The sequence below is a fragment of the Tamandua tetradactyla genome, chromosome 25 (genome assembly GCF_023851605.1).
Source record: "Tamandua tetradactyla isolate mTamTet1 chromosome 25, mTamTet1.pri, whole genome shotgun sequence".
Taxonomy (NCBI): domain Eukaryota; kingdom Metazoa; phylum Chordata; class Mammalia; order Pilosa; family Myrmecophagidae; genus Tamandua; species Tamandua tetradactyla.
In genome coordinates, this window is record NC_135351.1 from 31,286,271 (window position 1) to 31,358,359 (window position 72,089).

The 72,089-nt window shown below is 39.3% G+C and overlaps 1 protein-coding gene, 1 long non-coding RNA gene and 1 pseudogene across 3 annotated transcripts; 2 read left to right on the plus strand and 1 right to left on the minus strand.

The window, feature by feature from the left end:
• Positions 1-28,279: 28,279 nt before the first annotated feature.
• On the minus strand, positions 28,280-43,021 carry LOC143669285 (uncharacterized). Of its 2 annotated transcripts, none has more exons than XR_013168817.1 (3): positions 41,626-43,021; positions 38,979-39,188; positions 28,280-28,380 (listed from the first exon to the last, which is right to left on the minus strand). It is a non-coding gene; the product is annotated as an uncharacterized LOC143669285 (long non-coding RNA). The 2 variants fall into 2 exon arrangements; XR_013168818.1 differs by lacking the exon at positions 41,626-43,021 and adding an exon at positions 40,166-40,407.
• LOC143669284 (putative olfactory receptor 1F12P) lies at positions 32,583-33,524 on the plus strand. Its single transcript, XM_077143926.1, has one exon. The coding sequence runs from the start codon at positions 32,583-32,585 to the stop codon at positions 33,522-33,524; it is 942 nt and encodes a 313-aa protein (XP_077000041.1).
• Positions 43,022-59,199: 16,178 nt separating the features above from the next.
• Positions 59,200-62,445, plus strand: LOC143669288 (zinc finger protein 165-like; annotated as a pseudogene).
• The last annotated feature ends 9,644 nt before the right edge of the window (positions 62,446-72,089 follow it).

The following is a 72,089-nucleotide window of genomic DNA, read 5'->3' on the forward strand; positions in this document are numbered from 1 at the left end:
TACGTATCAATTCTCTTCCATAGTATCACAAAGAAGAATGCCATTATACTTAATATAAGAAAAATCAAACAACAGACCTTGTTTTTGTATTAATCTAGATAGGAAAGTGTGTCCCAAATTAAGTTCTATAGGATTTAGAGCGCAATTAGAAGATATGTACATTATAGAGAACGAGAATAAAGGAAAATTTATTTTCCCTGGAAGAACTGGACCACTCATACATTGCTGGTCGGACAGAAAAATGTTACAGCAATTCTGGTAAACAGTGTGGTGGTTTCTTAAAAAACTGAACATACACTGGCAATACAACCAAGCAATTGAAGTCTTCTGCTTGTATTCCCAGTAGTATCAATGGGCCTTGCAAAGCAAGCACTGGCAAACAGCCCTTGAGAAGTAAGCTGTTGGTATCTGCAAACCATCCATCAGGTAGTCTCTATTAGCTTTTGATAAGGAACTCCAAACATCTGTGTTTCTGTTCTCCAAGTGTCGGTATGTGTGTTAGCTCAGCTCTGAAGTTTCTGTCAGCTCTGTCATTTCTGACTCTCTTGAAAATGTTTCCTCTTTAAGGATTCCAGTAAACTAATCAAGACCCACCTGGAATGGGTGGAATCACAATCACATCTAATCATAAGCTCACCCTCCATTGGGTGCATCACATCTCCTTGGAGATAATCTAATCAAAGTTTCCAACATACATTATTGAATCAGGAGTAGGTGGCTTTTCTGGGGTACATAATACTCTCAAGCCTGCATATAAACTCACTCTTCCTTAGTCTTTCTACAGGCACAGTAAAATTAAATGACATCCTGAAGCACATGACAAGGTAAATGAACCTTGAGGACAAAATGCTGAGTGTAATAAGCCAGACTCAAAAGGACAGATACTGTATGATTTTGCTTTATGACCATGGTAAAGGTAAACTCAGAGAATTATAATACAGAATTTAGGGGCCCTAGAGATACATGGAAGCTAAAGATGAGTGAATGGTTAGCTAATGAGGTTGAACTTAAATGTAAGGGAACGGCTTGAAGTGAAGGCAATTCATTAGTTGGTCTATAAGTAATATTGCCATATTTAAAGTGAGCATGATTGAAAGGGGTTGTATGAGCCATGTGTCCCACCTATTAACACTACAAATACAAATAAGTGCTTGCATGAACTACTTCAAAGGTATGAATCTTGTACAAAGAGAGTATAATATTGGGGTATGGGGGAAAACTACTATTGTATGCTATGGGCTATGTTTAACAGAAAGACAGCTACAGTACCACAGCAATATCAGGGGTAAATAATGGTGGGGGGTGGGGGGACTAGAGTTCATGCGAAACTTGAATTTTCTATTTAGTGAGAGTGTGTTTATCAATTATTTTTCTCTTAGCAATGACAGTTGTCTAAAATTGAGAGTGTTGATGGACTGTTGACTTTGGATGTTATACATTATGCCCAATGGATAGAGATGGCTGAAGAATACGTTAATGAGAAGTAGAATGGCGAACTGTAGTGTATCCATTGATTGAATATTGTGCTGCTATAGAAAGGAATGAAGTCATGAGGCATGCAACATTATGAATGAACCTGTGGGACATTATGTGATGCAAAATAAGCCAGAAACAAAAAAGCAAATATTGTATGGTCTCATTTAGAAAATATTTATAAGAAAATTGGGGCCTGGATTGTAAGCTCTTATAGCAGTCACATTTAGTCCAGAGCAGTAATTGTCATTTCTAGAATTTGGGAGGCTGTGCTATATATGTATAATCTAGTATTTCCCTGGAACTTTGGGTACCTGTGTGACACCTTAGACTCAGAGTAGGAGTTCTGCAGTTCTGAAGGTCACATACAACAACTGATAAATTGAAAAAGAGATCAAGCTTCAAGTACAGGTAAGAATGAAGCTGATAGGGTCGGGACTAAGGTATATCAGAATACAGGGGTAAGGAAGACGTATTTTAGAACTTCACCTACTGTATGAGACCAAAGGGAGAGGTTTATTTTGTCCAGAACCTAAATTTTCTGTAGCACATAATCTAACTCAACCTGTCTGGATAGATCATTTAAACAACCCAAACACAGGATGCCCAGAATGGGAATGAAGGCTGGTAATTCTGCATAGCTTAATGCAATGCCATGGATACATCCCAGAGTATGTTGCAGATAATTAAAAAGTATTGAAAAAAGGTGGGCCACAGTGGCTTTTCGCCTGCCATGTCCGAGACCCGGGTTCAATTCCCGGTGCCTGTCCATGAGGAAAAAAAAAACGTATTGGCAAAGTCCCTTGAGGACAGGAGAAAAAATATGGAACTATAAAACTATTGCTGGGGAGACTAGGATCAAACATTAGGAACTCCCAAGTCAATAGCCCAAGCCCTTGTTCTTTTTTTTTTTATTAATTAAAGAAAAAAAAGAAATTAACACAACATTTAGAAATCATTCCATCCTACATATGCAATCAGTAATTCTTAACATCATCACATAGGTGCATGATCATCATTTCTTAGTACATTTGCATCGATTTAGGAAAAGAACTAGCAAAACAACAGAAAAAGATATAGAATGTTAATATAGAGAAAAAAATAAAAAAATAATAATAAAAATAAAAAATAAAAAAAGAAAAGGAAAAAGAAAAAACAAAAGACACAAACAAACAAACAAATAAACAAAAAAAAACTATACCTCAGATGCAGCTTCATTCAGTGTTTTAACATGATTACTTTACAATTAGGTATTATTGTGCTGTCCATTTTTGAGTTTTTGTATCTAGTCCTGTTGCACAGTCTGTATCCCTTCAGCTCCAATTACCCATTATCTTACCCTGTTTCTAACTCCTGCTGGTCTCTGTTACCAATGACATATTCCAAGTTTATTCTCGAATGTCCGTTCACATCAGTGGGACCATACAGTATTTGTCCTTTAGTTTTTGGCTAGACTCACTCAGCATAATGTTCTCTAGGTCCATCCATGTTATTACATGCTTCATAAGTTTATTCTGTCTTAAAGCTGCATAATATTCCATCGTATGAATATACCACAGTTTATTTAGCCACTCATCTGTTGATGGACATTTTGGCTGTTTCCATCTCTTTGCAATTGTAAATAATGCTGCTATAAACATTGGTGTGCAAATGTCCATTTGTGTCTTTGCCCTTAAGTCCTTTGAGTAGATACCTAGCAAAGGTATTGCTGGGTCGTATGGCAATTCTGTATTCAGTTTTTTGAGGAACCGCCAAACTGCCTTCCACAGTGGTTGCACCATTTGACATTCCCACCAACAGTGGATAAGTGTGCCTCTTTCTCCACATCCTCTCCAGCACTTGCCATTTTCTGTTTTGTTGATAATGGCCATTCTGGTGGGTGTGAGATGATATCTCATTGTGGTTTTGATTTGCATTTCTCTAATGGCCAGGGACATTGAGCATCTCTTCATGCGCATTTTGGCCATTTGTATTTCCTCTTCTGAGAGGTGTCTGTTCAAGTCTTTTTCCCATTATGTAATTGGGTTTGCTGTCTTTTTGTTGTTGAGTTGAACAATCTCATTATAAATTCTGGATACTAGACCTTTATCTGATATGTCATTTCCAAATATTATCTCCCATTGTGTAGGCTGTCTTTCTACTTTCTTGATGAAGTTTTTTTGATGCATGAAAGTGTTTAATTTTGAGGAGCTCCCATTTATTTATTTCCTTCTTCAGTGCTCTTGCTTTAGGTTTAAGGTCCATAAAACCACCTCCAATTGTAAGTTTCATAAGATATCTCCCTACATTTTCCTCTAACTGTTTTATGGTCTTAGACCTAATGTTTAGATCTCTGATCCATTTTGAATTGACTTTTGTATAGGGTATGAGATACGGGTCCTCTTTCATTCTTTTGCATATGGATATCCAGTTCTCTAGGCACCATTTATTGAAGAGACTGTTCTGTCCCAGGTGAGTTGGCTTGACTGCCTTATCAAAAATCAAATGTCCATAGATGAGAGGGTCTATATCTGAGCACTCTATGCGATTCCATTGGTCGATATATCTATCTCTATGCCAATACCATGCTGTTTTGACCACTGTGGCTTCATAATATGCCTTAAAGTCCGGCATCGCGAGACCTCCAGCTTCGTTTTTTTTCCTCAAGATGTTTTTAGCAATTCGGGGCACCCTGCCCTTCCAGATAAATTTGCTTATTGGTTTTTCTATTTCTGAAAAATAAGTTGTAGGGATTTTGATTGGTATTGCATTGAATCTGTAAATCAATTTAGGTAGGATTGACATCTTAACTATATTTAGTCTTCCAATCCATGAACACAGTATGCCCTTTCATCTATTTAGGTCTTCTGTGATTTCTTTTTTTTTTTTTTTTATGGATTTTTTTGTTGTTGTTCTTTTTTTTTGTTTTTCTGTTTTTTTATTAATTAAAAAAAGAATTAACAAAACAATTAAAAATCATTCCAATCTACATGTACGATCAGTAATTCTTAATAACATCACATAGTTGCATATTCATCATTTCTTAGTACATTTGCATCGATTTAGAAAAAGAAATAAAAAGACAACAGAATAAGAATTAAAACAATAATAGAAAGAAAAAAAAAAACCTATACCTCACATGCAGCTTCATTCAGTGTTTTAGCATAATTGCATTACAATTGGGTAGTATTGTGCTGTCCATTTCTGAGTTTTTATATCCAGTCCCGTTGTACAGTCTGTATCCCTTCAGCTCCAATTATCCCTTTTCTTTTTTTTTTTTTTTTAATTAACGGAAAAAAGAAATTAACCCAACATTTAGAGAGCATACCATTCTACATATGCAATCATTAATTCTTAACATCATCACATAGATGCATGATCATCATTTCTTAGTACATATGCATTAGTTTAGAAGAACTAGCAACATAACCGAAAAAGATATAGAATGTTAATATAGAGGAAAAAATAAAAGTAATAATAGTAAAATCAAAACAAAACAAAAAAAAACAAAACAAAAACCTATAGCTCAGATGCAGCTTCATTCAGTGTTTTAACATGATTACTTTACAATTAGGTATTATTGTGCTGTCCATTTTTGAGTTTTTGTATCTAGTCCTGTTACACCATCTGTATCCCTTCAACTCCAATTGGCCATTATCTTACCCTGTTTCTACCTCCTGCTGGACTCTGTTATCAAGGACATATTCCAAATTTATTCTCGAATGTCTGTTCACATCAGTGGGACCATACAGTATTTGTCCTTTAGTTTTTGGCTAGACTCACTCAGCATAATGTTCTCTAGGTCCATCCATGTTATTACATGCTTCATAAGTTTATCCTGTCTTAAAGCTGCATAGTATTCCATCGTATGTATATACCACAGTTTGTTTAGCCACTCTTCTGTTGATGGAGATTTCGGCTGTTTCCATCTCTTTGCAATTGTAAATAACGCTGCTATAAACATTGGTGTGCAAATGTCCGTTTGTGTCTTTGCCCTTAAGTCCTTTGAGTATATTCCCAGCAATGGTATTGCTGGGTCGTATGGCAATTCTATATTCAGCTTTTTGAGGAACTGCCAAACTGCCTTCCACAGTGGTTGCACCATTTGACATTCCCACCAACAGTGGATAAGTGTGCCTCTTTCTCCGCATCCTCTCCAGCACTTGTCATTTTCTGTTTTGTTGATAATGGCCATTCTGGTGGGTGTGAGATGATATCTCATTGTGGTTTTGATTTGCATTTCTCTAATGGCCAGGGACATTGAGCATCTCTTCATGTGCCTTTTGGCCATTTGTATTTCCTCTTCTGATAGGTGTCTGTTCAAGTCTTTTTCCCATTTTGAAATTGGGTTGGCTGTCTTTTTGTTGTTGAGATGAACAATCTCTTTATAAATTCTGGATACTACACCTTTATCTGATATATCATTTCCAAATATTGTCTCCCATTGTGAAGGCTGTCTTTCTACTTTCTTGATGAAGTTCTTTGATGCACAAAAGTGTTTAATTTTGAGGAGTTCCCATTTATTTATTTCCTTCTTCAGTGCTCTTGCTTTAGGTGTAAGGTCCATAAAACCGCCTCCAGTTGTAAGATCCATAAGATATCTCCCAACATTTTCCTCTAACTGTTTTATGGTCTTAGACCTAATGTTTAGATCTTTGATCCATTTTGAGTTAACTTTTGTATAGGGTGTGAGAGATGGGTCTTCTTTCATTCTTTTGCATATGGATATCCAGTTCTCTAGGCACCATTTATTGAAGAGACTGCTCTGTCCCAGGTGAGTTGGCTTGACTGCCTTATCAAAGATCAAATGTCCATAGATGAGAGGGTCTATATCTGAGCACTCTATTCGATTCCATTGGTCGATATATCTATCTTTATGCCAATACCATGCTGTTTTGACCACTGTGGCTTCATAATATGCCTTAAAGTCAGGCAGCGCGAGACCTCCAGCTTCGTTTTTTTCCTCAAGATGCTTTTAGCAATTCGGGGCACCCTGCCCTTCCAGATAAATTTGCTTATTGGTTTTTCTATTTCTGAAAAATAAGTTGTAGGGATTTTGATTGGTATTGCATTGAATCTGTAAATCAATTTAGGTAGGATTGACATCTTAACTATATTTAGTCTTCCAATCCATGAACACGGTATGCCCTTCCATCTATTTAGGTCTTCTGTGATTTCTTTTAGCAGTTTTTTGTAGTTTTCTTTATATAGGTTTTTTGTATCTTTAGTTAAATTTATTCCTAGGTATTTTATTCTTTTACTTGCAATTGTAAATGGGATTCGTTTCTTGATTTCCCCCTCAGCTTGTTCATTGCTAGTGTATAGAAATGCTACAGATTTTTGAATGTTGATCTTGTAACCTGCTACTTTGCTGTACTCATTTATTAGCTCTAGTAGTTTTGTTGTGGATTTTTCCGGGTTTTCGACGTATAGTATCATATCATCTGCAAACAGTGATAGTTTTACTTTTTCCTTTCCAATTTTTTTTTTTTTTTTTTTTTTTTGAGAGGGAGGAAGGGAAGGAAAGACAGAGAAGGAAGGAAGGATGGAAGGAAGGAAGGAAGGAAGAAAGGGAAACATTTTTAAACATTTTCTTGTTTTTATTATATTTTGTTTGTTTGTTTGTTTTTTACATGGGCTGGGGCCGGGAATCGAACCGGGGTCCTCCGGCACGGCAGGCAAGCACTCTTGCCCGCTGAGCCACCGCGGCCCGCCACTTTTTCCTTTCCAATTTTGATGCCTTGTATTTCTTTTTCTTGTCTAATTGCTCTGGCTAGAACCTCCAACATGATGTTGAATAATAGTGGTGATAATGGATATCCTTGTCTTGTTCCTGATCTTAGGGGGAAAGTTTTCAATTTTTCCCCATTGAGGATGATATTAGTTGTGGGTTTTTCATATATTCCCTCTATCATTTTAAGGGAGTTCCCTTGTACTCCTATCTTTTGAAGTGTTTTCAACAGGAAAGGATGTTGAATCTTGTCAAATGCCTTCTCTGCATCAATTGAGATGATCATGTGATTTTTCTGCTTTGATTTGTTGATATGGTGTATTACATTAATTGATTTTCTTATGTTGAACCATCCTTGCATACCTGGGATGAATCCTACTTGGTCATGATGTATAATTCTTTTAATGTGTTGTTGGATTCGATTTGCTAGAATTTTGTTGAGGATTTTTGCATCTATATTCATTAGAGAGATTGGTCTGTAGTTTTCTTTTTTTGTAATATCTTTGCCTGGTTTTGGTATGAGGGTGATGTTGGCTTCATAGAATGAATTAGGTAGCTTTCCCTCCACTTCGATTTTTTTGAAGAGTTTGAGGAGAGTTGGTACTAATTCTTTCTGGAATGTTTGATAGAATTCACATGTGAAGCCGTCTGGTCCTGGACTTTTCTTTTTGGGAAGCTTTTGAATGACTGATTCAATTTCTTTACTTGTGATTGGTTTGTTGGGGTCATCTATTTCTTCTTGAATCAAAGTTGGTTGTTCGTGTCTTTCCAGGAACCCGTCCATTTCATCTAAATTGTTGTATTTATTAGCATAAAGTTGTTCATAGTATCCTGTTATTACCTTCTTTATTTCTGTGAGGTCAGTGGTTATGTCTCCTCTTCCATTTCTGCTCTTATTTATTTGCATCCTCTCTCTTCTTCTTTTTGTCAATCTTGCTAAGGGCCCATCAATCTTATTGATTTTCTCATACAACCAACTTCTGGTCTTATTGATTTTCTCTATTGTTTTCATGTTTTCAATTTCATTTATTTCTGCTCTAATCTTTGTTATTACTTTCCTTTTGCTTGCTTTGGGGTTAGTTTGCTGTTCTTTCTCCAGTTCTTCCAAGTGGACAGTTAATTCTTGAATTTTTGCCTTTTCTTCTTTTCTGATATAGGCATTTAGGGCAATAAATTTCCCTCTTAGCACTGCCTTTGCTGCGTCCCATAGGTTTTGATATGTTGTGTTTTCATTTTCATTCGCCTCAAGATATTTACTAATTTCTCTTGCAATTTCTTCCTTGACCGACTCGTTGTTTAAGAGTGTGTTGTTGAGCCTCCACGTATTTGTGAATTTTCTGGCACTCTGCCTATTATTGATTTCCAACTTCATTCCTTTATGATCCGAGAAAGTGTTGTGTATGATTTCAATCTTTTTAAATTTGTTAAGACTTGCTTTGTGACCCAGCATATGGTCTATCTTTGAGAATGATCCATGAGCACTTGAGAAAAAGGTGTATCCTGCTGTTGTGGGATGTAATGTCCTATAAATGTCTGTTAAGTCTAGCTCCTTTATAGTAATATTCAGATTCTCTATTTGTTTATTGATCCTCTGTCTAGATGTTCTGTCCATTGATGAGAGTGGTGAATTGAAGTCTCCAACTATTATGGTATATGTGTCTATTTCCCTTTTCAGTGTTTGCAGTGTATTCCTCATGTATTTTGGGGCATTCTGGTTCGGTGCTTAAATATTTATGATTGTTATGTCTTCTTGTTTAATTGTTCCTTTTATTAGTAGATAATGTCCTTCTTTGTCTCTTTTAACTGTTTTACATTTGAAGTCTAATTTGTTGGATACTAGTATAACTACTCCTGCTCTTTTCTGGTTGCTATTTGCATGAAATATCTTTTCCCAACCTTTCACTTTCAACCTATGTTTATCTTTGGGTCTAAGATATGTTTCCTGTAGACAGCATATAGAAGGATCCTGTTTTTTTTTTTTTTTTTTTTTTTAAAGAGAGAGGGAGGAAGGGAAGGAAAGACAGAGAAGGAAGGAAGGATGGAAGGAAGGAAGGGAAACATTTTTAAACATTTTCTTGTTTTTATTATATTTTGTTTATTTGTTTGTTTTTTACATGGGCTGGGGCCGGGAATCGAACCGGGGTCCTCCGGCACGGCAGGCAAGCACTCTTGCCCGCTGAGCCACCGCGGCCCGCCCAGGATCCTGTTTTTTTAATCCATTCTGCCAGTCTATGCCTTTTGATTGGGTAATTCAGTCCATTAACATTTAGTGTTATTACTGTTTGGATAATATTTTCCTCTACCATTTTGCCTTTTGTATTATATATATCATATCTGATTTTCCTTCTTTCTGCACTCTTCTCCATACCTCTCTCTTCTGTCTTTTCATATCTGACTCTAGTGCTCCCTTTAGTATTTCTTGCAGAGCTGGTCTCTTGGTCACAAATTCTCTCAGTGACTTTTTATCTGAAAATGTTTTAATTTCTCCCTCATTTTTGAAGGACAATTTTGCTGGATATAGAAGTTTTGGTTTGCAGTTTTTCTCTTTTAGTAATTTAAATATATCATCCCACTGTCTTCTAGCTTCCATGGTTTCTGCTGAGAAATCTACACATAGTCTTATTGGGTTTCCCTTGTATGTGATGGATTGTTTTTCTCTTGCTGCTCTCAAGATCCTCTCTTTATCTTTGACCTCTGACATTCTAACTAGTAAGTGTCTTGGAGAATGCCTATTTGGGTCTATTCTCTTTGGAGTGCACTGCACTTCTTGGATCTGTAATTTTAGGTCTTTCATAAGAGTTGGGAAATTTTCAGTGATAATTTCTTCCATTAGTTTTTCTTCTCCTTTTCCCTTCTCTTCTCCTTCTGGGACACCCACAACACGTATAGTTGTGCGCTTCATATTGTCATTCAGTTCCCTGATCCCCTGTTCAAATTTTTCCATTCTTTTCCCTATAGTTTCTGTTTCTTTTTGGAATTCAGATGTTCCATCCTCTAATTCACTAATTCTAGCTTCTGTCTCTTTAAATCTACCATTGTAGGTATCCATTGTTTTTTCCATCTTTTCTACTTTGTCCTTTACTCCCATAAGTTCTGTGATTTGTTTTTTTCAGTTTTTCTATTTCTTCTTTTTGTTCAGCCCATGTCTTCTTCATGTCCTCCCTCAATTTATCGATTTGGTTTTTGAAGAGGTTTTTCATTTCTGTTTGTATATTCAGCATTAGTTGTCTCAGCTCCTGTATCTCATTTGAACTATTGGTTTGCTCCTTTGACTGGGCCATATCTTCAATTTTCCAAGCGTGATCCGTTATCTTCTGCTGGCATCTGGGCATTTAATCAGATTTCCCTGGGTGTGGGACCCAGCAGGTTGAAAAATTTTTCTGTGAAATCTCTGGGCTCTGTTTTTCTTATCCTGCCCAGTAGGTGGCGCTCGTGGCGCTCGTCTGTCTGCGGGTTCCACCAGTAAAAGATGCTGTGGCTCCTTTAACTTTGGAAAACTCTCGCTGTGGGGGAGGGTCGCCAGTTGAAGCAGCTTGGGGGAGTGCCGATTCAAATCTCCTAGCCGGCCTGGGAAGCCAAGTGTGGCGGGGGGTGCCAGCCACCGCGGCTTGGGGGAGTGCCTATCCACCATTCCCACCCAGACCAGGAAGCCACGTGTTTGGAAGGGACCCTGGTCACCGGTCTCCGCGGCTTTGGGGATCTCCGATCCAATTCTCCCAGTTGGTCTGGGGAGTTGCGCATGGGGGGTGGGCGCCAGCCGCCGCGGCTTGAGGGGATCGCCTGTCCAATTCTCCCAGCTGGCCCAGGAAGGAGGGAGGGAGGGACTCCGGCCGCCTGCTGCCCCAGCCCGGGGAAGCGCGCACCCCTCGGCGATCTCACCACAGTGGGTTCTCCCAGCCAGTCAGCCGTTCCAGAATGGGGTACGCTGTCTTCTTGGTCTCTGTCGTGGCTCCGGGAGCTGTTCTGTACCATTTCTACTTCCCTAGCAGCTGTTCTGGAGGAGGAACTAAGACTTGCGCGTCTTACTAAGCCGCCATCTTCTCCGGAAGTCTCCAAGCCCTTGTTCTTTAGGTATGCTCTTGTAAAGCTTTTTTATGTAGCAAAGAAGCTTAGCCTACCTACAGTTATGCCTAAGAGTTACTTCCAGTGGACCTCTCTTGTTCCTCAGATGTGGCCTCCCTCTCTCTCTAAGCCCAACCCTGCAAGTAAAATCATTACTCTCCCCCCTATGTGGGACATGACATCCAGGGGTGAGAGTCTCCCTGGCAATGCAGGATATGACTCCCAGGGTTGAGCTTGGCCCTGGCACCATGGGATCGACAATGCCTTCCTGATCAAAAAGGGAGAAAGAATTGTTACAAATAAGTTATCATTGGCTGAGAGAGTTCAAATAGAGTCGAGAGGCTACTCTAGAGGCTATTCTTATGCAAGTTTCAGCTAGATATTACAATTTATCATGGTTTGCCAAACTCCAACCAAAACCGCTCCTGCCAACCCTAAAGAATACCTAGAGCTCTCTTTGAGATTCTACAAAGGTTCCATGCCCTATGAATACTTTTCAGAAACTTACAACCTACAGATGGGTTCCTAGGTCAGACAAACCCTGAAACCCAAAGGGGCCAGTCTCTCCAGAACATCAACCAGTTCCATTTCCCATTCCATATTATCCAAACACCTTTCCAGTATGAAAAAGTTAGAATGGGCATAGCCCAAATACCCCTAAAGATTGGGCAGAAGATCAAAAGAGAAGGTGGAGTTATAACAGAGAAGATAGGACTTAACAAATAAAGTATGACTTTCTTTTAGTCTTCAGTGTCTTGGAGCAGCTAGAAGGAAAAACCTAAAATTGTGGAATTGTAACTCATATCAAACGCTGAAATCTGTTCTATAACCAATTATTATGGTATGGTTTGAAATTAATTACTTTTTTGTATCTATGTTATTTTTCACAATTAATAAAATTAAAGGGGAATAACTGCAGGAAGCAAGTTTGCTCAGAGGACACAAGGAGAATGGGACTGATAATTTTTTAAAGATTTGATCATTCAGTCAAAGCAGGAGCAATGAGTGGCATAGCAAAATAAAACATGGCAATTAAAATGAATGGAGAGTGATATTTCCTTAGAAAAAAAGGTCTTAGAGGCCATGCTAGATGATTATGATAGGGAAAAAAGAAATGTATACAGACCTTACTCTCTTTAATATGGGACTATAAAATGGCATAGTTTATTAATAGATAAGAGTAGATGATTGGGGCTCAAGTAGATCTAAAAGAAGAAAAGAAGCAATTACTCAAAGTAAGCAAGCATGACCCTTCCAGAAAGGACCTGGATACAGGAAACTGTGGAGAGGCAAACCCTTAAATCTATCTATAGATAGATAATATAAAGAATTATTAAGTGAGCAACTCTCAAATATGGAGCAGCTCATAGACTATTATATACCTGGCCAAGATGGCCTTAACCTTCCATTACCTTGACTATAGACAGGCTCCAGCCTGATTCCAGGATCTGATCTGCCCCCTTGGCCTTTACAGAATCCAGATACTGTTCCACTTGGCCTTATCAATAAATACAGGATAAACTCATTTGATCAACACACCTCACGGCCTGAACTTCTCTTAGGATCCTCCAGTGCTTTTCCATTAGCTTACTCCAGTCTTTAAAAGACCTACCACCATCTGTTTCAGCTGAGTTGAGTTCAGATTTAGTTCTAGTCTCTCTCCTATTGCAATGGCCCTGAATAAAGCCATTCTTGCTATTTAACCTCGTCTGGTGCAATTTTCTTTGATATGCCACACTTGGCCTCAGTGTACTCAGGGGAATGTAAGGCAGGAAACTCAGTTGGCTAGAAGGCTTCATCAGGCATTCTTCTTCCATGACAACCCTCACAGCAATCTAGGCAGCAGGGTGGCTCAGGAGCATGGAGATGAGATCCACACGGGCCCAGTGTGGAAGATATTCTGTTTTAAAAGCATCATATCTCATTGAAGAAAGTGTATTTTGTAACAAATCCATAGGCCTAGTCTCCAGGGTCCCTCAAGGGCCAGGCCAGTTATAAGAATCTCCATATTCAGTGGGGAGGGACAAGAGTTAAGAGAAGGTTTAGATTTCCTATTCGGCGAGGGTGTGTTTATTGGTTTTCTTTTTCTTGGGAACAATGAAATTATCTAAAATTGAGAATGATGATGAACTGTGGACTCTGGGCCTCTCTACAAGATGCCTGATGAATGTGGGTGGCTGAAGGATGCACTGATGGAGAAGTAGATTGGCGAACGATGGTATATTCTTATGAAGGAAGGTTGTGCTGCTACAAAAAGGAGCAAAGTCGTGAGGCATGCAATGATATGAATGAACATGTGGGACATTTTGTGAGACAAAATAAGGCAGAAACAAAAGAACAAGAATGTTATGGTCACCTTTAGAAAATGCTTATAAGAAGATAGGGGCCTAGATTGTAACTTTTAGAGCAGAGTGCTGATTATTATTTCTGGATTTTGAGAGGCTGTTTTACATATATAACCTGATATTTAGAAATAAGAATGAAGCCGAACAGGTTGGGATTAAAGTAACTCAGAACATAGGGGTAAGGAAGACAGTGTATATATTTTAGAACTGCACATACTCTTTGAGACCAATGGAACAAAGATTTATTTGATCTGGAACTGAAATTTTCTGTAGTGCATAATCCAATTCAACCTATCTGTGTAGCTCATTTGAACAACTGAAACACAGAGAGCAGAGAGTAAGAAAGAGGTCCTTTAATCCTGTATAGATTATTGTAATGCTTGAATACATCCTAGAGTATAGTAAGCTGCGGTTTGGCCCAACCGCTAAACTATCGGGGTCCCTCTACTCCTCAGCTTCTCACTGCTTGCTAGACGACACTGCCGCACGCAGAAAAGGGGCTCGAGCCGGGGGTCTGGGTCCAAGGGGCGCGCGCAGGAGACCTCGCTGCGGGTCTAAAGGACTGGAGGCCGAGCCAATTAAGGCATAAAGCGAGGTAGCTTTATTGTTGATAGACGCTTATGCCAGGGCCGCCAGTAGCTAAAGACCACGAGGCTCGGCGAGCCCTGGATTATATACAGTTTGAGGAGAGGCGGAGTTAGGGCGTGGCCTCCAGGGGAGGGTAGCCAATCACACAGGGAGGACGGATGAGTGACTGTGACCATAGAGATGCTGTTCCTGAGTGTACCCGTAGCAGAGGATGTTGGGTAGGTGGAGGACTAAGGAGAAGGCCAATAGAGTTAAAGAGACAAGGCTGCGTCATCACTAGTCACCGGTGAGGCTTGTAATTCGGAGGTCTAGAAGAACCGGACGTGCCAAAATGGCGAGGGAGGGAGAGAAAAAGACTAAGCTACCAGGCCAAGAATAAAATTATGCCACAATTCCTCTCTTTTTCTTTTTTTTAAAGAACACACTTGTGTGACAAGTGGCGGGCTTGAACCTTTGCTGGGAGGGGCAGTGATAAGATTCTCCTTGTGTGCAAGGCTCAGGGTTTTAGGGGAAGGGTATGTGCTGAGCCGACCCTTATGCAAATCTCATGTGCCCCAGAAGAGCCAGAGGAGGTCTGTTAGAGTGACCCTCTTTTGCAATTCTTGCATCGCACCTAGCGGTGCCCATTTGGTGGACCCAGATGCACGTACTCTGGTAACATGCAGCCCCCGTGGGGGAGTGTGAGGAATGTGGGCAGGCGATGACTGTTATAGCCTAGGGGCAGCAGGAGAGACTAGTCCTCCACTGTCCCCGGCCCGAGGGTGATCAGTCCTTAGGAGAGGCTAGGCCTGCGAGTCAAACCTGGGCTTGTCTGCGTTTTTCCACAGAACAGTCCGGGCAAGTAGGCTGAACATAACAGCAGCCAAAACTTGGGCTTTAGCTCGAGACCGGCGACAGAGAATGAGCAGCCTAGAAACGAGAAATGTTGAGGAGCAATAATGAGAATTTTATAGGAAAGGTAGTGCTATAAGTTGCGTGGGCGAGCAACGCTAGCTAACTATACCTGCGCTTGCTGCCGGTTGCCTGCATAAGAGAAAGGGTTTAGAGTTGTTAGAGCAAGAAGTTTTTAGGTATGCGGTGAAGATTTAGTCTCGCAAGGTGAGACGGGGCATAGAATGGTTAGCCGGGATAGGAGTAACACAGATTTTAGTGAAGGGGTACCATCCATTGTAAACAGAGGAGGCAAGTTTACAAGGAGCTTTTACATTTAGAGCAATTAAGTCTCTTTGCTGTTGTACATTGAACACAGCGCTATGCAACAGATGGTTGACATTTTTTGTGTTTCCAAAGCTTGAGAGGCCGTTTGGGTCACGTCGAGGAGGGTTTCCGCAGTGACAGAGGCTTGAGTGAAGGTCACGGCGGCAACAGTACCAGCTGCCGGCAGCGATGGGCTACGTGTCGTGCTGGGCAAGTTGTTGCTGGATTCCTAGAAACAAGACTTAAAAGGAGAACTTATTTTATGCAATCAGGGGGGCTCAAACGCGCTCCCCTTTTCCTCAAAATTATCGGCTGACTGGTAGATAACTCTCAGTAAAACCTGTACTAGGATGCAAAACTGTGAGTTGTTGAAAATATTAGTACTGACACAGGGTGTTAGACCCATGCTACATGCCCATTTAAGTCCTGGCGAAGGAATTAGGTAAGTGTTTCCTGAGGAATTGAACTCATTGGATGTATTTCTATTACAAAGCCCGTGGAAGCCTGCCGGTGGCGTGCCAATGCAAGTGCCCCTACCCGATACTTCAGGGAGGGTAAGTCCTAGGCCACTATGCCAATCACAAGAATTTGAGGACTTGCTAACATTAAAGGTACCATTGACAGCGATTCCCTCATAATATGGAGGACTAGACTGCAAGCATCCCAAAATTAAGTTAAACATTCTGTTGCCTAAGGGGGTTCTGGTACCAGCGGGAGGAGAAGCACTAGAACTCAAGGATAAAGTAAAGATATGGGATGCCACGGTAGGCTGGGCTGGTATAGCAGTGGTTCGTTTGGTAGGTATGGAAGGAGACTGATATTTGGGTTTTACTGCCAAATTCGGTCCTACTGCAGACTCGAAGTCCCCAAGTTTCAATTGGTTGGAGACTTTCGGGCATGGGTGGTGAAAGAGATGTTTAATGGGTTACATTTTAAACTAACGCACTCCCCAGAACCCTCCCATTTGGATGTCTCCAGTGCCCCTGTAGGTTTTCTGCACTGATCAGCGTTCAGCGGCTTATCCTTGCTGGGTTTTCTTTTGACAGTAATTGAATTCCAAGATGAAGAAGGGGACCACCAAGCATCACCCGTGGTCTCGCATCCCCATTTAGCACAATAGAAATATTGGTGTTGGCCACAGCTATACGCCTTTTCCCTGTCCCGGTCGTCCCGGGGACAAACATAAAAAGGCCTTTTATAAAGAGCGGCCCTAGCTCGAGGGTTTACACTTTTCCCAGGTTTGTTTGGATCAACAGAGGGAATGTTAAAGTCATCCGCCCCTGCAATTAACTGACATAAATCAACTACGAGGGAGGGCCACCACTGTCCCATGGGATGCTTACTATCAGTTTTGGTAGCCACGATATCACCATTGGAATTCAGGATTTGCCAAGTTTGTTTTACAGGTTGGTGAGGGTTGGGAGGTTCGGCACCTGCTAAAATCCTTTTAAGATGAAGTCCCAACAGAATACAGCCCAGCAGCTGGGGTCCAGTTACCCTGACTGCCTGCATCACTTTGTCCCGCACAGCTATTTTAATTATTCTTTTAATTAAAGGAGAAAAACTAACAGGTTATGGCAAGCAAAATTCTTTCTAATAGATTCCAATCTTTTGGGGCAATTGTTGCTAATATCACTGCCCACATTAGGGCCAGAGGACAAATGAATAAGAACCAATAATAGTTCATGAGACGTTAGTGATGGGGTAAATCTGTAAGCAAGAGTTCTTTTGGCTCCCGGTCTTTGGCTTTATTTGTAGAGGCCGTTGCTGGTCGGACGGAGCGTGAAGGGATCCAGAGGGGTTGCGGCTCACTTTCTGGAAAGACACAAGCAAAACCGCGCCCCTGCGCTAGGAGCGGGGTGGGACCTGACCAAGTATTTGTGACTGGGTCACGCCAGTAGACTAAGGGGACCACTGAAGGTTGGTTGGCTGGGCCCCAATGCCTGTGCAGGGGTGACAGACCATCTTTGTCAAAGGTCAACAAATTTAAAACTATGAGGACTTGAGTAATAATGTCTTTGGGTGATGCCTGAGGCATGTTACTTCTTTGCTTTTCAATTTGAATTTTGATCCTTTTGTTTAGTGCCTCAACCATGGCCTGCCCCTGAGGGTTATAGGGGATGCCAAAATGGTGAGTGATGTTGTACATATCCAGAAAACTTTTGAAGGCAGCGCTGCGATACGCAGGACCATTGTCTGTTTTTAGGTCCCAAGGGACTCCCATAAAGAGAATTCCTTGCCTGAGGGCTTGAACACAATGCTTGGCAGTCTCTCCTGGGAGAGGGACGGCGTAACACATGCCAGAATAGGTATTTATGATTACATGCAAATGCTTGTGACGCCCGAAAGACGGAACATGAGTGACATCCATCTGCCATCTAGCGTTGGGCTTGAGACCTCGGGGATTTACCCCTTGTGGCTGTAGAGGTCCCAAGGGCACGAATGGAGCGCAAGTGGCGCAGCTTCTGACTAAATACTTAGCTGTTTCGATAGGCAACCCACATAGATGCCGGATTGCCCCTGCAGACAGGTGGAACCTGCTGTGTAACTGTTTGGCAGTGTTGACGGGGTCCTGCACGGTTGCGAGGACCTGGGCTGAGACAGCCCTGTCAACGAGCCGATTGCCTTCGGCAATGGGGCCTGGGAGGCCCGAGTGGCTGCGTACATGTGCAATAAACCACGGAGGTCCTCTTTCTTCAAGGGTGTTTTTTAGTAAAAATAAGAATTTGTCTATAGGCTTACTTAGATCGGGGTAAAACATGGCTAAGGCGAGGACTTTACAAACTTGGTAGGTGTACAAACTATCAGTGAAAATACTTACCGGCTCTTCAGGGAATTGTTGTAAGGCTAGGGTGACAGTTACCAACTCCCCTACCTGTACCGAGTGATGGTTTGATTGCACAACGCAGACAGGCTCTTTACGGTGAGGGACGAAGGCTATAAACGCGAGTTTGGTTTTAGAGGCGTCTGTAAAAATAGTAGTGGCTCATGGCACAGGGGCCGACGCTGGGAAAGGGTGAAAAGGACCTGAGCTTGGCCATAGTGGGATGTGTCTGACTGCCTGACAGAGCTTGTGAGGAGGGTATTTGCTGGAGACCTCCCCGTGGAAGCCGAGCATTAGCGCCTGCATGTCGGGATTAAATTGTAGCAGCCAGGTAAACTGCTTGTCCTCAATAGGTCAGATTAGTACATCTGGAGGCCTCCCTACCAGCTGAACTGCTGCTTTGATTAGGTCTTGGGCTAAGGTTATCCACAGCTTTACCTGTGGGCAGATTTTACGGAGTTTACTTTTGGCTGGATGAATCCACATTAGGGGATCATCTTGCCAAAGAACGCCCGATGGTGAATGGTAAGTGTCTAGGATCATGGCTATTAGTGACTGATTAGGTTGATATCTACCCAGGTTACTGGAGGCAAAACATTCATTGAAAAGGTGTAAGGCTAGTTTCGCCTGCCATGTGAGCTTAATATGTTGATTAATGGCCTCGACTGTCTTGTTGCTAGTTTTTAACAATGAGAACAGTGGTTCCAACTGTTGGGTTGTTACGGGGAGGGCCGACCTGACCCAATTTATTTGCCCGCAAAGCTGTTGTAACTTATGCAATCGTAGGCGTTCCGGAATTTCAAATGAAAATTTAGTAGGTGCAACCTTTTGACCAATGGTATAGCCCAAGAATGTGTAGGGAGGAGTGGTTTGGACTTTATCGGGCTGGACAGTTAGCCCCAAACTTTGGAGATTAGCGATTAGCAATGACAAGACATCTGCAATTGTTCCTGAGTATCCGCTCCTACAAGCACATCGTCCATATAATGGAGAATAGTGGCTTGCAAGCGGAGAGGCTGTACAGCAACATTCACATATGCCTGACAAATGGCTGGGCTATTTCGCATGCCTTGTGGTAGAACCTTCCATTGATAACGCTGTGCTGCCCCCATGTGGTTAGTAACTGGCACTGTGAAGGCAAATTTTTCTTTGTCCCTGTCATGTAACAGAATGGAGAAGAAATGGTCCTTTATATCTATGGTGGCTATTTGCAGATGTTTAGCAAGAGCTGCAGGGTGAGGCATGCCAGGCTGAGGGGACCCCATACGTTGGATATGCCTGTTAATAACGGTCCACATTATGGTTTGGGGGTGTTCCTGCTGACACCCCGGGTCTCTTGGGGACGGGGCTGAGACCTGCCCCTTTGGAAGTTTAAAGGTGGGTTAGGTGCGTGGCAATTGCGTGCCCAGTGATAGCCATTGTTACACTTTGGGCAAGGGGTTTTGGGCTTTCTCTCTTGCCAGCATTTTCCTTCTGGTGGCTTGGCCCCCGTGTCTCTCGGGTCAGGTTGCTTAGGACACTCCCGAGCAAAATGTCCAGACTCACCGCACCGGTAACATTTATTAGTAGCTCTAAGTGCGAGTGCTAGGGAGTCAGCAAGATCTCTTGCGGAAGGGTTAATGTTGGAACAAGCAAGTACCCAATCAGAGATGGACTTCTCTCTAACGCCTGCCAGCGCTTGTCTGAAGATGGGACGGGCTCCCTCAAATATAAGTTCCTTAGCCAGCGCATCCTGCCCCTGATGATCATATATTTTGTTTCTGCAAGCCTCTTGTACCCTAGAGACAAAGGAGGCGAAATCCTCGTCTGTTTTCTGAATTAACTTGGTAATTTGTTCTGGTCTGGAGGCTGAACAATTACGGAAGGCCCGCATGGCTACTTCTCGTAACTGAACCCAAAACCCATACGGGGCAGCAGCATAGACCGCTGGGTCGAAGTACCGACCACTCCCGAGGAAAGACTCAAGAGGGATGCCGAGGCCCGGGGGCCCTCCTGGGTAATCTATTTGTCGAGCAGCCCGCTTGGCCCCTGAGTTGAAGTGCGCCTTCCAATCAACATACTGGCCTGGGGTGAGAATAGCTCTGGCTAGAGTTGTCCAATCGTGAGGTGTGTTAAGGTGCGTGGACATTTCCTCTAGCAGGTGGGTCGCGTATGGACTCGCAAACCCGTCTTCCTTGACCGCTTTGCGCAGTTGCTTGATTGCCTCTGCACTGTGAGGATACCAAGCAAGTGGGCGCTGCTGCGTCGGCTGGAGATTCATAGGGAAGCATCCAACCACGGGCGGCAGGAGGGGCCGCTGGGGCTCAGTAGGCCATGCCGCTGCAGCGGACTGAACAGGTGGGCTACCAGGCCAGACTGGGCTGGCGGCCGTGGCCCCGGAGTCACAAAATGATGGACAGGTCTCACAAAATGGCAAAGGAGGGGCATAAGATGGCGGACCAGGCTCCTCCCCTGTGAGAGGAGGGGTCGAGGGAGTGTCGTTCCGCTTTTTTAACTCCGGAGGAGGCGGAAGTGGGTTGGGAGGGAGTGAGTTACAAGATGGCTCCTGGCCACTCCCTTTCGGGAGGGCGGGATAAAGGTCCTTCCTGTTGCTTTGTTCTTTACTCGAGGAAGAAGCCGGAAGGCCGCCATTTGTATCCCTCGGAGGATCTACCTCTAGCCGATTATTAAGCTGATCGAGCAGCGACTCGGCGACCGAGTCTGACTCAGAATCGGAGCCGTTAGTTTCCGCGGCCATCGCTCGGGCCGGGTGGCCATCTGTTGGCAGCGAGGAGCCCTGAAGGCAGGAGCGAATGGCAAGGAGAGTGGGGAGCAACCCCGGAGGGAAACGCTTACCCTCGTGCTCCATTTTGTCCATTACTCTCGCAATTAGCTGATCATAAGTGTCTATACTCCACAGGTGGCAAGTCACTAGCCACGGGTTAAAAGGAAGCAGGAGATCCCAATAAACCTGCAGCTGCTTAACAGAGACTTTACACTTATGAGTGTCTAAAAGCGCCGCTAGGGCACGGACCTGTGGTGCCTGCTGCCGAGTAATTCTGCTACCCAAGTTAACCAAAATTTAGTGAGACAACTAGCCACTCCGATCAGGGCCTAGGACTTCCTTGGGAGTTTATTTGGGTGGCTAGTGCCGAGGGCGCTTACCTTGGATGAGGTCCTAGGGTGCCGTGGGAGTTCGCCGGGTGAGGAGAGAGGGGTCCCTGTTCGGGCGCCACTTGCGGTTTGGCCCAACCGCTAAACTATCGGGGTCCCTCTACTCCTCAGCTTCTCACTGCTTGCTAGACGACACTGCCGCACGCAGAAAAGGGGCTCGAGCCGGGGGTCTGGGTCCAAGGGGCGCATGCAGGAGACCTCCTTGCGGTTTGGCCCAACCGCTAAACTATCGGGGTCCCTCTACTCCTCAGCTTCTCACTGCTTGCTAGACGACACTGCCGCACGCAGAAAAGGGGCTCGAGCCGGGGGTCTGGGTCCAAGGGGCGCACGCAGGAGACCTCGCTGCGGGTCTAAAGGACTGGAGGCCGAGCCAATTAAGGCATAAAGCGAGGTAGCTTTATTGTTGATAGACGCTTATGCCAGGGCCGCCAGTAGCTAAAGACCACGAGGCTCGGCGAGCCCTGGATTATATACAGTTTGAGGAGAGGCGGAGTTAGGGCGTGGCCTCCAGGGGAGGGTAGCCAATCACACAGGGAGGACGGATGAGTGACTGTGACCATAGAGATGCTGTTCCTGAGTGTACCCGTAGCAGAGGATGTTGGGTAGGTGGAGGACTAAGGAGAAGGCCAATAGAGTTAAAGAGACAAGGCTGCATCATCACTAGTCGCCGGTGAGGCTTGTAATTCAGAGGTCTAGAAGAACCGGACGTGCCAAAATGGCGAGGGAGGGAGAGAAAAAGACTAAGCTACCAGGCCAAGAATAAAATTATGCCACAGTAAGCAAATAATCAAAAAGTATTGGCAAAGTCCCCTGAGGGATGGGAGAAAGAATATTAAACTATTCAGCCTTACCATCATGGAATCCCCTGATACTGTGTCAAACTTTAGAGACACCGAAATCAATAGGCCATGCCCTCGATCATGAGGCTTACTCTTGTGAAGCTTATGTAGGTAGCAGAGTTCAGTTAGACCTTGCTACCTATCACAACAGGCCAATCCCCAACCAAGACCATTCCAACCAATCCTAAAGAACACCTAGGGCAATTTATAAGATTCCACAAGGGTTCCATGTGCTAGAGTAACTTTCCAGAAACCTACAACCTCCAGATGGGTCCCTGAACCAGGTAAGTCCTGAAACCTAGCCCACTCTCTCCAGAACATCAGATAGTTACATCTCCCCACCCCATATTAGTGACAGACCCTTCCAATATGAAAAATTTAGAATTACCAGAGCCCAAACACCCCTAAAGAGAGGGATGGAAAGGTCAAAGGTGATGGTGAGTTATACAGAGAAGATAGGATTTAACAAATGAATATGAATACTGAATCATTAAATTTATATCTCTTTTAGTCTCCAGTATTTTAGAGCAGCTAGAAGTAAAAATCTAAAATTGTGAAATTGTAACCCATGTCAAACTCTGATGTTCTACAACCAATCGTGGTGCTGTGTTTTGAAATTTATAGCTTTTTTGTATATATGTTATTTTTCACAAAAAAAGGAGAAAAGTCGATTGTGATGATAAAAAAATATTCAAGCCCTCTAGCCTCCTATATTCTGGAGCAGCTAGAAGGAATAATATGAGAGGATCAAACGGTATAGCCCATGACAAACTCTGGGATCTGTCCTGTAACTACTTGTTGAAGAGTGCTTTGAAAACTATTTTTTCTAAATTTCTTTGCTCTGTATATATGTTATACTATACAATTAAAAAAAGTTAAAATTAAATTTAAAAAATGAACCCCCATATTCAGGAAGGTTCGCTATATGCTCCTCTCTCCCACCACCACATGTCAATCTGGTATTTGTAATTATCCCACTGTAAATGCAGTTTACCAATTAGAGTCGTTTTTACCATAAGCAATGTTGCTTAGTAAGAGAGTTGAAATTCTTCCTTATCTAGCTCCCAAAGAAGCAGAAAAAGTTTAACAAAGGTTACATTCTTCTATAGAAGGAGGGAAAGTTCTCTCTTTCCTTGACCTATCCTACGTTTTGACACTCTCTCTTCCCTTGATTCTGGGACATTATGGCAGACTACTAGTTTTCCATCTAGAATTCATTCTGAACTTTTTCCTGGGTCAGTGGTTCACGCAACAAAGGACTACCAGGTTATTAAATAAATTCTCATCAGTAGAGTAGATGCATATGTATTATATATAAAACTGCTTCTCTTGCTTAAAAGAATCTGGCTTTCCTTGGGCTCTTCTCTTTCCCCTGTCCTATACAACAAAATATAGATAAACCTATAATCCAGTTTTGACCATGCAGGTGAGGATGATACTTTAGGAAATGTTAGGGCAGCAACATGAAATATACCTGAGCCCCTGACTTACCTCATTCAGCAGAAACATCCCACCAGTTCTTGACTAGCTACACCATTATCTAAGATGGCATAAAAGAGCATGGAGTGGGATATGGGAGAAAGGAATTATCTTTTTAAGCTACTGTATGTCCAGAGTTTCTTTGTTATAGCAGCTTAGCTTTTAATTTAACTAACACAGATTTTCTCTTACCTCTCTGGGTTTCCCTCCCAATCTCATTTAGGGTCTTGTAGCCATCAATTGCCTAATCATTAAATGTTGAAGGGTCTTACGCCTTGGTCTTAGGTCCTCTTGTTACTCTAAAATCTCTCCCCCATGCAATCTCCTCCATTCTTGTGGCTACAAATATCTTTTATATGGAATAACTGCAAAATTTATATTTATAATTAAGATTATCCTTAGAGACCCCAGATCATTTGTATTAGCCTAGGTTCTTCAAAAAAAACAGACCTTCAGACAAAGGCATAATCACAGGTACTCTATAGCTAATGGAGCATAGGAGCAGGAGTAAATGGGGGAGAGCAAAGCAGGGAAGAAAATTAAGGATGTCAAGAATGTATTTTCAAGTTTGTCATCAATATGAAGTAACTTGCTGCTCAATCCTACATATCTATCTGAAATGCATCTTACAGCCATCTGTCCCAGGGGTAAAAAGGAGAAAGAAATGATCCATCAGCTGTCATACCCCTGTGGTCAAATTTTCACTCTGTGAGGTGTTAACAATCTCACACTTGCAGGCTGTAAAAGTGTGAGCACCAGGCAGATTCCTGTGGCGTCATCTACCATGGTGCTGCAGTATTAGAGAAGTAAAGGGTACACAACACAGGCCCAAGTTGAGGCACTGTCAAGTTGCACTCAAATGGAAACAGAGCTCACAGAACAATTCCTGTAGTGCTAAATGAAATAAGAAAAAGATGAGGCCCCCAATAATCTCAAGTAATGCTCAAGAGGTTTCTGAAACAGCCCACCCCTTGCATCATTATGGTCCCCTTGTGCCTTCCATTATTAAGTCCAACTAACTCTTCTTCAAGGTTGATGCCAGCACAATCTCTATAAAATCTTAACGCAAAAGTTAATGAAAATGCTATAATCTCACTGCTCCAACTGTTTAGAGGTGTATACCCATAACCAATTTCGGCCAGGGGAAATAACCGCCACGTTATCCTTTCCTTACTCTCACAGGGTCACGGTTGCTGTAATTTCAGATTAAGTTCCCTGGGTTCCAGACATACTCCTTCCTAACCTCATGTGTAGCAGCAATCCTCGATACTCATGGGAATCAAGGTCAATTATCTTCAACGACTACAGTTACTCCTTTCTTTGCCTGCTGGTCCATGAGTAAGAGGAGCCCAGAATGGCCAGATAGCAGTCACGGTTTCAAGTTCAGTAAAACCCTTATTGTGTTCTCTCCTGGAAACATTCTTTGCCTCAGAATCAGAGTCTCAAATCTGTCAGAGCCTAAGGTTATAGAGATGAGAAGCAAAAGCTGATTGATTAGTGGGAGCAATGATAAAAGAAATCATTCCTACTTCCATCTTGGTTGATTGCAAAAATAGCCACAATTCTGTACCCCTCCCTGAATCCATGCCCTTTGCAAGGTGACTTTGAAGCTCTTTCCATCAAGAGGCAATCTTTCGCCATCCCTTGCAACTGGGTTCGTCTTGTGACTTGTTTTGGCCAATAAATGCAGCAGAAGTGACATTGTGCCAGTTTTAAGTCTAGTCTTTAGGAGGTCTTGCATGTTTCTGCTCTCTCTTGAAAACCTGAATCCAAAATATGAACAAGTCCAGACCATGCTACTGAATGATGAGAGACCACATTAAGCAGACAACAGCATTCCAGCTATGGCTATCCTAGACCTATCAAACTGTTCTCAAACTGATCCAGAAGCTAACAGTAGGCACATGAGTGAGTCTAGCCAAGACCAGAAGAACTACTCGGTGGAGCCTAGCGCAAATTGCTGACTTGCATAATTGTGAGCTAAATAAATGGTTTTAAGCCACTAAGCTTTAGAGTAGTTTGTTGCACGCAAACTTTAGCTCCACATTTGGAGCCAAACACATTTGGCTTTTGTCCCATGCATAAACTGCATCCTGAAGTACAGCATCCCCAATCCTTTGGGTGTTATCCTCAAGTAGGCACATTCGCTGACGCTTTAAGAGGCCATTTCACTGTAATATGGTAAGACCAATGAATCTTGTAATCATGTGCCCATTGTCTCCACTCCTTTACCACAAAATAAGTCTTGTGATCTAAAGCAATGTTAATATGTCAGTTTAAGTTGTATGACAGTGTTGCCAACAAAGTGCTGCAGGCAGGGAAGGCAGACTTATGTTCAAAGAATGGATCAATTCTACCAAGGACAAAATAATTCATGCCTAAAAAGGTACTTATTTATTTTTTTATTGAGGTGCGTGGGCCCAGGAATCGAACTCAGGTCTCCCGCATGAAAAGCAGGCCTTCTAACCACTGAACTACCTGTGCACCCTAATTTTTATTAGTGTAACATTTGGTTTTGCTTTTGTTTTTCCAGAACTTCTTAGGGGTGGAAGCAGATGTGTATAACAAAATCTATAAACAACATCCAGATCTTTTAATTCCTTTATTCTCCCTGGAAAACTGTCTGCTAAGTATATTATCCTTAGTGTTATAGTTGGGGAAACCACAAGGGGAGGTGAAGTCATTATTGCTGGAGTTGAGGGAGCTTTTTGAGGCTGTGTTCCCAGGGGATGCAAAGAACTATAAATTTTAGTGTGAGGAAGTTACCACAGTTTTCAATGCACCAGAAACACGCTGCCCCAGAATCATCCCATCCCTCATCCCTATACAACTGGTGGGAAGGCAACATTCCCCATTTTTACTTCTACCATTACCTCTGAGTAAGACTTAGAAGCTAAGTCACTGCCCAGAAGGCTCCTAATATGAGCACCAGGTAAGTGCAATATGAAAGAGCAATGTTAGAGAAACAAAGAGAGAGCATCTCTTTACTTAGACAAGTGCAGGCTCCACACAAGACCACCAGGCATTACCTAACAAATAGCAGGTGCCTAATAATCACTTGTGGAATTTATGAGTGGATGAGCAAAGGAATTGGAGCCTATCCTGTGAAAGTGTGCAATCCTAGATGTAGTTGTAGCTTAGTGAAAAGTGGGCTAAACTTCAAATCAAGAAGTCTTATTAATTCAGATCCTGGCTCTGCTAAAACTCAGTGCCTAGATAATGTGGATTCATGACTATATCATAAAACCATTGTGAGGATTAACAAACTAAGAGAACTTTTAGTGGGGCATAGATTATTTGACAGTGATAAGTCTTATCTGTATTTTTCTCTTGAAAAATTTATGATTTACATTTAGAATTCACTTAGCTGATTTCATGTACTTTTGATGGTTTTATCATGTTTCAAAAAGTTAAAAAAAAAAAGTTACTTTCTGGAAAATTGGAGGCATAATGTACCTAATCTCCATCATGACTACTACCACCTGATGCACTGATGAGCTCAATAAATGTTTATGGTCCTACATCCAAAGCATTTTTTAGTGCCTATATTTCGTCTTTATGTCTCCTATAGATTATTGGGAAGCCAGTTATCCCTCCAGGGTATTTGTTTTCTGGACTATTCCCTTAATACATTCTCTATAAATTAATTTCTCAATATTCAAATCAGTTGTTTAACAGAATCATACAAAGAGCTCAGGACAACATTTAACAATATGCTTGGATGAAAATAAAAGAAAAAAGGAATACTGAAAAAAATGTTTCTGTGAGACCTTCCTGGGGACTTCAAACAGAAACTATGGCAAATGATAGAAGTAGAGATTTCTGTTGTGCCCATGTGAGATGTGGAGGAAGGGGAGGACACAGCAAGAAGTCTTCCAGAAAGGACTTTTAATATTTTCATTCCTTCAAAACTCATAGCTTGCCCTCCCCTCCATTTATGTCCCCGTGATACACCATAATGAAAATCTTTCTCCTGCAGTCTCCATAGTTGCTAAAGAATATTTATTCAGCTAATATTTTTGAGTGCCCTCTATACCACATGATGTGATAAAACTCTGAGCTGTTTCCTGAGACCATATCAGCCTATAACTCCAAGAGTAGTTATTAGACGCAGTTGCCATTTCCTTATTATGAGTCCTGTAGCCTGTGGAAAGTAATTTTCATTATTTCTGGGAATCCTGAAAAAGTTCTCATACGAACTCTGCCCTCTCCCTGGTGGGTGGAATTATCTGTTTTCTTCTTCTTCTGATCAAGGTCGCTGAAAACTATTTTTCTGTTCCATACTGATGCCATCGCACTGATGCTTTCAGAGCTGCTAATGTCAGGCAGCCTTATCTTCTCTGAAGTCCAATGCCTCCCTCCACTTTGCATAAAAATGTGGAAAATGTCTCTCTCACCCAGTTTCACACTTTATTATTCAGTCATGGAAAAAGTTATCTAACAAAGTCCCTCCATTTCCTTTAGGTTCTGCTACCAGACTCCATACTTTGGTTTAGACACAGGCAAGGGGGCTGGGTAGAGAACCAAAAATAGAATCAGACATGGTGTCATCTTGCATTTTTTAGCATGCAGCTCATTTCCCCTCCCCACCCCCCCCCAAAAAAAAGAACCAGTCTGTCTTCTTAGGCAAATATAAATCACTGTCTATATAAAAGTGGGGTTTCCCTATACAAAGATGAATACGATCCTGTCCATGTGATCTCCAAAATCCTACAAGCAAGAAAGATGAGAGAGTCATAAAAACAAAGCAACAAAGACACACAAGCATACATGCACTGAAGGTGGGGGGTGTTGTCATAGATATACACCAAATTGTCATATGGCCTAGGGTAAAATTCATAATAAAATATGCATTGAGGGTACATATTTCTATCTGATGACATCAGAAGAAGTTTCCTGAATCTTTAGCAAATGTACTATTTCATTCTTTCCTTCCCTCCTCCCATCCTCCCATCTTTCCTTCCTTCCACAAAGAGATAACTGAGTACCTGTCGTATGTCAAGCAGTATTCTATGCATACAGTGATATATAAAAAAAAAAAAGGAAGAGACAAATTTCTTGCTTTTGTGAAGTTTGCATCTCACAGGTACAGGCAGAAAATAAATAAGCAAGAAAATTACATGCTGAGTAACATGAAGGAAAAAAAAAACAAAGCAATGTGATAGAGAGTATCTTCAGAGAAGCTTTAGAAAGGTTGGTTACAGAATTCCAATATGAGAAAACATGAGAATTTTATAGACATAAAATTCAGAGGGTGGCAAGAAATTCTAAGGATAAGAAATTGATCATAGTAAGAGATGAGTCTAGAGAGGTAAGAAATGGTTCATGCGGAACTCTGTAGGCCACAAGGAAATTAAAATTTGGGCTGCAGGCAATTAAAAACCATTTGAATGTTTTAAAAAGGGAAATGGGAAATTTCTTGTTTTAGAAGGGTAATTCTTTGGTAAGAGTAAAGGAAGGATTGAAAGGGTGTAATAGTTTACAAATGCCAGAAAGAAATATACCAGAAATGGAACAGCTTTTAAAATGGGAATTTAATAAGTTACAGGTTTACAGTTCTAGTGCTGAGAAAATGTCCAAACTAAGGCACCAATGAGAGGTTACCTTCACACAAGAAAGGCTGATGCCAGAACACCTCTGTCAGCTGGGAAGGCACGTGGCTGGAATTAACTGGTTCCTGGCTCCTGGACTCCTTTGCTTTCAACCTGTTTCCTGTGGGGGTTCCTCACTTGGTGTCTGGGGGCCTTCACTTAGCTCCTCCAGGACACAATTCTGGGTTCTGGCTTGCTATGCAGCTCATGGAAAGGTTCATGATGATGTCTGCTGGGCCCTGCATCTCCAGATATCTGGGTCTCATGTATGCTCTGTGAGCTCTAAAGCAAGTGTTCTCTGAGCCTCTGAATCTGCACTGAAGTCTCTCCAAAATGTTTCTCTTTTAAAGGAGTATAGTAAACTAATCAAGAACCACTAGAATGGGTGGAGTCACATCTCCATCTAATCAAATGTGAGTCACGTCTCCATCTAATCTAATCAAGGGTGTGACCTTTTGTGACCTCCACCAAAAGGTCACACCCACAATTGGGGCATCACATCTCATGGAGATAATATAATCAAAAGTTTGCACCCTGCAGTATTGAATCAGGGTTAAAAGAAATGTCTGACCCACAAGATTGGATCAGGATTAAAATATGGCTTTTCTGGGGTACATAATAGTTTCAAACCAGTACAAAGGGGGAACACTATAGGAAAGAAGACCAATTAGAAAGCTATTGCAATTATCCTGATGAGATATGGTCAGAATTCTGATATAAAGCAGTATAATTGAGAATGAAGAAAAGAAAATTGATGTGAGAAGAGTCGGAATCAACAGGGCATGGTCATGAACTGGATAAGTCAAGGATAATTCTAAGGTTTCTGGATTGAAATTTAAAGCTCCTTATGAAAAGAGCCCATGTCTCTCTTATTCTCTGTTATTTCCCAATGCCTAAAATAATGCCTTAATTACGGTAGATATTTTAAATTATTTATTAATAATATTCTGCTTCTCCAAAGTAATATCAAGAGGGCTGAGTGACTGATTGGATAATAGTGAGTGAGAAGTCCTGGCTAACTCCAAAGTTTCTTTCCTGGAACAATTAGGTAGATTGAGGTGCAGCTTATTGATAAAGAGTGCTTAAAGGTAAAAGCGGTCTTTGAGGAGAAGAGATAATGATGGGTTTAGTTTAAGAAGTATTAGGTATGTAATGTTCACATGACATCCAAGTAGACATATATAGAGAAAGCAATGAAAATATGAGTCTGAAGATGAGGAGAGAGAATTTCAGTAGAGAAATAAATTTGGGAGATGTGCATATACAGATGGTATTCAGAACATGGAAGTGAATAGAATCATCCAAGAAGAGTGTATAAAGTGAAAAGAAAGAAAACATAAGACAACCCCCAGAGAAATGCAACATTAAAGGGTGTTCAAAGGAAGTGAATTCTGCAAAGTAAACAAAAAAGGAGCAGCCAGAAAGACTGGAGGAAATCTGAAAATATGTCCAAGGAGGAAAACACATTTTCAAAGAGAGAATTCTAGGGCATCTAAAAGAAAAGGACCAACAGATGTCCATTGGATTTAGCAAGACTCAAAAAGAGTAATTCACTGTAGTGGTAGGGGCAGTAGAAGGATTGTCATGAGATAAGAAATAAATGGGATGTGGAGAAGTCAGCACTGTAGGGACTATGCAGGGAGGAGAGAATCAGGGTTGTAGGAGATAGACTTGGATCCAGAAAAGGTTGCAGAATACGGATAGACTTAAGCTGAAAGTATGGATCCAGAAAAGCCAGAGAGCATTCAAGTTACAGAAAAGAGAAGTTGAGGTCCTGAGAAAATTGGGAAAGAGTAGGATCACATGGAGAGGTGCTAACCTTTTACAGAAAGGAATTGCTTCTGTTTTAACAAGAAGGAAGGAAAAAAGGAAGGATGGAGATGTATATAAAGTTTTCTGCACTGGTGGCAGGAAGTTGAGCACTTCCATCCAACAGTAGCTTCTATGTTCTCTGTAAATACAAGAAGTATATGAAGGGATGTGTTGGAATGAGAGGTCTGAAAAGACAAGAGAAGATTTAAAATAGCCTCTGTGAAGATGGTTGAAAGAAAGCTAACTTACTTCTTTCTATCTTTGTCAAGAACAGCAATAGCTTACATTTATTGAATAATTATTATTTACTAAGAGCTTTGCATACATTACCTCATTTCAGTCTCACAACAACCTATGGGGTTGGTACTATAATTACAAATGAGAAAACTAAGATTTAGAGAGATTAAGTGATTTGATCACCAAGTCACCAAGTGATTTTGGGCCTGGTTTCAGTATGAACTGACTCCATGAGCCCACACTCCAATGATTTTTCTACCTCTTACAGAGTCCTCCATTCTTCTGAAACTATCTCATCTGTATATACATTATTAATTATTTTCTATGATCATTTTTTCCCTCCACAACTTGATTCCAAGTTTCTCAGGAAAAGAACTCTGTCTTCTATTATGTTGTGTTTTCTATCACTCCAAGAAATGCAGGATCTAAAGAAATAATGATATCTTGTATACATGAACCACTTTTTGTAGTTATGGTTAAAAAATTTTTGTAAAATATATTAAAAGGGAATCTTTCAAATCTGCCCTCTTGTTTTGACAAACTTTTTTTGTATGTTCTGCTTTAGTTTTATCTACATGAATATAATACATATTCTATATAAATACTTCCTTTTCTGTGTTCTGCTTCTTTAACTTATTTATAAATATTTTCCTACATTGCTCATTGTCTTCATGTAAATTATTTTTGGCAGCTTAACATTTTACAATTTTCAAGCATATTTTATTTCTAAGTCTTAATGAAATAGGATCATTTATCCCTGACTTACAGTTTCTACTTGGTAGATATCTGACAGGCTTTCAAGCAGGATGTTTCATATGATGTCGAACAAATATTTTGACAAATGTTTTCACTTAAATTTCAGTGATTGCCATGGGTGATTTAGAGTGTTGGATTCATGAATACTGTCCAACATGCACCTGACTGACAGGTAGCCACACACAATGAAAACTATGCAAGAGTCAATGTCAACATCACAAATAGGAAGGCAATGTGTGCCTACTAAAGAATGATGTGTACTGATCTCACTGAAATCTTGGATGAGGGAAGGTCCCAATAAGGAAGGATAAATGGAAGACAATTGATGGGGTGGAGGATATACCTCTGGTTCAGTGAGGCTTGGAAGAACATCAGAGAGGGCATAGGATGGCATTATAAGAGAATATTTGGTAAGAGGGACCGAACTAGATTAGTACATAAAAAAGTATCAAGAGAAAACTTTTTCCTGGTAGAAATATTTCATCACTTGTGTCTTCATGCAGATATATCCAAGCAATGGAAAAGGGAAATGAAACCAGTGTCTCTGAATTCCTTCTCCTGGGCTTTTCCAGTTGGCCAGGGCAACAGACCCTCCTCTTTGCACTTTTCCTATGTCTCTACTTAACAGGGCTGTTGGGGAACTTGTTCATCTTGCTGGCCATTGGCTCAGACTATCACCTCCACACACCCATGTACTTCTTCCTTGCCAACCTGTCCTTGGTAGACCTCTGCCTTCCTTCAGCTACAGTTCCCAAGATGCTGCTGAACATCCAAAGCCAGGCTCAGTCCATCTCCTATTCTGGTTGCTTGGCTCAGATGTATTTCTGTATGATGTTTGCCAACATGGACAATTTTCTTCTCACAGTGATGGCATATGACCGTTATGTGGCCATCTGTCACCCTTTGCATTACTCCACCATTATGACCCAGCACCTCTGTGCTTCTCTGGTGGCTTTACCCTGGATCATTGCCATGTTGAATCCCCTCTTGCATACCCTTATGATGACCCGTCTGCACTTCTGCTCCAACAATATCATCCATCATTTCTTCTGTGATATCAACTCTCTCCTTCCTCTATCCTGTTCTGATACCAGCTTTAATCAGTTGATGGTCCTTGCTGTGGTGGGGCTGATCTTTGTGGTACCTTCAGGGTGTATTTTAGCATCCTATATCCGCATAATCTCTGCTGTGATGAAAGTCCCTTCTGCCCAAGGAAAATTCAAGGCTTTCTCCACCTGTGGATCCCATCTTGCCTTGGTCATTCTTTTCTATGGCGCAATCACAGGGGTCTATATGAGCCCCTCATCCAACCATTCAACTGAAAAAGACTCGGTGGCATCAGTAATTTTCATGGTGGTAGCCCCTGTACTGAATCCCTTCATTTACAGCTTAAGGAACAATGAACTGAAGGGGGCTCTAAAGAAGGTCCTGGGCCACAGCAAAATCTTCTCCCAGTAAAATGACTGCAAGAAGTTCAACAGACAAATACTAATGAGATCATCATTCTCATCCCCATCATAAACACAAAGATATTATTAAATATTTAATTAAACTTGACACAGCTAAATTTGTTACAAATCATAGCCCTATGTATTTGCGTTCTCTGAGAGATTACCGATTTGGAAAAATTATATATATAAAGTCCCTGGAAATAACAATAAAATATGAAATCAACATTTGAATGTATTGTTAAGATATCACATGCAGTCCTGATTAATGGGGGCATGCCATGAAGAGTTCATAATAGAGAACTCTCTTAGGACTGTCCCCCTCTTAGAGAAGGAAGTAAGTGATCAACCACCTTGCATGAAAAACACCAATGAATAAAATTGCTATGTAATCCAGTTTCAAACCGTTAACTACAATATGAGGTCAAAGGGAGAAGAGATTGGTGAGAACTGAGATCAAGGAAAGCTTCAGGGAAAAGAAAGTACTTAATCTTGGTCTTGAAACAATGAGTGAGTTTCATATAGGAATGATGAGAACATTCAAAAAGGAATACTTGTGGTTTAAAAAGGAGCATGAAATGATCTGTATGAGTAAATGTACTGAATTCATTTGAACGGAGTATAGAGTCCATACTACGGACTGGTAAAAATGAAAAATGGATAGTTATTTCTTACCCTAATGTTTTATATTTATTCCTGTTTTAAGACTATATTGTTGTACATCATGTATGGACTGTATGTGTGTAAAAATTTGTCAATAAAATATTTTAAAAGACTATATTGTATACATTTTCTTATGTAAAAAGCAGGGTTTTTATCAATGTCTATGTATAAATGTATATCTAACTCTCTCTATATAGAAATCTTCAAGTTGATCTGCAAGGAATTACCTGGGAGATTATCAAATTTTTTAAATTCAAAATTCTACGCCATGCATCAAGTTGCTTATATGAAAACACAAACCATAACTGCAATCAAAAGTGTATGCCTTTGTGACTTTTGATTTGGAGTTTGTATCTGATTTCTGTGTTCACAATTTACCCTAGACCCCTGAAAAGTGCATTCTTCATATGCCATATATTCCATAATTTAAGTCACCATCCAAAATATTTCTTCAAATGTAGTAAATGTATGTTCAACCATTTTCATGGTGATATAATCACTGAAGGCAGAAACAGAGATAAAAAGATAGAGATAAAGGGAGGGAAAGAGATAAACAGGTACCTTGCTATAAATATTTGTTCATTTGTCTATGACAGAGAGCGTTTCTAGAAATTATATTTGTGGTTCTTACTCTTCTCTGCACTCTGAAAGAAAGCAGAAAAACTTGGACTATGTATGGTACCAGTGTAAATAACACTCAGTGGGAAAAAAAAGCAATGGCAGAAATGGACCAATCAGATACGAATTCCTTAGCTCCTGAAAGATCTTAGTACATGTCAGATATCTTAGCTGCAAGTAACAGAAATCAACTCTTCTTAATTAAGCACAAATAGAACACTGGATAATTCATAAAACTACCGAAAGGGCTGGAAGACCAGGTTCAGAGGCCTATGGCAAGATGACAGCTTGTTCTAGTTTGCTAGCTGTCAGAATGCAATATACCAGAAACAGAATGGCTTTTCTAAAGGGGAACTTAATAAGTTGCTAGTTTACAGTTTCAAGGCTGAGAAAATATTCCAATTAAAACAAGTCTATAGAAATGTCCAATCAAGGGTATTCATCCAGGGAAAGATACCTTGGTTCAAGAAGGCCAGTGAAGTTCAAGGTTTCTCTCTCAAGTGAGAAGGCACATGGTGAACACAGTCGGAGTTTCTCTCTCATCTGGAAAGGCACATGGTGAACATGGTCAGGGTTCCTCTCTAATCTGGAAGGGCACATGGCAAACACAGCATCATCTCCTAGCTTCTTCTCCAGGCTTCCTGTTTCATGAAGCTTCCTGGGAGGCATGTTCTTTCTTCATCTAAAAAGGTCGCTGGTTGGTGGACTCTGCTCCATGGTACTACAGCATTCTCTGCTCTCTCCAAATCTCCGTTCTCCAAAATGTTTCCTCTTTTATGGGACTCCAAAAACTTATCGAGACCCACCCAAATGGATGGAGACATGTCACCTAATTCAGTTTAACAACTACTCTTGACTAAATCACATCTCCAGGGAGATGATCTGATTACAGTTTCAAATATATAGTATTGACTGCTCTCTCTGAATCTCTTTCTTTCTCCAAAATGTTTCCTCTTTTATAGGACTCCATAAACTTATCAAGACCCACCCAAATGGGTGGAGACATGCCTCCAGCTAATCCAGTTTAACAACCACTCTAGATTAAATCACATCTCCAGGGAGATGATCTGATTAGTTTCAAACATTCAATACTGAATAGGGATTAGAAGAAATGGCTGCCTTTACAAAATGGAATTAGAATTAAAACACGGCTTTTCTAGGGTCCATATATCATTTCAAACCAGCACAACAGCCTAAACAACAAAAAGAACTATCTTATAAGTTGACCACAGTCACTGTCACTGAACAATGGATGCTGCAGTTTGCCCTTCTGACTGTTCTAAATGTGGTCTCTATAACTGTGAGATGATAAATATTACAAGCATAATTTTGACACAGAAGTTTCTCTTCTATGTATATTCTCTTTGAGACATCCTATATAAATGCATTTGGAGACATATCCAAAAATGTTCCTTTCAAGATTAAAACAATAGCAGAAAAAAATGATAGAGTTTAAATGTACACCATCAGGAGAATGGATGAACTAGGTGGCCACATTTTGGCTATTCATATAATAAAATATTCTACAGTAGTTAAAATGAATTAACCTTACATATTCAGAGAGATTATTTTTTTGAGTTGAGTGAAAAGCAAATAAAAAAACAAAAAGATAAAAAAAAGAAATAAAAGCAAATGTGAGAGAGGAAGTTACAGTATAATTTCATTTATATAAAGGTTTAAAATCTGTAAAACACTACAATTTATGGCAAAATAAATATATAGGTAAAGTAGAATGGTAAATACCATTCATCCAGAGACGTAAGGGAATGGATTCATGAAGAAATGCTGTGGAGGCCTCACTTGCATGTGTAATACACAATTTTTGAAATAAATATTTGAAGCAAATTGTGCATTATGTTAAAAAATTAATGAACCTGAACGTTGTGTCCATGGAGTTGTGATATTATTTTTATTCTTGTCAATATGGTTTGATCTGTTCATAGCTTTTAAGAAACTGAAAAGAAGAAAAAGAGAAAGAAAATAGAAAACTTGAAGATTATCTGAGAAATACATTGGAGAAATTCCCACAACTACATTCATTAATTACCAAACTGAAAAGTCCTATTGACTATCCAGCATTGTGAATGCAAAAAAAAAAAAAAGACTCTCATCAAGACACATTATTGTGAAATTTAAGAATCATAAGGACAAAGAGAAGATCCTAAAAGCTTCCCAAACAAAACAGATCATATCAAACATTCAAAGGATGAAGAATCAGAATGACACTAGATTTGTCAATAACAGCACTAGAAATTAGTAGGCAATGAAGAAATTCCTTTAAAATTCTGGTGTAAATCATTTCAAATTTAGATCTACCCAGGCAAATATTAATCAAGAGGTAGGGCTTAATAAAGACATTTTAAAATTTACAGGATCTCACAAAATTTACCTTCCATGCATTTTTTTACAGGAAACTTCTAAAAAATGTTCTCTAAAAAACAAAACAGGGAATAAACTAGGTAAAGGGAAGACAGGATTCTGAAGATAAGGAACTCAACATAGGAAAGAGACAAGGGAAGAGACAAATGATGGTGACGGTAATTCCATAGACAATAATTGTATGGCAGAATGGAAGACCAGATAGCCCGAATAGGAGAAGGCCAGAAGGTTCCAGGGTGAATGACCTCAAGGGGGAAAAAAATAAACCCTGAATATGGTAGAATATTTTATGTGTGTTTTACGATATTGAAAGGCAATTTAGAGTTTGTTCAGAGTTTGGGGGGTAGGGTGAAGATTGTAGATAGGCTCCTAGAATACGAAGAAAATGAGAAAAGAGGGAATTATTAGTTCCCAGAAAAACAAAATGTCGTACAAGAACAGTAGTATCAACATGTCATGATCAGGTTCATTTGTCAACTTGGCCACGTGGTGGTACCTGTTTGTCTGGTTGGGCAAGTGCTGGCCTATCTGTTGTGATGAGGACATTTCATAGAACTAAATTACGATCATGTCGGCTGCATCCACAGCTGATTCCATTTGTAATCAGCCAAAGGGGAGTGTCTTCTGCAATGAGTGATGCTTAATCTAATCTCCGGAAGCCTTTTAAGGAGAATTCAGAAGAGACAGGTTCTTTTCCTGCTTCGGCTGGTGAGCCTCTTCAGTGGAGTTCGTCCAGACCTTCCATCGGAATAGTCGGCTTCACAGCCTGCCCTGCAGATTTTGTATTCTGCATTCCCGCAGTCACATGAGACACTTTTATAAATTTTATATTTGTGGGTGTTCCCTGTTGATTCTGTTTCTCTAGAGAACCCTAACTAATACACACCACATAACCATACATTCTCACATGTTCATGATAATACAAAAACACTAACTGGGTGGACCATGATGGCTCAACAGGCAGAATTCTCGTCCCAGTGCCTGCCCATACAAAACAAAACAAAACAAAACCACTAACCTAAAACAAGGATAACTATATGGGAAAGACATGGTATGATAATTATGTGAGTATTCACTGTAAGAAAGCTAATTTTCAGGTCACCTTCCAATAAGTTCGAACCCATATAGAGATTTCCAGTAAATCCTATTTTAAAAAATTATTCATACATTTCATTGACTGCCTCTATTAGTTTCCTGCTGGCTACCACAAATAACACAAACTAGATTTGCTTAAACAACAGGACTATTGGCTTACAGTGTCAGCAGTTAGAAGGCTGCTGTAAGAAAGCTAATTTTTCATACTTTATGGAAATGGAATAATACATAACATATAAAATTGAAAAACTTAACAAGTTGCCAGTTAATGTGCTTTTTAGAAACATAAAGGTAAATACCCAAAGAAATAGATTAAAATGTTGAATATTATGTCTTAAGGTAGATATTTACATTTATTGCACATAAAAGAAGTCTCCAAGGTAGATATTCCACAATTGGCATGGTGGTTTCATGGTCATTGGGGACTCATGCCCCTTCTATATTTCTGTTCTACCATCTGTAGCACATAACTTTTAACATCAAGTTAACCACACAGTCCAAGTTGGCTACTTGTGCTCCAGCCATAAGAGAAGAGAGAAAAAGCAAAACAGGTCACCTTCCAATAAGTTCGAACCCATATAGAGATTTCCAGTAAATCCTATTTTAAAAAATTATTCATACATTTCATTGACTGCCTCTATTAGTTTCCTGCTGGCTACCACAAATAACACAAACTAGATTTGCTTAAACAACAGGACTATTGGCTTACAGTGTCAGCAGTTAGAAGGCTTGCTTCCTTCCACAGTTGGTAGCATTCTGGATGGCCAATAATCCTTGGGTTCCTTGGCTTTCCCATCACAGGGTGATGTCCTCTCTTTTCTCTTCTAGGTTTTGCTGACTTCCACCAGCTTCTCCCCATGCCTTCTCTTTATAAGGCCTCCAGTAATAATCCATCCTGATTCAGTAGGTCACACTTTAACTAAAAATAAAATATTTAGAAAGTCTTATTTACTATGAGTTCACACATCCAGGCCTGGAATTAAGATTATGTCATCTCCGCCACCTGACCCATGGTGCATAATTCAACTTACTACAGCACTCACAACAGCAACACAGTTCGGGAAATTGAGTCTTCTGGTGTTCAGTTGTTAAGAAGAGGAACATATTGGTGTTTAGTTGTTCAAGTGGGGAGTTTAGACATTAGATAGATGTGCTGGACTGTTTTGTACCCCAGAAAATCCATGCTTTTTTAATCCAATCATCTAGGGAAGACCTATTGTGGGATGGGACATTTTAATTATGTTGTTTCCATGGAGATGTGACCCTGACAATTCAGGGTGGCTCTTAATCAGCTTACGGGAGTCCTTTAAGAAGGAAATACTTCAGAGAAAGCTCAGACACAGATGTTTGGAGATGCAGAAGAAAAATGTCTCAGGAGATGTCAGAAGTACCCACGGGAGCTGAGAGGGCCGTTTGAAACCAGAAATCAGGAGAGAAGGATAGCAGACATCGCCATGTACCTTCTCATGTGACAAAGGAACCTGGGTGCCAGCTGCCTTTTCTCTGAGAAGGTATCTTCTTGTTGGTGCCTTAATTTGGGCAATATACCAGAAATGGACTGGCTTTTATAAAGGGGATTTATTAAGTTACAAGTTACAATTCTAAGGCCATGAAATGCCCAAATACCCTTCTATATACTACTATAAGATGTCGTGGTTTGCTGAAGGTGTGAAATGCAATATACCAGAATTGAATGGATTTTAAAAAGGGAATTTATGGTGGGCCACGGTGGCTCAGCAGACAAGAATGCTTGCCTGCCATGCCAGAGGACCCAGGTTCAATTCCTGGTGCCTGCCCATGTCAAAAAAAAAAGGGGGGGGGGTAGTTTATTAAGGTACAACTTTACAGTTCTAAAGCTATAAAAATGTCCAAACTAAAGTATAGAGGGAAAGATACCTTGATTCAGGAAAGGCCGATGGGAAGGCATATGGCAACATCTGCTAGCTTTCTCTCCCAACTTCTCCATAAGGCTTCCCCAGAGGCATTTCTTTCTGCATCTCCAAAGGGTTCTGGCCATGTGGGCTCTGAAGCTTTTCCCAAAATGGTTCCCTTTAAGGACTCCAGTAAGCAGCCCCACCTTGAATGGATAGAGACACATCTCCATGGAAACCACCTAATCAACAGGTCCCACCCACAATTCTGAACCAGGGTTAAAGAACATGGCTTTTCTGGGGTATACAACAGTTTTCAAACTGGCACAGATGTTAATAATAATAATAAAAGTAAAGCAAGGGATGCATTATTTTTGCTTTAAACTTTTCATTTCAGAAGTTTTAGATTTATAGAAAATAAGTGCAAATATAGTACAGAGTTCCCCTATATTCCATACCTAGGTCCCCTTATCATTAGTATTATTTTAATATTCTTTATTGAAATATTTTCACACACCATAGTTTATGCAAAGAACACAATCAATGACACAATTTCATCACATAGTTGTACATTCATCATCATAATTATTTTTAGAATATTTGCATCACTCCAGAAAAAGAAATAAGAAGAAAAAAAATACATAACTTACCACTCCATCTCATTACCACTAGTATTGTAATCTACCCAATATTTTTAACCCCTGTTCTTGTGTGCAAGCTGCTGGAATGTGATTTACTGGAAACAGAACACCTCTTAAAAGGGGGAATTTATTGAGGCGCAAGTTTACAGTTCTAAGACTGTGAAAATTTCCAAATTAAGGCAAAGCCATGGAAATGTCCAAATGAAAGCATTTTGAGAAGGCTGATGATGTTCAAGGTTTCTCTCTCAACTGGAAAGGCATATGGTGAAATCTGCTAGCTCTCTTTCCAGAACTCTTCAATGACTTCCCCAGGGCTCTGTCTATCTTGTTGGCTCTGTTGATTCTGGTGGCTCTCAAACTTTTTTCCAAAATGTTTCCCTTTTAAACAGCTCCAGTAAGCAACCCCACCTTAAATGGGTGAAGACTCATCTCCATGGAAACCATTAATCAAAAGTTATCACGCACAATTGGGTGGGTCATATCTCCTTGGAAACAATCAAAAAGCTCTCACCCAGCAATACTGAGTGAGGATTAAAAAACTTGGCTTTTCTGGGGTACAGAACAGATTTAAACCAGCACACCCTTAATCCCCGCTCCCCATTATTTATTTATTTTCTGTCTTTATTTCTTTTACTCATCTGTCCACACCCTGGATAAAGGAAGCATCAGACACAAGGTTTCAACAATCATACGGTCACACTGTAAAAGCTATATGTTATACAAGTATCTTCAAGAATCAAAGCTACTGGAATACAGTTCAACGGTTTTAGGTACTTCCCTCCCTTATTATTACTATCTTATATTAGTATGATGTATTTGTTGCAACTAATGAATATGTTCTTACATTATTAATTTCAGTCTACAGTTTACCAAGATTTCTTCAGTTTTTGTCTGGTTTTTTCTGTTTCCGGATCTCTTCCAGGATAGTAAGTACATTTAGTTATCACGTCTCCTTACGATCCTCTTGGTTGTAAAGGTTTCTCAGACTTTCCCTGTTTTTGATGAACTTCACAGTTTTGAAGAGTATTGGGGTTAGGTATTCTCATTAAATGGATTAAATCTCAATTGGGATTTATCTGCTGTTTTTCTCCTAGTAAACTGAAGTTATATGTTTGGGGAAGAACACCGCGGAAGTAAAGAACCATTCTCAACACAAAGACAGCAAGGATATATATAAATCAACATGACTATCAATGCTGAGTTAACCATGATCATCCAGCTGAAAAGCCTTTTTCTCAAGTTTCGTCACTGTAAAATCACTCCTTTTTAACCACCTTATATACGATACTTTTGGGAAAGAAATTGCAATGCAGACACTTTAGGAGCGGGGAATTATAATCCACCTATTTGAGGGCAGAGTATTGACATAAATTACTTAGAATTCTTCTGCACAGATTTGTTTATTCTCCTGCATTTGTTTATTTATTCAATCATTTTTCTGCATCAGTATGGAAACACAGCCCAAAGTATCAGTACTTTAGGATACAATCCAGTTCTACTTTACATGCTAAAATTGTTTCAGTTTTGGCTAGTGGGATCTATTTCAGTTGGTTCCCATATATCTTTCACACCATCACTGTCACCACTGCGGTTTTACCTGTAGTTTTTTAACACTTCTGCTGCATAGGCTTCAATATGACTGTCCCAAGTTGAAATCAAAGCTGGGGCTACAAGCGCATAGAAGAGCCAAATTTACTACTACAAGGAACACCTGCTCCTTTCAGCCCTGACACCTGCAAGCGGGGTTAAGGTTGCCTAGGAAACTGAACACGACAGCCAGCAGAACAGGAAAGCCTCCGGGGACTCTCAGTCTAAAGACAGCCGCTAGTTTTTCTGCGCAGACTCACAAGTCCCCGAGGACGGAAGCCTTGAGAAATGGCGCAGTAATGTCCTTTCGCCGGAAGTGTCCCCTCGGAACCCGCTACTGGGAGCCGTAGGTCGGGTTCCGGGACCCAGATGGCCCCCCCCGCGGCCCTCAGCGCACGCAGCGGCCCAGCAGCCGCCGGGTCCGAGACCTCAGAGGACCCCCAAGGCCAAGTTCGCTTTGGCGCTGGCGGATCTCGCGAGGGACTGGCAATCTTCGCGTTTCCGCAGCCGCCCATGACGTCATGGTGGGGCGCAGCGGGGGCGTGGTTCAGGGGTCCTGGGCGGTGGTGGTGACCTTGGCTCTGAGATCCTGGTAAGGGGAGTGGCACAGTCCCGCGGGCGGGGTCAGGAGGGCGGTATCTGTGTCAGATCGGGTGATTTCTGCCTAAAGAATCTGCCTCGCGGTCCGCCCCCGAACTCCTGCTTCTCTACAAGGAGTAGCCGCCTTTCCGCAGGAAAAGTGGGAACGGCTTCGCCTCCGTCAGAAATTTATACACACAATAAATATTTACTGACTCCTTCCTTTGTATGTGTGGGGGTGAGGGTGGGAGACGGGAGGTGCAGTGAAACCAATACTGAGCCCCTGCCCTCGTTCTAGGTCGAGAGATAAACAGCAAAACGTGCAGTTATAACACTGTGGATCCAAAGTACTTTAATGTGAAAAGCATAGGGTGCTGTGGGACCTTTCTCCAGCATACAGTTTGAAGCCCCTGCTCTGTGGTCTTGACAGAATTTCTCCTGAATCCCCTTCCTCTAACAACAAAATTCTTTCCCGATCCTTCACTCTCCCACCATGCATACCAGGGACCTCCTCATCCATCAGGAACCCTGACTTAACCCAACTTTTGCTTTTCCCAGCGCAATTATTTCTTCCTCTGTGTTCTCACAGCGTTTGTTTACACATCTGCTTAGCTATTTTTGTAACTCTCCCGCAACACAGATGCTTGATAAATGTTTAATAACTTGAAGTTAGAAAGGCATTTCAAAACTAGCCTAAGGAGGGGGTATATGAAGTACTTGAAGACTAGATAATTCTATCAGAAGTTGTGGAATTCGTTTTAAATGCATGAGAAGTGATGAGACACTGGGAGATAGGGTGCCAGCTATCTGAGGAGAGAGCATACAGTTGTGGAAGCAGCTATTTGGCATGATAATTAAAGTTATCATAGATTATATAGGCTTACTTTACTGTCTATCTTCCTGTCTAAATGAGATAATGCCCATAAAGCATTGGGACGCTACCTGGTAAGCACTTGCTTAACATATCTAGGAAACATAACAAGTGAAATTAACCTATTATTTCAAAGGAATGTGACTCACTAAAATATGAGGGATTGAGACTCTTCGCTTAATATGCCATAGCACTAACCCTCCTTTTTTCTCTTTTATTGCTACATTATGTTCCTAATTATACCAACTCAAACTATTTTCCGAGGTTTAGTTTTGAACCTGAGATCTCATTTCATAGTCTTGGAGATTTAATCAAGATAATGTATCTTCAACTGCCCTTTCTATGGATGGTCTCTAAATCTATATTCCCATTCCTGTCTGTTTCTGTTATTAAAAATCTCAGTATCTATTGCTTATTAGCATTTCCAAGTTAATGTTCTCATCATCGTAAGCATACAATAACCAAAACAGAAGTCATCTCAAACTCTCCTAATTTCCCCTTTCATTCAATCATTCAACAAATGTGAGGTCTCAAATATTAAGAGATGGTCTTAAACCTCACTGAGCTCCAGTCAATTGATGAAGAAAAACAATTAAATACAAGCTGACAGGAGAGGGCAAGATGACAGCATAGCCAGGTGTGGAATTTAGTTCGTCCTCCAGAGCAGCCAGTAAATAGCCAGGAAACATACAGAAGAACTACTGAGGGGGTATTGGTGACTGGACACACAGTGAACACCAATCTGGAAGGGATGGAACAGCTGAGATCCCACACAGAACTGTAAGTCTCGCAAGCTGTGCAGGCCAGCGCACCTACCCCACAGGCATGGCAGGCTGGTTCACTGAGGGGAAAGGAAACAGACTTTGCTAGTACCAAGGGCTTAGCTCAATCAAGTTCCAATTGCAGAGCTAATTTTAAAATTCTGACTACTGAAAACAGGCCCTGAGCAGAGATAAACCTGGAATAAGCACTGAAGGAACCAGGAGTTTTTGCTCTGGCAAAGACAGGATGGGATTGATAGAAAACAAACAAAAAGCCTATTTGAGCTGGACAGCACAAAATACTGGATAAAGGCTGGTCCCCCAAAAAAGGGGGTGTTCTAGTTTGCTAGCTGCTGGAATGCAACACACCAGAGACAGATTGGCTTTTAATAAAAGGAGATTTATTTTGTTAGTTCTTCAGAGGAAAGCAGCTAACTTTCAGCTGAGGTTCTTTCTTATGTTGGAAGGCACAGGATGGTCTCTACTGGCCTTCTCTCCAGGGCTCTGGGTTCCAACAGCTTTCCCTGGGGTGATTTCTTTCTTCATCTCCAAAGACCTGGGCTGAGCTGAGAGTGCTAGAGATGAGGTATGCTGAGCTGCTTGGGCTGTGCAACTTTGAGCTCTCTCATTTAAGCACCAGCCAATGAACTCAAACATCATTCATTACAGCAGGCATGCCTCTTAGCTGACTGCAGATGTAATAAGCAACAGATGAGGTTCACGTACCATTGGCTCATGTCCACAGCAACAGAACTAGGCATAGTCACCTGGCCAAGTTGACAACTGAATCTAACTACCACAAGGGGCACATAGACCCCGAAGATATATAGAGCCATGTACAAAATCAGTTCTCGATTGGTGGGCCTGGGGAGCAATGATCTGGCTCTGAAAAGGCTTTTTGCTTTTTTTTTTTTTTTTTTTTTTAACCTCTTAACAGTTTATTAGATAGAACTACAAGTACTCTCTCAGGTTCCAGCACTGCCCCAGGCAAGGGTGGAACTAAGGCCTATCAGAGAGTCAGGTGAAAGGTGTTACTTCCCTAAAGGACATATCTTTCTCAAGAAAAGGGGGGTTGGGCCCAGCTCAAGTGGAGGACTTCCTTCAGGGGATTTAGGTCCCAGGGGCTGGAAAACAAGCAATCAAGCCCTGTCTGTTATTGCAGACTTTGTTTCAGCCACACCTTTGGAAGGGAGATTCTGCTGAAATTAAGGGCACCACATTATTTTATACTGCTGGGAAGTTGTGAGCAGAGAAGTGCCACATGCTGGGCAGAATAAAAAGCACAGAGCCTAGAGGCTTCATAGGAAAGTCTGACAAGCTGCATGGTCTCACCCTCAGGGAAAACTGATGCTAGCTACTCTCTCTTCTTGAGACATGGGGCTGTCTTGTCTGGGAAAATGTGACTGGGGTCAATAATATCTGAAGAAACCCTCCTCAAAAAAAAAGTTTCCATCTATGCAGGGCAAGAAACAGAAAAATAAAAATGGAACTGAATGTCAAGGAACAGAGAACAAAGACATCCAGCAAGAAAACCCTAGATAAAAAGAGTGAAAACAACCTCCAGAATAAACTAATTAAGGAAATCGAATGCCTTCATGTCAGCAGAAAATAACAAGTCATACTAGGAAAATCTAAGATATGGTCCTGTCAAAGGAACAAGCCAACACTTCAAATGAGATACAGGAGTTGACACAACTAATTCAGGATATCTGAACAGACATGCAAAATCTCAATCAAAAATCAAATCAACGAATTGAGGGAGAATATTTTAAAAAGACATTAAGCAAACATAAAGAAAAACTTGAAGGTTTGAAAAAACAAATCACATAACTTATGGGAATGAAAGGAACAATAGAAGAGACAAAAAAAAGCAATGGAAACCTACAATGATAGATTCGAAGAGGCAGAAGAAAAGATTAGTGAACTGGAGGACTGAACATCTGAAATCCAAGACATAAAAGAAAATATAGGGAAAAACAATGGAAAAATATGAGTAGGGTCTCAAGAAATTGAATGACAACATGAAGCACATGAATATACATGTTGGGAGTGTTCTAGAAGGAGAAGAGAAAGGAAAAGGAACAGAAAGACTAATGGAGGAAATAGTCATTGAATATTTCTAATCCCTTTTTTTTTTTTTTTTTTTTTTTTAAAGACAGAGAGAAGGAAGGAAGGATAGAAGGAAGGAAGGAAGGAAGAAAGGGAAACATCTTTAAACATTTTCTTGTTTTATTGTATTTTGTTTTTTTTTTTTTTGTTTTTTTTTTTTGTTTTGTTTTTTTTTTTGTTTTTGTTACATGGGCTGGGGCCGGGAATCGAACCGAGGTCCTCCGGCATAGCAGGCAAGCACTTTGCCCGCTGAGCCACCGCGGCCCGCCCTCTAATCCCTTTTGAATGACATAAAATTATAGATCCAAGAAGTGCAGCATACCCCAAATAGAATAGATCCACATAGACATACTTCAAGACACATACTAATCAGATTGTCAAATGTCAAAGGCAAAGAGAGAATTTTTACAGCAAGAGAAAGCAGTCCATCACATACAAGGGAAGTTCAATAGGACTATTGTGGATTTCTCAGCAGAAACCATGATGATGAGAAGGCAGTGGTATGATATACTTAATATTCTGGAAGAGAAAAATTGCCAACCAAGAATTCTATACCCAGCAACTATCCTTCAAAATCGAGGGGAAGAGGCTGCACAGGTGGTTCAGTGGTATAATGCTCACCTTCCACACAGGAGTCCTGGGTTTGATTCCTGGACTGTGCATCTAAAAAAAAAAAATGAGGGGGAGATTACAATATTTTCAGACAAACAGACCCTGAGGGAATTTGTTAATTTCTTTACAAGAAAAACAAAAGGGTGCATTAAAGGTATATAGGAAAACACGGGAGAGAGAGGTCTGGAGAAAAGTGTAAAAATAAAAACTATCAGTAAAGGTACAAAGACAAAAAAAATTAGATATGACACATGAAATCCAAGACAAAATGTTAGAAGAAAGTACTGCCTTTGTAGTAATAGCATTAAATGTAAGTGGATTAAACTCCCCAATCAAAGGACATAGATTGGCATAATGCATTAAAACACAGGACATATCTATATGCAGTCTACAGGAAACTCACTTTAGACCCAAGGACAAAATATGTTGAAAGTAAAAGGTTAGCAAAAGATATTTCCTTCAAAGACCAAATAGAAAAGAACAGGGGTAGCTATACTAATATCTGAAAAATAAGACTTCAAACGTAAAACAATTGAAAGAGATGAATGACACTAGGCATTATTAAAAGGAACAATTCAGCAAGAAGACATATCAATCATAAATATTTATGCACCAAGCTAGAGTGCTTCAAAATACATGAGATAAACACTGACAACACTAAAGGGAGAAGTAGACACCTCTCCCATAATAGTTGGAGACTTCAACTTCCTTGTTGAAGCAAATTCCTTGCTCTCAGCAATGGATAGAACATGTAGAACATCTAGACAGAGGATCAATAAGGAAACAGAGATTTTGAATAATATGATAAATGAACTAGATTTAACAGAAATTTACATAATATTACACCCCACAACAGCAGAATATACAGTATTCTCAAGTACTTATGGATCATTCTCAGGGATAGACCATATTCTGGGTCACAAAGCAAGTCAGTAAATTTTAAAAAGATTGAAATCATACAAAACATTTTCTTGGATCATATTGAAATGAAGTTGAAAATCAATAACAGGCAAATGGCCAGAAAATTTAAAAATCTATGGAGGCTAGCCACACACTCTTAAACAACCAGCAGGTCAAGGAAGAGATTACAAGAGAAATCAGTAAATATCTTGAGGCAATTGAAAGTGAAAACACAGCATATCAAAATTTGTGGGATGCAGCAAAGGCAGTGCTGAGAGGGAAATTTATTGCCTTGAATGCCTATATTTTAAAAGAAGAAAGCAAAAATTAACTGTTCACTTGAAGAAATGGAAAAGGAACAGCAAAATAGCCCCAAAGCAAACAAAAGAAAAGAAATAATGAAGATTAGAACAGCGATCAGTGAAAATGAGAATATGAAAACAGTAGAGAAAATCAGTAAAACCAGAAGTTGGTTCTTTGAAAACAATTAGTAAAATTGAAGGATGCTTAGAAAGAGAGAAAGAAATCTCAACATCCTTTCTGGATGAAAGCACTTCAAAGAATAGGAGTAGAAGGGAACTTCCTTAACATGAAAAGGAAATGTATGAAAAACCCACAACTAACATTATCCTCAATGGGGAAAGATGGAAAGCTTCCCCTCTAAGATCAGCAACAAGACAAGAATTCCCACTGTCACCACTGTTACTCAACATTGTGCTGGAAGTTCTCACCAGAGCAATTAGACAAGAAAAATAAATAAAAGGCATCCAAATTGGAAAGGAAGAACTAAAACTCTCATTGTTTGCAGACGATGGGATACTATATGTCGGAAATCCTGAAAAGTCTATACCAAAGCTACTAGAGCTAATAAATGAGTACAGCAAAGTGGCAGGGTACAAGATCAATGCCCTAAAATCAGTAGTCTTTCTATACACTCATGGTCTGCAATCTGAGGAGGAAATCAAGAAAAAAAATCCATTACAATAGCAACCAGGAGAATCAAATATTTAAAAATAAATTTAACTAAAACTACAAAATATCCATACACAGAAAACTACAAGAAATTACAAAAATAAATCATGGAAGACCTAAATAAATGGAAGGGCATACCATGTTCATGGATTGGAAAACTAAATATATTTAAGATGCCATTTCTACCCAAATTGATTTATAGATTCAATGCAATACCAATTAAATCCCAACAATTTACTATGCAAAAACAGAAAGACCAATAACCAAATTCATTTGGAAGGGCAGGGTGCCCCAAATAGCTAAAAATATCTTGAGAAAGAAAAATGAAGTGGGAGATCCCACACTACCTGACTTTAAAGCATATTACAAAGTTGCAGTGGTCAAAACAGCATGGTACTTGCATAAAGATAGATACATTTACCAGTGGAATCAAACTGAGTGTTAAGAAATAAATCCCCTCATCTATGGACAATTAATCTTTGATAAGGTGGTCAAGCCAGCCCACCTGGGGTAAAGCAGCCTCTTCAATAAATGGTGTTTGGTGAACTGGATATCTCAGTGCAAAAGAATGAAAGAGGACCCATATCTCACACCCTATACAGAAATTAATTCAAAATGGGTCAAACACCTAAACATTAGAGCTAAAACTATAAAACTTTTAGAAGAAAATTTAGGGAAATATCTTATAAATCCTGTAATAGGAGCCAGTTTCCTCAATCTTACACCTAAAGCACAAGCATTAAAAAAAGAAATAGGTAAATGGGATCTCCTCAAAATTAAAAACTTTGGGGCATCAAAGAACTTCATCAGGAAAGTAAGAAAGACAGTGTACAAAATAGGAGACAATATTTGAAAAACATATATCAGATAAGGGTTTAGTATCCAGAATATATAAAGAGATCTTCAACTCAACAACAAAATTACAAACAATGCAATAAAAAATAGGCAAAAGACATGAACAGACACTTCTCATAAGAGGAAATACAAGTGGCTAAAAAGGACATGAAAAGATGCTCAACTCCACTGGCTATTAGGAAAATGCAAATCAAAACAACAATGAGATATCATCTCACACCCACTACAACGGCCATTAACAAAAACAAAAACAGAAAACAAGTACTGGGGAGGATGTGGAGAAGTAGTATACTTATCTGCTGTTGGTAGGAATGTAAAATGGTACAACTGCTCTTGAAGGTAATTTGGCAGTTCCTCAGGAAGCTAGGTATAGAATTGCAAAATGATCCAGAAATCCCATTGCTAGACATATATTCAGAGGAACTGAATGCAAGGACACAAATGAACATTTGCACAATGGTGTTTATAGCAGTATTATTTTATGACTCCCAAGAGATAAACACAGCCCAAATGTCCATTAACAGATAAGTGGCTAAACAGCTGTGGGATATACATACAATGGAATATTATATAGCTATAAGACAAAAATAAACTCAAGAAACATGTAACAACGTGGATAAACCTTGAGGACATTATGATGAATGAAATTAGCCCAAAACCAAAGGACAGCTACTGTGTGGTTCACTGATATGAACTAAAATTAGTGAGTGAACTTTGATACCTAAAGTTAAGAACACAGGTGTGCCACTCTGAATCTATTATGTACCCCAGAAAAGTCATATTTTAATTTGGATCCAGTCTTCTAGGAACAGCCAGTTCTTTTGATTCTGATTCAATACTGTAGGTTGGAAACTTTCAATTAGAATTTCTCCATGGAGATGTGACACACTCAGTTTTGTGTATAATCACTTGATTAGATGGAGATGTGATGCCACCTATTTTAGGTGAGTCTTGATTAGATTACTGGAGACTTTATAAGGGGAAACATTTTAGATAAATGATAGAAACCACAGAAGCCTCAGAGCTGACAGAAAATGCACATCAGAACTGACACAGATGTGGATACATGAAGAACAGAAACACAGATGTTTGGAGATGCTTGGAACCCAGCAGACATTACAGTGAAATGTTAAGCAAGCCAAAACCTGGACAGAGCCATGGAAAGCCAAGAGATGGAAGCCAGCCCTAGAGAAGCAAACTGAGGAACTCCCACAGGAACAGAGGCTGAAAGCAATGGAGTCCAGGACCAGCAGAATGCAGCCACCTGACTACTCAGCTGACAGAGGTGTTCCTGATTAATTGGCTTTTATTGAGTGAAGGTAATCTCTTGTTGGTGCCTTAATTTGGACACTTTCACTTCCATAGAACTGTAGACTCATAACTTATTAAATTCCCTTTATAAAAGACATTCCATTTCTGGTTTATCACATTCTGGCAGCTTACAAACTAACAAAATATTTTATCAAGAGATAGAAATAGGGTAGAGATTGGGCCTTTGGTGCTGAAGGAATACAGATTGTGCAACAGGACTGATTGTAAAAATTCAGAAATGAATAACACAGGACTACCTGTTTGTAGTACAATAATATAAGCTCAGGGAATGAAACTGAATGTATGATTGAGGGAGAAGGGCTGCGGGCATATAGGAAACCAGAAGGAAAGATAGAGGATAAAGACAGATAGTATAACTTAAGAATGCCTATAGTGGATAATGATGGTGATTAAATGCACAATTATAAAAATTATTTTGCATGAGGAAGAACAAATGAATGTCAACATTGCAAAGTGTCAAAAATGGATGGTGTTCTAGTTTGCTAGTTGCCAGAATGTGATATGCCAGAAATAGAATGGCTTTTAAAAGGGGGAATTTATTAAGTTGCAAGTTTACAGTTGTTTTTAGATTAAAACAAAAGTCTATAAAAATATCCAAATTAAGACATCAACAAGAAGTTGCCTTCACTCAAGAAAGGCCAGTGAAGTTCAAGGTTTCTCTCTCAACTGGAAATTCACGTGGTGAACATGGTGATGTCTGCTAGCTTTCGCTCCAGGCTTCTTATTTCATGATGCTCCCCTGGGGCCATATTCCTTCTTCATTTCCAAACGTCTCTGGCTGCATGGGCTCTGCAGCTTTTGTGGCTCTAAAGCTTTTTCCAAAATGTTTCCTCTGTAAAGGATTCCAGTAAAGTAATCAAAACTCACCTGGAATGGGTGGAGTCACATCTCTCTCTAATCAAAGCTTAGTATCCACAATTGGGTGTGCCACATCTCTGTGGAGATAACCTAATCAAGATTCCAACCTATGGTTCTGAATACGGATTAAAAGAAACAGCTATCTCCACAAGATGGATCAGGATTAAAACATGGCTTTTCTAAGGCACATAATCCTTTCAAACTGACAGATGGTATGCAGGAAAAAGTACAGTTAATGCAAGCTAGGGCCTCTAGTCAACTATAACTTTGTAATATGCTTCCGCTGAATGAAACAAAGGCATTATTCCAAAACTAAATGTCAACACGCGGGTACATGGTGAAGGGGGATGGATTCTTTGTGGAAGAAAAGGAAGTGTTTTTATATAGATTATGGTGGTGAAGGCATGTCTATATACTTAAGTTGGATTGTATGATATGTGGATAAAACTGTTGAAAAAATGAACAGAGAGGAACAAGTGCTAGAGGAAATGAGGGGAGAGAGATGTACCTATTCACTGCCCATAGGGAAACTGAGAGGTACAGCCCCTTGGAGGTCAGTGTGGTGTTCCACAGGAGGCTAGGAGTGGGGTTTCCATGTGATCCTGAAACCCTGTTACTCAGTATAGACCTGGAGGAACAGTATGGGGCAATGAATAGACATTTGTGCACTGGTGTTTATGGCAGTAGAGTTCATGATTAACAATGGATGGAGGGCTGAAGGGTACAACAAATGAGGAATGGAAGGGGGAACTATGGTATATACATGCAACAGACTACTGAGTGGTTGCAAAAAGGAATGAAGTTGTGTGGTATGCATCTAGGTGAATGAATCTTAAGGGCTCTATGTTGAATGAAATGTCAGAAACAAAAAGACAAATATTATCATACCTCACTCACATGGACTAACCATAATATAAAAAGTTGGTGAACTGAAATTGTGAGCATGGGTTATCAGGTTGCAGCCTATTATAAAGGGTCCTAGATTGTAATATCTTACAGCAGTCACATATTCAAGAGTTGTAACTTATTTCTAAATTCTGAGATACTGAGCTGTTTGTATATAACCTGGTTGTTCCCAGAAACTTCAGATATTTATCTGACACCTGAGACTCAGAGTTAGAGCTCTGAAGCTTTGAAAGTTAGCAGTACCCCATATAGGAACTGTTTAAAAAGCTGCAAAAAGGATCAGACTTCAACTACAGATATGAAGGAGGCTGATCTGGATAGGACTGCAGTAGATCACAATACAGGGTTAAGGATGATATTGTCCATACTTTAAAACTGCAACTTCTGTGTAAGACCAAAGGGAGAGATGTTCATTTGGTGCAAAATTTATATTTTCTGTAGTGCATTACCTAATTTAACTTATATGGTCAGCTTAGTTGAACACTATAAGTACAGAGAATCTTGAATAGAGCGTGAGATCTTGTTGGTTTGTCCAGGTTATTGTTATACCTCAATATATCCCAGAGTAATTAGTGAATAAATCACCAGTGAATAAAGAAGTATTTGCAAAGTCCCCTTGGGGGGACTGGGGAGAAAAGAGGAAGTACTCAACTTCCCCATTTGGAAAATTTCTGATATTCTCTCAAGCAGTGGAGACAGCCAAATCAATAGGCTGTGCCCTCGATCTTGAAATTCAGCCCTATGAAACTTATTTCTGCAAAGGAGAAGCTAAGCCTACATGTACTCATGCCCAAGAGTCACCCCCAGAGAACCTCGTTTTTTGCTCCACTGTGGCCTCTGTCTAAGCCAACTCAGCAGGTGAACTCACTGCCCTCTATTGTGGGACATGCCTCCCAGGGGTGTAAATCTCCATGGCAAGATGGGTCATAACTCCCAGATGAGCCAGGAACAGGCATAATGGGATTGAGAAAGCCTTCTTGACCAAAAGGGAGAAAAGAGAAATGAGACAAAATAAAGTTTCAGTGGCTGAGAGATTTCAGAGTCAAGAGGTTATCCTGGAGGTTATTATAATGCTTTATGTAGATACCTCCTTTTAGTTTATGGTGTATTGGCGTGGCTGGAGGGAAATTCCTGAAACTGTTGACATGTGTTCCAGTACCCTTGATTCTTGAAGACGATTGTATAACAATACAACTTTTAAAATGTGATTGTGTGATTGTGTCTGATGCCCCTTTTATCTAGGGTAAGGACATATGACTAAAAACATATGGATAAAAAATAAATAAATAAATAAATAAATAAGGGTGATTTATTTATTTAAAGCAGTTTCTACTTTGTAAACTGCTGGAATGTGATATACTAAGAACTGAACGGCTTTTAAAAAGGAAAATTTATTAAGTTGTAGGTTTACAGTTGTAAGGCCATGAAAATGTCCAAAATAAGGCATCCAGGAAAAGATACCTTGGTTCAAGAAGACTGATGACATTCATGGTTTCTCTCTCAACTGGAAAGGCACACAGCGACATCTACTAGCTTTCTCTCCAGGCTTCTCCAATGGCTTCCCTGGGGGCAATTTCTTTCTTCATCTCCAGTGGTCTTTGGCTTTGTGGGCTCTGTTGACTCTAGAGGCTCTAAAACTCTTTCCAAAATGGTTCTCTCTTAAAAGGCTCTAATAAGCACCCCAAAACCTTGAATGGGTGGAGACATATCTCCGTGGAAAGCATCTAAAGTTGGGTGGGTCATATCTCCCTGGAAACAGTAGAAAAGATTCCACCCAGCAATAGTGCATAAGGATTAAAGGACATGGCTTTTCTGGAGTACATCATGGCCTCAAACTGGCAAATTCCATCCTTTGGACCACCCCAAAAGACATGTTCTTTCCAAATGCAAATATATTCAGTCTATAACAATATCAGAATGCCTTAAATAATTTCAGTAACAATACAAACACAAAGTCAGAAACATTACAAAATCTTATCAAAGTCAGCTACAGCTCTGGCTCTGTTCCTGTAAAACTCAGAAAAAGTTTCTGCTGCCAATCTACAAAGGAGGAACAGTCATAAGGTATGTATTCCCATTTCCATAGGGAAGAATTGAAAGGAACATGGGTCACTGGACCCATACAGTTCTGGAAACTTACAGGGCGAATACAATTAGATTTCAAAGTCTGAGAGTCGGTCATCATTGGAACTTTAGAAAGCCACAGTCCCACCCTTTCCAGGGCGTACAGAGTGACCACCTCTGGATGCAACCTTGGGGGAGATTGAGGAGACCCCCTTTTTCTCAGTTCCACCCTCTCTAAGCATCGGGGCCACAACCAGGCTCTCTGCCATCTCCAGGACACTTGCTCAACCTCTCCAGAACGATGTGGTGGCAGCCAGGCTCTCCCCAAGGAATGTGCTCCACCCTCTCCAAGGCCTGCAGCACAACGTTTCCCAATCAGCAAGATGGAAAGCCCACCCTTTGCCTTCAGATCAAACTCACCTCCAAATGCTTGGCCCAAGTTTTCCTGGCTTCAGATCCTAGGTTCTGTGGTTCTGCCTTTGAAGTTATTTTTCCTCCAATTTGTCCCTTTTCTGTTCCTCTTAGTCCAGACTGGTATTGGTTCCATTTATACAGATCCCACCACACTCTTGTTGGCTTTCTATGCAATACACTGGTATCATGCCCATCAGACAAAAGCACTCTCCACAAATCCTTTTGGATAACTCAGTCTCCAATCCTGGCTTTTTCTGAAATGGTTGACTGGTTCCATGATTGGTCAAATCCTCACATCGGGCACTATTCTCTGAGGTCACCCTTTTTTGAAGCCCAGGACTTTCCAGACGATCAATTTCTTGTTTCTTTATTTCCAAGAATTCAGTTCTCAGCCATCTCTTTCCTGTCACATTTCACTATAAACTGTGAGGAGAAACTAGGCTGCACTTCCCACATTTAATTTGGAAATATCTTCTGCTAAATATCCAAGTTTGTGCCTTTAAAATCTGCCTTCTGAAAAAAAAATCTGCCTTCTATCTAAAACCGGCAGTCAGTTTTGCTAGATTCTTTACCACTTTAAAACAAGGATTACCTTTCTTCCAATTTGCATTAACACATACACCATTTCTGTCTAAGTCCTTTATCAGAAGTAAATCCACATTTCTACCCACTCTCTCTTCAAAGTATTCTAGGCCTTCTCTATCGAGCGCCTGACAACTCTTCCAGAACCATCCCCTTATTCATTTAAAAAGCCATTCCAATGTGTTTGGTATTTGCAAACTGCAGAACCCCCCTTCTCTGGTACCAAATCTGTTGTAGTTTGTAAGCTGGCAGAATGTGATATACTAGGAATGGAGCGGCTTTTAAAAAGGAGAATTTATTAACTTGCAAATTTACAGTTCTGAGGCCATGAAAATGTCCAAATTAAGGCAAGCCTATAAAAAAGTCCAAATTAAGGCATCCAGAGAAAGATACCTTGGTTCAAGAAGTCCAGTGACATTCAGAGTTTCTCTCTCAACTGGAAAGGCACATGGTGATGTCTGCTAGCTTTCCCTCCAGGTTTCTCCAACAGCTTCCCCACGGTGTTTCCTTTCTTCATCTCCAGCAGTCTCTGGCTGTGTAGGCTCTGTTGGCTCTGGTAGCTCTAAAGCTTTTTCCAAAATGGTTCCCTCTAAAAGGGTTCTAGTAAGCAGCCCCACCTTCAATGGGTGAAGACATATCTCCATGGAAAGCATCTAATCAAAAGTTACCACCCACAATTGGGTGGGTCATATCTCCATGGAAACAATTAAAAAGATTCCACCCAGCAATAATGAATGAGGATTAAAGGACATGGCTTTTCTGGGGTACATAATAGCTTCAAGCCAGCACAAGGGGTGAAATAAATCGTGTAGACAGAAATACTAGTGGTCACTGAGAAGGAGGAGTAATGGGCATGGGATGTATGAGTTTTTTCTTTTTATTTCTTTTTCTGGAGTGATGCATATGTTCTAAAAATGATCATGGTGATGAATACACAATTATTTGATGATATTTTGAGGCATTGATTGTACACCATGTATGGACTGTATGAGTGTGAAGATTTCTCAATAAAAATATTTAAAAATAAAAATTATTATTATGCAAGGTGTTGTGTGTTGTATTCACAGATGTATGTTTGAAACTGTAGGAACCTAGAGTAAAGGTGATGAACTCCTTAACAGAGATAATAGAATTCTTAATCATTCCAATTATCATAACTTTGCAGTCTGCTGCTTATTTTAACTTCCTCAACTCTGTTCTTTTCCCCTCTTCTCTGCCTTTCTACATCTTTCTCATCCTTAATTATCCAGTTTAAGCCACACCATATATAAGAAATATTTGCTACTATCCACACCCCTACACATGCAGTGTCTTCCCTTCTCAGAATCTTTAGGGTATTCATGTCTCCACCGTACAACTTGTTTAGTACTTCATCTTTCAACATTCATCAAGCATTTACAATGTGCCTGGCATGTGAAATGTATTTTATTTAATTTTTTTCTATTTCTATGTGTGTTTTCTTAATTTCTTTTGAACTAGATTGCAAAGTCCTTGGGGGACATCGTACCTTTTTTTTTTTTTAATCCCTTATACCTGTGCAGCAAAATATAGATTTTCCAGGTATACTCCATACTGAGCAATTCAGCATCCCTAGGGGAAGGGCCCAGGAATCTAAGAAGGTTCCCACATGATGATTAGCTAGTGATCCCACACCTGAACTCAGTCCTTCTTGGAAACACTGCTGCACAATATCTGCCCAGTGCTTTACTTGTGTTAAGATTTTTCATAAAGTACATGCCCTTGGGTCCATCAGTAGTCAACTTGGTAAAATGCTTTGTAGAAGAACCTAAGATTGATATTTGCATTTTATAATTGTATAGTAGGGCTTTACCTCTAAATCCTGTTATCCCATTTTTCAATTAAGAAACCAGGTTCACTGTTCCCAAGGACTAATAAGACTCACAAACATTGACAAGCAAATCATGGTGCTAGTTTATTATATATTTAGTGGCAAGATGAGGGGCCCCAATGGTCAAGATATGGACTGAACCCAGAAACTAGGAAGGTAAAGAAGAGATTGTTGGGGCAAGAGGAAACCTATATGAAACTTTTGGGGAAGAAATCAGGTACACTAGCTGAAATTATTAACTGCTGGCTTTACATTGCCCTATTATGTTATAGAAGAGATTTATAAGGAATTCTCTCAAATTCTGAATAGGTAATTATAACAATCCAAGCTTATATTTTTCCTCACTGGAATGAGTACATGGTGTCTATGTTTCTGTCCTTTCATCTTGCAGTCCATCCTAGAAATAAACAACTTATTAATCTCCATAGTGTTTATCAAGTCATTCTGTTCAAGAACTTTCATTTGCTCCCCAGTGCCTAAAAGATAAACTCTACATTAATGAATATGACATTTATAGCTTTCTATAGTAAAGTGCAAATCTTTACCTCTAATTTCCTTACTCAAACTTTCAAATGAACTTTTTGCTTTTCCCACATCTGTATTCCTACAATTACCCATTTGTTCAACATGTTTCATGTTTGTAACTTTCTATTTCTCTCTTTCCTATCACCTAGTCAAAATCTGTCCATTCTTCAGAGTTTAGTTTTTAAATTACTCTTTCCCTGAACTTTGCAAGCCACTATGATCTTTCCCATTTCTGACTTTATGGAGCACATAATCATTTTTCTCTTTTGGTCTTATTTTTTGTATGACTTAGTTATAATTTAATCATATATAGCTTGTTAACATTTAATGTTGTCTTATATTTAAATGTAATGTTTTTAATTTAAGTTAACTTATTTTTACATTTAAATTTTAAACTGCTTTGAGGTAGATATCATGGAACAGTTGTATTCCACAAAGCAGGTATCTCATTGCCTTTACGTACAGTATATATACCCAGACATTTTTTGTGGAATAGAGAATGACTATTTCTATGATACAGTTTTTCATCTTCCTGCATAGTGATAGATTATTGTTTTTTCATCCATCAGGAGAGCTACTGAAACTAAAGAAGACCCTTTCCAAAGCAGAAGTATGTTTTCTCACAATATATTTTATCCTGCAATGGTAACAGAATCAAAGAAAGCTGCAGCTCAGAATCTTCAGACCTTAGAAGAGGATGAAGGACTTCTGATAGTGAAGTTGGAAGAGGAAGATTTTATCTAGAAGCAGGACACTGACAATTGCCTACAGAGAAGTGATCCCCTGAGGCAGGAGCTCTGCAGGCAACTTTTCAGGCAGTTCTGTTACCAGAATTCACCTGGACCCCAGGAGGTACTGAACTGCCCCCAGGAGCTCTGTTTTCAATGGCTAAAACCAGAGATTCACACCAAGGACCACATCTTGATCATCCTGCCAGTGGAATTTCAGGCCTGATTGTATGGAGAGTGGTGGGAAGGTAGCGACCATACTGGAAGTTTTTGGAGAGAGACACTAATGAAGCACCACTCCAGGTGCATAGAGGATGGGAGATGTAAGACTTCCTGAAGGGATGGATTATAACAATGGGAGGAGAGGACCTGAGACTGAATATCTGGTGAAACTTGCAGGGACTCTTAGTTCAGTGTGCATTTATGTCTCCTTTCTGTATCTGGTACCACAGACCATTTTACAATTGAATCGGACTAGATTTTTCCTTCCTCAGTTTTGTTTTCCTATTGCAGGTTCCTTTTGTGATTTTTTCTAAGATGTTTAATTCCTACAGGGATTCCCTCAAGAGCCCAGATATAATTTATTTTTCTCAGGTGCAGACCCATAGACATGGACAAGAAATATATAGGAGAAAAGTAGCACCTCTCTGACAAGTACTTAGTATCCACTTCTAGCCAGTGAAGACCAAGGCTCTTTGTGGTTCTTCAGAATCCAAGCTCCAACTGGATTGTGGTAAGGGTTAGGATTGCATGTAGTACATGTCGGTTGAAAAGCAGTAATGTGAATCTCCCTTTTCAGGTTAATCTTAGTAGGTATAAGTGATCCTTTCCTTTATTGTCAATGAAGAATATAGAACTTTTTTCTTATGGGTCATTGGCCAATTGGGGAAAAAAGAGATAATTTTGTCTTTATCTAGAATATTTCTCTTTTTACATTTTTTCTTTATCCTGAATATTTCAAAAGTATAGAATGTTTTTATATTATGATCAAATTAAAGGAAAGAAAAATGAAGGAGTTGATAAAATGTCAGAAAGAAAAGAGGCAAAAGAGGAAGTACATGTACAGTTAATAGAGAAGTACAAATAATGATTATAAAAAGAAAAAAGAGAGAGATAGATTCATGATGATACATTCAGAAATAGAATATTACAACAAAATCCATATTATTATCTTTGATATTATACTTTTGGTCTTATTAAGCTCTCATAATTTTACAGAAAGCTAGCCATAATTCTGGAGACTACATCTGTAGAACATTCAACTCTTCTAAAACACATCTGTTCAAAAGTTCATAGATTCATTGTCATTTGAGGTGTGAATGGTCCCGATGATAAGCCCAAGAATAAATTACAAAGTTACTTTTTAAAAAAAAATTATCACAAATTCTGCTCTCAGATTAGATACAGTATAGGTTCCTGAGAGATTAGACAGGATTTGTGAGGACTAGGTCATAAATAGGTCATAGAAACCAAGCTAGGGAGTTCATACTTGTAGAAGAAAAGAGATTAATGATTTCTGACTAGGGTGAGAGAGGATGATAGTGCTTAGTGACAATTAGTATGGTAAAGATATTGAGGTTGACTAGGAGAAGAAAATCTCAGAGACAATACAGCAGGGAGGCCATTTCAGTCATCTAGACAGGAGATAGTGAGTTTCTAGGTGATGATAGTCCCTGGGGACATTTAGCAAAACATGTTGACAGAACTGTTAGATAGATAAGCAGATGAAAAAGAAATAGACAGATAGATGGACTGATTGGATTAGATGGATTGATGATTGTTTTCTCCTCCGTCTACATATGATTTAGAGTTATTTATAGGTTTACTTTTCTCCCTGCCTCTATGTTGTTATTTGCTTTCTTTGAAGAGCCTCCTCTTCTCCATCTAAGCCTAATACTAGAAATGTATCATAGGCCCTGTGTTCAAAATTCATTCCCATTGGTCATATTATATAATTCTTTCTCCATGTTCTGTCTTCTCCTTCATTCTTATTGGTGTTAATCTTCTTCCCAATCTCTTCTCTTTTATCTACTCATTCCTGGATGTCCTTCCATTACTCTGTTAACCCTTGCGTGCATTATTTACTTTTACCAAATTTTTTTTCTTTTGCGTCCTTGTTCATCACTCTTCTCTTTTTAAAGGCCATCTTTTCAGACTTGCTAAATCAAGTACCAGGATGTAACTATCTTGAATGTACCCCAACCTTTTATTTTCTTCCAGCTTAGCAAATAGGTAATATTTGCCTCTTTTTTGTCACTTGATAATGTGATTGAAAACAATGGATATTTGCCAAAGCTGGATATTTATGAAAAAAGAGAATCACAAAGAATTATATCATTATACTCTTAGGATACATGTCAGAAGGATTTGATGAGCTTCAAGACACCAGTAAGCCCAAAGGCAGGATAAAGAAGCAGTGGGAAAAGGAACCAGGGGACTCTCAGAGACTATCTCCTGCCCAAGATGGATGTTTTGGTAAAATTCTCATGCACAAAAATTTCCTCACAGGTGAACAAAATAAGCCATGATGGATGTTTTGAAAGTTTAAGTATGAACTCAGATATCCTTATACACAACTGGTCTTATAAACACAGTACCTATGATCAAAGCTCCGAATGGAATTCAGATCATATTGGGTATCAAAGAATTTATGCTGGAGAAAAATTTCACCAATTCAGGAAATCTCTGAAGAGACCAAACCTTATTAAAAATGCAGTAATTTTCAGTGGAGAGAAAACCCATCAGAGTAATGAATGTGGGAAAGCTTTCAGGTACAGCTCAAAGCTTATTAGGCATCATAGAATCCTTACTGGAGAAAGACTCTATGAATGTGTGAGTGTGGGAAAGGCTTTGGGGGAAGCTCTAGCTCTAGCTCTCACTAGACATCAGAGAATTCACACTCTGAAAGACTCTTTGAATGCAAAGAATGTGGGAGAGCATTCAGCTTGAACTCAAATCTTATCCTGCATCACAGAATTCAGATTAAAGTGAAACCCTATGTATACAGTGAATGTGGGAAATGAACTCACATCTTTTTTGACACCTGAGAACGCACACTGGAGAGAAAACTTATGAATGTAATGAGTGAGAGAGCTTTAGTCAGAGCTCACACCATAATCAACATCAAAGAATTCACATGAGGGAATATCTATTGATGTAAGGACCTTAAATTCATACAGAAATGCTAAGGAAGTAGCTAAATGTGAAAAACATTGAATAAAAACATAAATATTGGGTGAGATCAATGAGTGCAACACTAGTATCTCTTCTCTTTGTTTTTCTCAGGTTGCTGGTCAATGTATTGTCCTCAGGTGTGTGTGTGGTTTCTGTGAGACTGGTACTGTGTTTTTACTTTCACTGATTGCTAAAGTCAAACCAAAAGAGCAGAATTTGGGGAAACCTAATCAATAGATTATTCTGTGGCAACAGGAGTGCAGAGAAATGAGTTTCTTTTGGGAAACACCATAATTACAATTAGAATGTGGGAAAAGAGTAAAGAGACTGATGTCAGCCCTAATTAATGATTTTCTACAAGAGAAAGTAGTTTCTAAGCCAATGAGTGGACTTGCTTGAACAATAATTGAGCTATTATTTTACTCATTTTATAGATGAAGTAGTGAAGTATCCTGCTGAAGTTAAGTGGGTAGGAAGTGGTGGAACCAGGATTTAAAGTCACTTATATTTCCTTCTAGTGCTTTAATTCTTAACACTTAACCTTGATTATGTCATTGATAGATTCACCATAGGATATAACATCAGAAAGACTAGTACTTGCACCCCACAACTTTAATTTTCAAGTAGCGGGAGATATCACTCTTTCAGAGGCTAATTGGCCAAACATTTAAAAATTCTAAACTCCATAGTCCCATTAATGGCAACTAAGGAAATAGTAACCCGTGATTCACAAGGGTAATATTATCAGGAATAGACAGATATAATGAAATAGAATAGAAAGCCCAGGAACAGACCCAAATGTATATGAGAATTTATGAGTTAAAAGATTTACATTAAACTAACATTAATTACAGATTAAAATTTTTAATTTTAAAAAAAGCTTGAAGAAAATCGAGGTAAATGCCTGACATTAAGGAGAGAAGAGCTTTCTAAAGACATATTCAAGTCTTGTTTCTGGTAGCAATACAGACAAGATACTCTGAATATTCTCCCAGTGTACTTTAAAAAATATTTTTAAATGAATTGTGATATGGTAATAGTATGAAAAAATCACAGAAGCCAAAAATAGTGAAAGTAGGGACTCTGAGAGGTGAGCAGGTGGCAAAGCAGGCATTCAGCTGAAATTATGCCAATTCCTGGTGAGTTCCCATTTTGATGGCTGCGTGGGGCACAGTAGGGAAAAGGTAAATAGAACCCAGGAAGGAAATTTACTAGAACAACCACATAGAAAGCTGAGACCATAAAAGGCTATACCTTCAGTGAAAGTGAAAATGATAAACGTGTGTAAGAGGAGAAATCAAGTAGATTGTATTAGCTTGATTTTGTTCATGGATGAGGAGGAAGTTTTCTCTGGTTATTTATTGCTGTAAATATTCGTTGCATAAATTCAAACCTTCTGTTTGGTCCAAAAAGCCTCAGGGTAAAATTATATCACACAGTAATATAGGAAGTAGGGAATACAAATATAAATATTGAAAATGTATTTTAAAGTTTTTCTAGTTTAGCAGAGTGCAAGGCAACAGACAGAGGTAATCACAAATCTCTGGTGGAACACAATTCCACCTAGGTGACAAAGATAAATTTCCAAAGAACTCCACTTCACTTTTTATTCCTGGTAAAAGTCAGGAGAAACAATGACAGCAGGGTAAAAACTATAAACACTTCAGATATTGGAATTATTAGCTTAAAATGTAAAATGATTATGTTAATACATTTTGAGAAATAAAAGGAAAATCTCAAAAATATGAACAGAGATAACTCTTAACCAAGAAGATCTGAAAAATAATCAAATAGAACTTTCAAAAATTAAAAATATTTTAACTCAAATTAAAAACTTTAAAGTTTTTAATTAAACTTTAGATATAAAGCTGCTCCAACTCGCCCTAGGGGCAGGGCTGTAGGGGAAACTGCCAAAGCCTCTAAGTTGGTTCTGAGAGGTTCCTCTGCAAATTGGTTTTCAGTTATCAAGTGCCAGCCACACCTGAACAAGTGAAACAGGATCAGCACACTGTTCAGATGGAAAAATTAGCTTGATAGGTAAAAGAGATAGAGGGGGGTGAGTGGTGATTTAAACCTACCTGCTGGGTTTCACACTCTGTTCAGGATGATATTGCCTGCATGGTCATCTCTGGAGCACAGGTGACGAGCCAGCGAGGGACATTTCCTACAGCTTTCATAGCCATCCAGAGATTCACAGCTACATTACCGAATTATTTATTCACATTCATACTTGGTTTCTCTGTATCTACCACAAGGAGAAATTCTTAATTGTATGCTCTTACAGGGAAAACTTTGTTTTTAAATGTATTGGGAATCAGATTAAGAGAATTTGTTCTAGAGGACAAGGGGATTTGGATTTCAGAGATATTTATAAACTTCACAAGACAGGTAGGATGCATTCGAGAATCGACAACCAAATGATCCTGTTACTAATTTGCTGCCTGGAAAGTCTCATCAGTAAAGAGCAAGGCCAGGATCTGTAGTTATGAAATACAGCATCTCTGACCTAAAACAGTTCTTTTTGCAGATGAATGGCTTTCATCTCAGGACTTGTCCAATTGAGGAATTTTTAAGTGTTCGTTGTTTTTTATTTTTAGACATCTAATTCTACAGATTCTTTTTATAACTTCTTCTAGATGTGCTAAATGCTGGCAAAAAGAATTAGCTTTTGAATACCGAAATGTTGTAAAAAAAAATACAACAGTGAAGGTGGGCCACGGTGGCTCAGCAGGCAGAGTTCTCACCTGCTATGCTGGAGATCCGGGTTCACTTCCTGGGGCCTACCCAAGAAAAAAAAAACAGCAAAATTCTTTAAACATAGAAATCCTAAATTCATCATTGGTGGATTCAAGCAATTCTGTAGCAAATAAATCCTTTGAAAGAGCCTCAAAGACAAGCAAACAAAAAGCCCAGCCTCATGGGATCAGATCAATAGCAAGTTAAACACAGCTCAGAAGAGAATGAGTAGGAACTAGAAGATCTGAAGAAAAATCCAGAATGCAGCCCAGAGAAACAAAGAGATGGTAAACTTCATCCAGAAGGTGATGGAGAGAATGAAGGAAAGTAAATCCTTGACAAAATTATGGCTGAGAATTTCTGGTATAGTTAAAGGAAAACCAAACCTCAGATCCCAGAAGTCCAGTGAATTCCCTGCAAGATAAATAGGTTGCATCAGACACTCATAGTGAGACTGTAGAATAGCAAAGACAAAGAGAGCTGAAGAGAAAGGGCAGATCATCTATAAAGGAACTACAACTAGGCTGGCAACTGACTTCTCACCAGAAAAATGGGAGACAGAAGACAACAGAATAGTATTTTATGTACTTAAAGAAAATAACTGTCAACCTGCCTTTCTATTCCCAATGAAATAATCTTACAAAAATAGTAGGAAAATTAAGGCATTTCAGGTAAATAAAATACAGGGATTGGCCACAAAAGACCCTCACAGAACAGTATTTTAAAGGTATACTTCAGGCAGAAGGAAAATTACTCCAAAAGAAAAGATCTGAGATGCAGATGTATAAAACATACTAAACATATACATTAGATGTATACTAATGTATAAGTTACTAATAAAGTTTGGTTTGTGGCAATAAAGAACTAAAATGCTGAAAACAATGGCATGTGAATGTATATAATTCTGCTTTTGAAGTAGAAAATTTTCATTTAAAAACTTAATAACAAAAAAGAATATATATACTTGAGACCTATCAAATTCACTTATAAAATCTTGTCCTAAGGTTTTCGTAAGATTTATCCATAGTTTCCATAAGGATAGTTATCATGCCATTAACAAAAAATATTAACAAAAACATATGATCAAAAAATTGGAAGCAATCAATTTGTCAATAAATAAAGAATTCAATATTATAGTGCATTTATGCAATGGAATGTTGCTCAGTCATTAAAAATAAAGGCGTATATTAAACATTTACTAGCATGAGAAGATGTTCACAATATATCGCTAAAGGAAAAAGATGTTACGAAACAACATTTAGAGAATCAGCCTATCTTTATATGCATGAAAAATTAGAAATTAGCAGTAGCATTTTCTAAACATTGGAATTTCAACCTTTTATGTCCTTTTGTGTATTTCCCTATACTTCCAGATTTTCCATAATGAATATTTATTTTTATAATCATATTTTTAAATGTTATTTTTTATGATTTTGAAAAAGAATTTTAATAAGCTGTATAAATACGTTACCCCTGAATTTTTCCAGTATCTGTTTTAATCCTATCATTGTTTTAGATACTGTATAGACTGTTCCTACAACTACATAGATCACCAAGGACCAATGAAAGGCTTTAAAACTTTTATGAGAAGGAACTACATTTGATTTTCCCACAGGCCTACAAATGTCCCAAGGGCAATTGGAGTCCTCTGTGTATAATAGTGATGTTTTGAAAACACTTAATCAATGTATTTGTAATTCTCTATGTAAATTATTTTTTCACCTTCTGTCATACCAGTGAAGCTATGCTATGGAGGCTTAGGTTCCAGGCAAGAGAAGAGTTGATCCTGCCTAAATAAAGTGGCCCATGGAATGGGGGTACAATTTATAGAGGAAATTCTCATTTAAAATGGGGGAAGTAGAAGCCTTCGGGCAGGAAAGAGATATATTTAGAGAAGTGTGTTAGGCAGGGTTCTCTAGAGAGATAGAACTAACAGGAGAGATCTGTAAATATGAGATTTACAAAGGTGTCTTACGCAACCATGGGAATGGAAGAGTCCAAAATCCGTAGGGCAGGCTGTGAAGTTGGCAGCTTCGATGAAGAGTCTGGACAAACTCCACAGGAGAGGCTTACCGGCTAAAAAGGCAATGAAAGAGACTCTTCCTCCTTAAAAGCCTTCAACTGATTGGATTTTCTTATTGTGGAAGACACCCCTTAGTTGATTGCAGATGTAATCAGCCACAGATGCAATCAACTGACTTATGATTTAATACACCAAGCTTCCAGTTTATCATCCAGCTATGAAATATCCTTGCAGCAATGGTCAGACCAGTGCTTGCCTCACCAGACAACTGGGTATCATCACTTGGCCAATTTAACACCAGAACCTAAGCATCACAAGGAGAAAGAAAGGGAATACAGAATCTATTTATGGAAATGTCCTATATGATAGAAATTAAAAATTTAATGTATTATTTCAAATAAGTGAAGAAAGAAAAGAAAATTCAAGAAATGTTGGGACAGCAGACTATCCATTTAGAAAAAGTTTAAAGATAATCACATTCATGCTATTCTCAAAACTTTAAAATGTTCAAATACTTATAATTTTGGACTAAGAGAGACCTTCCTAAACAAGATACAAAAATGCAGAAACCATAAAGAACAACATAAAATACTAACAAATATATAAAAGAGGCACATGGCAAAAGATATCATAAACAAAGTTGAAAGGTAAGTGTTAGGGATTGAGTCATGTCTCCCAAAAAATCATGTTCAGGTCCAAACCCTGGGTGAACCTATTTGTAAATATTCCCAAACTAAATGAGGGTGGACCTTAATCCGATGTGGCCAAATTCCTTATAATCAAAGGAAATTAAACACAGAAGAAAGAAGCCTCAGGGAACAGCCAGAACTTGGAAGTCAAGGAACCCTGAAGAGGAAGGTGGAGACACAGCCATGTGTGCTGCCATATGGCAGAAAAGCCAAGAAACCCCAAAGACTTAGGAATCAAGCCTTCTGGCCTCTGGATGTGAGCCAATACATTTCTGTTGTTAAGCCAACCTATTGTACAATATTTGTTTTAACAGCTAGAAAACTAAAACACTAAGCAATATGCTTCTGTGTGTTAAAAAAAGAAGTGGAGGAATATGGATTCATATTTAGATTTGCTTGCATATGCATAAGGAAATTCTGAAAGAATACAAAATAAGGTTATCTTGAGAATGGAGTGGAAACTGAGCAGATAAGGGACAGGGAGGGAGGGAAGCTTTTTTCTCCTTGATTAATTTTATTTACAAACACTACCTACCAAGCAAAAACCCCACCTTCCCCTTTCCCCCATAACCTCTAATCTATTTTATGTCCGCAAATTTACTTTTTCTAGATATCTCATATAATGACATCATCAAATATCTGCTTATATGTCTTGCTTATTTCACTCAGCATGATTTTTTTAAGATTCATCTATATTGTCACAAGTATCAGAACTTCATTCCTTTTTGTTGCACAATAATATTCTGTTGTGTGTATATACCATCTTTTGTTTATCTATTAATCTGTTGATAGACACTTGGGTTACTTCTGCCTTTTGGCTATTGTAAATAATGCTGCTGTGAATATTGGTGTACAAGTATCTGTTTGAGACACTATCTTCACTTTCTCTGGGTTCATACCTAGAATTAGAATTGCAGGATCATATGGTAATTCTATATGTAACTTTTTGAGGAACCACCATATTGATTTCCACAGTGGCTGCACCATTTTACATTCCCACCAACAATGCACTAGAGTGAGGGAGCTTTTTCACTTTATAACTTTTTATATTTTTTGATATTTGAACCATGTGAATATATCACCTGTGTAAAACATTAATTTTGCAAAGACAAGTATTACACATAAAACCTTACACAAGAATATTCCTTGCAGCAGTGCTTGGGAATATTGGAAATAACCTAAAATATCCATCAGCAAAAGAATGCTTCTGAGAGCATGGTATGGTACATACACTCTATGGCATATGATGCTACATGTAAAAGAAATGGGGTCAAACTAACAGGAATGGGCATGAAGGGAGGACCAAGGAGCACTTTAGCTTTTGCATTGCTTGTATTTTTTTTACGAGAATATTTTCATGTGTTACAGAAAAAGTTAAAAGTGAATAGAATTATTTAAAAAGAAAATTGCATTAATACAATTTATAATCATGTAGACTATCTAATCATGTGGTCAAAGATTAATGAACCCTCTAAAAACAAGGGTTAGGGTGGTAGATTTTCTGTCCTTTTTCTCAATCTTTGTTCCATGTAATTCTATTCTCATAATATAAATGTATTTTGAAAAACAAACAAAAAAATGTCAACAATCTGACTACACACATCTAGATCCTAGGCCTAAATAAACATTTGCCTATAATTAACAATTTTATTTAGAGTGACTTCAACCTAATTTTCTTTGGGGAAAGCTCAGTTGTCTCTCCTAGAAAGGAAAATGAATTGTCTTTTTAGTAAACAGTTTTACCTCTCCTAATAACTTCCATTTTAAGATTAAGAGCGGTCTCTAGACAAATGAGGTTCCATCCTTTTTTTCCATCAAAATGATAAGCTTTGACTGTCTGGAACATTATTCTTGGTGCACAGTATATATTCATTCCTAAGATTACATCTTTAGGTTTCAGATTTATCACTTGATATTGTTGAAGGTGGTAAGAAATCTGATTTGTAAAGGGTTCCTTACCTCATAAAAACTATTTTGGAGTGTTTGCACTAAGAAGCTAGAAGCTTAGAAAAGTTTCCATTCTGGGTACTATAAATTGCTCACATTTGATTATTTGGAAAGAAGTATATAAAATAGCTCAAATTATTGTATTTCTTAATTTTCAAAACAGGCACTACCCAATTTGAAACTAACTATTAATCTCAATCAACAGGACTCTAGCTTAGAGAGGTAACATTATGTCTAAACAAACCAAAATAGCAAGAAATTAAATATTCCTTTGATTCAAAAGCAATGAATTATAACTATAGATAGGACTTGGATGTTTTAATTGTTCTCAAAACCTCTCTACCCATGATTTTCAACATTTATATCAGTGGTTTTCAATCATCTGGGGAGCTTTTATTAAAACATTTTTTTATTGTGAAATATAACATATATACAAAAAAATGATAAAATTTTAACAAGTAGTTATAAAACAAATTTCAAACTATGGTATGGGTTACAATTCCACAATTTTAATTATTACCTTCTAACTGCTCCAAGACACTGGAGACTAAAATCATACAGTAGTCATACTCATTTATTAAATTCCATCTTCTCTATTGCAAATCCTTCTTCTCCTCTGATCCTTCTCCCAGTCTTTGGGGATGTTTGGGCAATGGCCAGTCTAACTTCTTGATGTTGAAAGGGGGTGTTGACATTATGAGGTAAGGGGATGCGAAAACTGATTGATGCTCTTAGAGAGACTGATAACTCTGGTTCCAGGGCTTTTCTGGCCTTAGAACCATATGGAGGTTTTAGGTTTCTCTAAAATAAACATAGAGTGAAACTTTTATAGAATCTCAGATAGAGCCTTGAGTATACTTTAGGGTTTATAGGAGTACCATTGGTTGGGGCTTGGCATACCATGGCAGTTAGCACTATCTTGCTGAAGCTTGCATAAGAGTAATCTTCAGAACAGCCTCTCAACTCTATTTGGACTCTCTTAACCACTAATACCTTATTTTGTTATATTCTTTCCCCCTTTTTCTCAGGTAGGCATTGCCGATCCCACAGTGCCAGGGACAGGCTCATCCCTGGGAGTCATGTCCCAGGTTGCCAAGGAGATTTTCACCCCTGGATATCATGCCCCACATAGGAGGAAGGGTAATTATTTTACTTGCAGAGTTGAGCTTGGAGAGAGAGAGCACAAATCTGAGCAACAAAAGAGGTTTTCTGGAAGTAACTCTTAGGCATAATTATAGGTAGGCTTACCTTCTCCACTACAGAAATAAGTTTCATAAGAGCAAACCTTAAGATCAAGAGCTTGACCTATTATATTCGGAGCCCTAGTGTTTGAGAGTATCCAGGGTTTCCCATGTAGGAAAACTTAATAGTTCCATATTTTTTCTCCAGTCCATCATGGGACTTTGCCAATACATTTTAATTATCTGCCCATATATTGTGGGATATAACTAAGTATTATATAAAGCTATACAGAATTAAAAGCCTGCATTCCCATTCTCCATGGTTTGGGGTTATTTAAATGAACTATCCAGACAGGTTGAGTTCTATTGGGTGCTACAGAAACTTTAGGTTTTGGACAAAATAAACCTCTCTTCCTTTGGTCTACAGTAGGTGAAGTTCTAAAATACAGACAATATCACCTTTTGCCCTGTATTCTCATTTAGTCCCAACCAGATCAGCTTCGTTCTTATCTCTAATTGAAGTATGATCTCTTTCTCAGCTTAACAGTCTCTGTATATAGCAGTGCTGACTTTCAGAGCTACAAAATTCCAAGTCTTAGGTACCTAAAGTTCCAGGAAAATACCAGGTTATATACATATAGCACCGCATCTCAGAACTTAGAAATAATACTAAAGCTCAGGAATGAATGTGGCTGCTGTAAGAGCTTACAATATAGGCCTGGGTTGCTTTCTTTAAGGCTTTTAAAATTGTATAACATATATATAAAGCAAAGAAATAAAAAAGCAATAGTTTTCAAAGCACTCTTGAAAAAGTGGTTGCAGGATAGATTCCAGAGTTTGTCATGGGCTACCATACGATCTCCATATTTTCCCTTCTCGCTACTCCAGAATATAGGAGGCTAGAGGGCTTAAATACTTTTTTATCATCACAATTGACTTTTTTCCTTCTTTTTTTTGTGAACAATAACATATATACAAAAAAGCTACAAATTTCCAAGTACAGCACCACAATTAGTTGTAGAACATATTTCAGACTTTCACATGGGTTACAATT

Excerpts from the sequence above, each read along its gene's own strand:
- LOC143669284 (XM_077143926.1), top strand. The coding sequence starts at position 32,583 with ATGGAAAAGGGAAATGAAACCAGTGTCTCTGAATTCCTTCTCCTGGGC.